General features: G+C 39.4%; 4 protein-coding genes across 4 annotated transcripts; all 4 read right to left on the reverse strand.

The window, feature by feature from the left end:
• Nucleotides 1-11,160: 11,160 nt before the first annotated feature.
• LOC136570243 (matrix metalloproteinase-27-like) lies at nt 11,161-18,063 on the reverse strand. Its single transcript, XM_066570756.1, has 10 exons — nt 17,911-18,063; nt 17,342-17,580; nt 16,569-16,717; nt 16,344-16,472; nt 14,394-14,555; nt 14,100-14,223; nt 13,108-13,238; nt 12,739-12,898; nt 11,458-11,561; nt 11,161-11,261 (listed from the first exon to the last, which is right to left on the reverse strand). The coding sequence occupies exons 1-10, from the start codon at nt 18,061-18,063 to the stop codon at nt 11,161-11,163; spliced, it is 1,452 nt and encodes a 483-aa protein (XP_066426853.1).
• A 4,738-nt stretch (nt 18,064-22,801) lies between these two features.
• On the reverse strand, nt 22,802-29,545 carry LOC136570251 (interstitial collagenase-like). Its single transcript, XM_066570765.1, has 10 exons — nt 29,426-29,545; nt 28,268-28,512; nt 27,819-27,967; nt 27,603-27,728; nt 26,682-26,843; nt 26,204-26,321; nt 25,473-25,606; nt 24,286-24,445; nt 23,302-23,402; nt 22,802-23,112 (listed from the first exon to the last, which is right to left on the reverse strand). Exons 1-10 carry the CDS (start codon nt 29,534-29,536, stop codon nt 23,012-23,014), a joined length of 1,407 nt encoding a protein of 468 aa, XP_066426862.1. The 5' UTR covers nt 29,537-29,545; the 3' UTR covers nt 22,802-23,011.
• A 9,731-nt stretch (nt 29,546-39,276) lies between these two features.
• Nucleotides 39,277-46,061, reverse strand: LOC136570261 (stromelysin-1-like). Its single transcript, XM_066570776.1, has 10 exons — nt 45,954-46,061; nt 44,960-45,201; nt 44,722-44,870; nt 44,277-44,402; nt 43,599-43,760; nt 43,309-43,465; nt 42,385-42,518; nt 41,738-41,897; nt 40,430-40,530; nt 39,277-39,377 (listed from the first exon to the last, which is right to left on the reverse strand). The coding sequence occupies exons 1-10, from the start codon at nt 46,059-46,061 to the stop codon at nt 39,277-39,279; spliced, it is 1,440 nt and encodes a 479-aa protein (XP_066426873.1).
• A 5,686-nt stretch (nt 46,062-51,747) lies between these two features.
• Nucleotides 51,748-57,980, reverse strand: LOC136570272 (stromelysin-1-like). Its single transcript, XM_066570787.1, has 10 exons — nt 57,876-57,980; nt 57,483-57,727; nt 56,876-57,024; nt 56,650-56,781; nt 55,623-55,784; nt 55,005-55,224; nt 53,734-53,867; nt 53,014-53,173; nt 52,039-52,142; nt 51,748-51,848 (listed from the first exon to the last, which is right to left on the reverse strand). The coding sequence occupies exons 1-10, from the start codon at nt 57,978-57,980 to the stop codon at nt 51,748-51,750; spliced, it is 1,512 nt and encodes a 503-aa protein (XP_066426884.1).
• Between the last annotated feature and the right edge of the window lie 13,190 nt (nt 57,981-71,170).

The following is a 71,170-nucleotide window of genomic DNA, read 5'->3' on the forward strand; positions in this document are numbered from 1 at the left end:
ACACAGACTCTTGCTGTACTTATAAAAAAAATAGGACTGCAACTACTTCCTTCTTATCTAAAATTATCTTTCAAAACAGGGCAGATACATGCAGATTGCTTGATTTTTTGAGGAAAGTGTCAGCACTCTACTGACTCCTGAAACATATCCAAATGCAAATTTGTGCAGGACAAAATTATGTCAGGAATAAACGTATTAATTTAACAATATAGAGCATTAATTCTCTGCTGCTGGTCAATTTACTTAACTGAAGACAAGGAACCAGTATTTCCCAAAGACATTTCAGGATTTTCTCCTCAACACTACAAGCTGACAAATGTTCCAGTCCTGATCTTGCAAAGCTCTTCAGAATGTGCTTAATATTGAAGGAGCAATTCCTCATATTAGGGTCCTACAGCCTCCTCTCACACAACAGAGAAACTGTTATCCAGAGGCTCCTTATAGAAATCCAGAACAAAAAGCAACATTATAAATTTATGTTAATATTTATGTTGCTTCTTATTGGCCAGCAGCAAAAGCTGTGACTTGTGGGTTTTATTAAAATAATTTTTGCAGGCAATGATGGATTAAATTTTGTTCTTCCACCTCCTGTCTCACAATGATATGTCAGAAAAAACTTCCTCAGAATTTATTGAGTCAGTCCAGTTTTGAAAGAGTAACATTAGATACATTCCTTTATAATTGTTTAAATGAGTTTGTGATTAAGGCTTCTCAGTTTGTTCATTTAGTATTCACTTTCTAAACTGACCTCAAATTTATCCGCTAATGGGATAAATTTTGGATTTCACACAAATTTCAAGGATTTTGTATTTCACTCTTCCACATTTTAAACTGTTCTCATGTCCCACATTGTTATGCCATTTCTCCCCAGGTAGCTCTGGAATAGACTGATTTCGCAAAGTAAATTTCAAGGGTTGGTTCTCAGGTAATCCTTGAATTTGCAAAGTTTATAAATTATTTTCCACGTATGATATTTCCCACAGTCCATTCCTTTGTGCTGGCAAAATTATTGTCCCCTTCTAACTCTTCACTGGGGCAGAAGCACATGCCAGGGTCCCACAGGGGCTGTCAAAGGGACTGAGTCACAATGATGTAGCAAAATGACAGCGGAGGAAAGAGGAAGAACGCCCTGACACAGCATTCCAGAAACTCTATTTCTAATGAATAACTGAGGCATTTCTTTCTTGAAAGGAAAGATAACCCAGCATGCGACCATGAACAGTGACTGAAACACTGCATGGAAATCAATCGTTTAGGCACTTCAGGGAAGGAAATCAGATCTAGGAAGAAATGTTATGTCTCCACTAGTGCAAATACAATGCCTTGTGCTCACTTAGAGTATTCAGCTGAAGGGTTAAGGACATGCAGTGCTATGAAATAGTGCTACAGCACCATTCTAAAGCAATTTAAACTCTCCCCAAGTAATTGAATTCAACACTATGTGCATTATGTCCCATGGCTTTCCCTCTCTCGTTGGGAAGGCATAAATTTGACATGGGATTTGGTTTTAGTATAATTCACTGTGACCAAAATCCCTTTGCATCATTCCTCTTTACACAAGGTACTAGAAGAAAATGAAGTTCTCTGAAGCACATTTTTTCCTATAAACCTGGATAGAGAAAGCAGATTAAACTGCTGTAATCACAGAATACAGAGCTTAGCCTGTATGCTGATAAAGGTGGGAAGCTTTTTTCTTCTGTTCTTTGAAGAACATTGCCTTTTCCCTGTTCCTAACCTTTCGAGCTCTTGTCCTGGGAAATATTGATCACGATGGCATTCATGGTCTGAGGCTGGTGCTTCTGCTGTGTACGAAGATATGGTCCAGGGCTGTCTTCCTAGCTCGGATCTTTGCAAAAATTCCCTTAAACTGCTATGGAGAGCAGTCATCAACTGTGCATGTCATCAACTCCATGACACAACACAGAGGATGTACCAAGTCTCCTTTCCTTTACAGTGTCCACTTTGAAAACTTCTTTGGGTGTAAACATGTTCACCACCAAGCCCCACAGGTGTTGTAATTAGCTGTGAGAGTGGGGCTGAAGGGCAAGGCCATGGAGCCAGCTGAGATGTTAATACAGGTAAGTATGTACTGACTGAAGGAATTAGACCTGATAATTTATTTTTCTTTATCTCCCTTTAATTTTCATTGAGTAAGCTCTTAGTCTCATTTTTCCATTTCTGTTTAGTGTTATAGTTGTGATAATGCTGAAGAACTCCTGTAATGAATCAGGGTTCATTTTGAAAAATGCTTTAAAAACAGTGTAACAGCCCAGAGGAAGAAGGTGACTTCAGGACTTTTCCTGTGTTCTTGTGTGTCACAGCAGTGCAATTCATCCTAGAAAACCCATAATTTTATACTACCAACAGCTAAAAATCAATAGCTACCTATTTTTACGTGGTGACTCCTCTTACCCTGTGCAACACTTTTTTCCAGTTCATCCATTGACCCGACTCACTTGTGGGGACCAGTGGGGCCCTTTCACCATCTGACATCTAGTGGCACTGCTGTGCAATAGGGACAAGGTCAAAAAGAAAGTCGGGGATGTCACACCTTGGGAAAATTCTAGCCCTTCATGATCTCATATCGTGGGATCATTTCATTTTCTGATAACCAACCTACCTTTTTAAATTTGCAGTCTTCTTAATGTAATGCTATGCATTTAGTGGTGCAGTGACAAGTGTGTGTTTCTCACTAAAACAGATGAAACATTTTGCATTAGAACTTTTATGATACAGTCTTCCTTTAATTATAAGTACTGGGAATTAATGGAAAAAAATCCTAGAGACTTATTACAAAGTCCTTGATGAGCTTATAACAGAGGTATAAGGTTTGAAATACAAAATGAAGGCAACATTGGCAAAAATTACAAAGTCAAAGGTCCTTTTAAATAATCCAAATGATAACTACTCATTTCCAAAGCCAGAAAATCCACAACTCACCACCTGTGTGTTCATGCATTCTTTATCCATTTAGGCTCTCCTGAAAAGAGCAGGGACTTTGCTATGTCAGGAACACCACACTACGGTCTCTGAGTCCTTCATGCTCATAGTGCTGTAGCCCACATTTCTGGTCACCTGAAAAGCTAGGAATGCCTTCATGTCCTTAAGATTTCCTGTCATGCTGCTGCAGCCATCTTCACAAACTGATGCCCTCTCTTTTGGATATAATACATGTGAAAGAAATCCTAAAAAAACCAGAAAAATTCAAGCAAGTTTTCTCATTGAGCTGTTAATATTTTGATTGACAAAAAATGATTATTTTCCAATACAAATTTTGCAATTTTTAATGTATGAAATTATGATTAAAAATAATCTGGATGAACATATGATTGTTAGAAAAGTCGGGCAATGCAAACTGAGTCATTAGTTTATTAGTATGAAGATAGTATGGTGTATTTATACTGAAATCTTAGATCTTATGCTGATTGAGGTTTGATTCAGAATGAAAGGAAATTATAATTTTGGTATTTTCTGTGATATCAAACATTCAGTTTTTGATGATTTTAGGTTCTTTGCAACAGCTTTCTCTAAGGCAAATAGAAATATGGCAAAGAAATCTAAGCAACAACTTTATTGCAGTATGTAAAGTCTATATTATTTTGTAGATGGTTAGTGCTCAGCTTTTCTATTTTGAATAAACAGATTGTGCTGTAACATAGGTATGACTTGTACAGGCCATTGTCTGACATTAGCACCAGAAAAATACTATTATTTCCACTATTTTTCTCAAGAGAGAGAAGTAAAATTACTATTGTGCATGGAGATAAACTTACTAAGTGTATGTGGTAATGAAACAAGACACGTGTCTCCTTGTCAGATACCACAAACTGCTGGTACTTCCAGCTGCTAGCCAAGGACTATGGCACCATTGCTGGAGGAAGAAAATTGTATTTAGAGTAAGAGAAAGGATAGGAACCCCTCTGTCTTGCAAACCAGTGGCTCATACCTGTGCCATGTTACAGAGGTTCACGCTTTGTTTTCTTCAGTGTGCAAATAAAAGACCCAGCAGCTCCATATTTCTCTTACAGTGTCAGCCCAGCCTTGCTGACCAACAGTAGGTGCAGAGTCCAGGGTTTTAGGTAGTCCATGCCTCACTGAGAATGTTTCCTGGCCCCATGCTGAAGGGGGGAAATGGTCTCAGAAGTTTCTTTCAGGAAATAACCATATGCCTTTTTTTGCTAGGTGTTGCAGAAAAACTTTACCTGAGATCTATATCCATCTTTTCCCTAAGTTTCTGCTGTCAGGTACACACAGGGAAAGCACTCAGTAGCTGACTTGGACTGACTTCTGGTGCTAAAACATTTGCCTTTGGCCACATAGTTTGGATGTGTCCAAAGGACCATTCAGTGCTCTGAGCTCAGATGTCTCCATGAGGCACTTGGAGAGGTCTTGTCAGGATTTTGGGTTTTGTGCCCGCAAAGAGCTCCACAAACTAAGAACAAGCTAGGCATGTGAATATAATGAAGAAATTGGCTTCAAATTCATCCTCGTGTTAAAGTCCATAGTTCATTTGTCCTTTCCCCAAATAGATGCTCTAAGAGATGAGATCTTCATTCCTCCCTGTTGGCAGTATGTTCTCTAAGCTCAGAATAATTTTTTTCACAAGCATTTCATTTCACCCTCACTTTAAAGCTTTAAGAATGACATAATGATGGTCAAATTTGTCCCAAATTGCAGAGACTTTACCTCATGGTTAAGCATCTTTAAAGGCTCAGATCCAATCAGAAGGACACCAGACACAAGGATATATGTGGAAATCCATACTTACATACCTAGAACTTGGCCTTCACAGTGTAACCAAATTCTTACAAAAATTCTCTATCTGCAAAAATATCTCACAGCACATTCAGAAATGAAAGGAAGACCTCTGTATCTCCCTTTGTACAATTTGCATCTTGTGTGGACCTCTGCCTTTTGATATCACTGATTCCCAAAATTATGGCCTCCAATAATCTGTACCTGAAAATAATCTTTGCAAAACCAGAGGCAGAAGCAGAAAGTTTGCAAGGTGGGGATGAAGCTCTGTGAAGTAGAGTCAAGGGGACTGCAAGGGGAAGGAGCATGATGGGATCCATTCTCATTTACACACAGATCACTTTGAACGTACTGGTGTGAATGCACATTTCTTCAGCCAAGTGCCTGAGGAGTGGCCATGCTTTGTGTGAACTTTGCTGGGGCAGTGCATTTCTATGCTCATAATGAGCACAGATGTCCCATTAAGCCTATGACTGCACAAAAGATTTCAAAAGTAGTGTTACTTAAATACATGTTGGAATTTTGGCATGAGCTTGAAGGCTTTGCTGAATCAGCACCTTCTTCTCTAATTAAATCCTGTCCTCCGGCTCACAATGTGCAAGGCTGCACTGTGTTCCTGGAAATGAGGGAAGAGTTTATCACACTTAGAAATCAAAAAGACATCTTTACTAATAGTCATTCTCCTTCCATTCTCTGGACATCTCCATAAACAAACAGCTGTTGACTTGCAGGATTTTGCTCCAGAACACACCTGTACCTGTTTGGTCTCCTCATGAGATCAGTGTAAACTTTCCTTACTTCCTTACACCATGTGTATTTATTTAACACTAAAAGCCTGGTCTGTTCACAGTAATCCTATTTATGGTAGTGTGAAGTGATAAATGCACTGTTCAGCTGCTTGGAAAATTATAACCAAAGTAGAAATTTCATCATGATTTAAAGAATTCATATATTTATTGTGTAAATCGTGTCTCTATAATCTTTGGTGAAAATTGAAAGTGATAGTTATAAAAGTAATAGTATAGCCTGAAACATACCTAAAGGTAAATATATGCATATATATTTGCATACATTATATGCATACACACACATTTGAAAAATGCTTTTTATTGCTTTTTGTAAACTATATATTTTTCATCTCTACTACCAAGTTGTTCTGTTTAATAATGACATTTCCATATGTCTGTAAGTATTTATTTAATGAAAATACCTGCATTTTTAAGTATCAATTTTTCATCCTAACAACTGTAACCCTTTCAGTTTAGGGCAAAACAGCTTTTACCAGTTCCTATAATAGTCCTCTAATAATTTAGGGGACTCAGTCCTTCAGAACATAGTTTCTAGTACCCTCTTGGTGCTTTTCTTTATGTTTTCCTTTTGGTGACTTTGAATCACCACCAACATGGCAAACAAACACCTCAGCTTATTCAATTTAAATAAGCCAATTAATAGATTTAACTAAGCATTTTTCGTTTTTAAATCTGAGTCCTACTCCTCACATACTTTTCTCTCTATAAAATACCTTTATGCAAACTTTTATTTAGAAAATCCTGAGCCGCAGAATTGAAATGAAACATCTGAGGAGCTGAGCTGCCGGGAACCAACCTGGAGCAGATGCTGGGGCGGCTGTGAGCGCGGGGTTCCAGATGTGACTGCGGAGTGCCAGCTGTGAGCGCGAGGTGCCAGCTGTGAGCGCTAGGTGGCAGCGGTGACCCAGGGTGACAGTAGCGACCTTGGGGCAGCAGCGCTGAGCCCCCACGCCCTGAGCCGGGGACCCCGAAGCAGGGGCAGTGGGCAGCACTGGCAGGTCCCTGCGGGCTGTGCCCACAGCTACCCCCTTGCTGGGCTGGGCAAGGTGAAGTTCTTAACTCCAGTCTGTTGCAAGAAGCAGCGTTTTCTTTGGGAGCCTGTGCTAACATCCTGCAGCAAATGGTCCAAAAGTAATCACCACACTCATCAGTCCAAGGTCAAACAGACACAATATCCAGAGGCTGAGTTACCCATTCCAGACCCAGACAGGCTCCTAGTCTTTAGGAGCTTATGTTGGATTTTTATCTGATAGTTTGGAACCTTATGCTGCTCATTAATGTGGAGGTTGCATGGCCCTTGGTTCCACCAGCAGCATTTGTTCCTATCATACAGAGAAGGCATTTCCACAACATCCCTGCTCTTTCAGCTCCTGAGGGCTGCAGAGCCCCACAGAGCCTGTGCAGACCCACATGCACCCATATGGGGACAAGGTACTCTAAGGAGCACACAAAAACACACACATGGATCTATGTCCACTAACTTATCTGAAGTTAGCAAGATACAGTGCTTACAGACCATAAAAACTCATGAAACCTGGGATGCCTGAGGAAAAATCCAACAGACATCCCTTATCCCAACTTGATTTAATCAATGAATGCAGACAGACCATGAAAATGTCTGATTTACAGCCAGAACCACAGAACTCGCATGTCAAACCTTTAGATCCTGTCTGCAAAGTACACGTGCAAGGTACACTCAGTAAGATCACTGAGATGGCTGTCACTAAAAGGGTTCACCCTGCAAGGCTCTCTGAATGGGTGTGTAGACCTCAGCAAAGTGTTCTCCTTGTTTTGGCCAGGCCTCTCATCTGCATTGTGCCACTCACCCTCAGTTCTTGTTGATGTTCTGTTTCAGTTCTCTGCTTTGGGAGTGGCTCTGGCATGTCTGATGGACCAGTGTTCAAAAAGGTTCAAACTTCATAGGCTGCTCAAAGAGCATGTTGGCTATCAGCACTTAAACACAGCCTTGCACCTTCATTTCCTGTTAGTGGGATTTGGGCAATTTGCAGCAAGGGGCATGAAGTTATGAGAGAGTGCAGGGAACAATGGTTATGTACAGCCAGGCAATAGCAAGTTCTTTCTTTATGTGTTAGCTCTCATGCTTGTCTTTTTTCTTCCTTTAAGGTACCAAACCCTTAAAAAAATCTGTGTCAGTTTTCTCAGGGTTTCTGGTGTATCTGTCTGTCACCTGAGAGCTCAGGGGACAATTGCTCACTTGAAAGGGTAAGATGTGGCTTTTCAGCTCTGCTCTAGCAAGTATTTAATCATACATAGCTCCTGCCTCACTCTGTTAGCTGAAATGCTCCCATGCCAGTGTCAAGAGATCGGGTTCCTATAGGCAAAGAAGTGAGCAGGACTTTTCAGGACAATCTACCAGGAATGCTGTAGTTTGTGTGCCTCAGGAACACATTACATTAGGATGTATAATTTCCTCATTTTAGTTCAGTCTCATCATCTTAGGATCTTGTTAATTTGAAAAACAGCTGTTGAAAATCATTAATTGGATGAGAAGCAAGTGACCATTTTTCTTGGTGACAGGAAACAACTGGAAAGACAAATGCGGATCAGCTGTCTCCTTGGTTTTATATGTAATTTCTGCCTTTCCTTGTCTGCCCTCTCAAACTCCTCTTGCCAACAGTAGGGGGAATACAATATTATAAAACTGAATGGAAATCTGCAGTGGAAAGCAAGAAGAATGTTTAGTGAAAACACTAAGAAATTATTTCTGCTTTACCACATGGGATCCTGTTTTCTGTGTGTCCATCTGGTTCCACAGCAACTGGAGGTACTGGCCAATTTTTCCAAGCCAAACTGAAATTCCACAGTTCCTTCTGGTTTTGTGGAAAATAGCAGCTGGCTAGAGGAGAAAAACCCCTTTTGATGGGAAGACAGATTATTCATCCCTGGGCCAGGCTGTGGGGCCAGTGGCTGGTCACCCCACGGGTAACTGCACAGCATTACCCAGGTAGATACCTAAATGTGATATGGGGACATGCATTATGAGGAGCTATAGAAGGAAAAAGAGAGGGGGAGAGGTATTGGGAACTCTCTGAGGCTGTGGGTGGATACAGTGAGCTGCAAGACATAATCCTATGTTGTCCAGAGATGGAAGGATAGGATCACCAGTAAGCACTCTTCTGTTCTGACACTCCTATTCTGGTTCCTACTCCTCCAATGAAAAGACAATCAGGGAGGGAAAACTGAGTGACCAAGCTGTTACCACTAATCAGAAGTCAAGTCCTTCTGTGTTGGGAATGACTTTTTAGGCCTTCTTTGTTAATAAAGGAAAAGCAATACAGATTGCTTTATTTATTTTCACAGGTGACCTGTGAACATGAACTCCACTGGTCTAACAGAATGCCAGAGCTGCCAGTCAGAAAACTTCATTAACTACATTCCACTGTTAAAGATTAACTTGCCTTAAGACCAGGGTTTTTTATAAGTTATGAAACGATGTTTCACCTAAGAAAAGAAGGAGCACAGGGTAATATGATTGTTTATATATCTGAAGACAGTGGAACTTGCCTATGTATTGCGAAGAAAGAATAATCTTCTCTATGACTCAATGATTAAACATTTCTTGAAGTTAAAATTACAATCATACACATTACACACTGAGCAGACAATGTGTTAAAGAGTAATCTTGCCTCTGACTATAAACACCTGGGTGTAACTTGGCAGCTTCTGTGACTGTGCTGTTAAACTGAGCTTTCTACTACACAGCCATCAATTTAATTGAATACTGGAGAAGAGTTTAAGGAGCCTGAAAAGACATAAATAGCTAAGGAATCATCTCTGTTCCACCTGCCTCCAGCATATTCTGCTCTTTTTGTGTGGGATATCACAAGTGCAAACAGGTGCCTTCGGACAACTTTTATCACTGGCTTGTGGTGATAAAAAAAGCTGCTGTTGTAACTTGTCAAAAAAGAGAACATCACAGAGGAGAAATGTAGGATGTCCTGTTCTGAATAAAAACTGAGAGATAGGCATCAAAGATGCTATTAATTCCACCCAGCCATATCTGTCTGAAAGGCAGCTACTCTAAGCTAGTTGGGTAGCCTTCTCCTGTAAAGAGAAGTTTTTTTCTGGAGGCTGAAGACACTGGTTTGCCCCAGCATAGTCTTTGAGTGAGATGAGATGAGATGAGATGAGATGAGATGAGATGAGATGAGATGAGATGAGATGAGATGAGTAATGTTGTGGAAAAGTTCTTCCTCTTCATATATCTCGACAGGAAGCTAAAGCAGTCAGATGAATCTCCCTCAAATGTCTACCATAACACCTCACTTCAGGCTTACATTTTCTAGGGATCAAAATGGTGATGGTGTTCCCCATGATTAGACTTGTAGATTAGTGAAGCATCACATTCAGTCCTTTACTTTGATTTCCTGGTGGGATCAAAGCCAGTGGGTTTCTCACAGCAATAGCAGCAGCACGGTGGTACTGCTGCTGTTTACAGCAAGTCAGGCGGGCAAGGTTCATGCTGGGGTCATTGCATTGTTATAAAAATACACAGCAAAAAGAAACATTTTACTAAATCATAGGAGAGGTGTGTAAAACAGACAAATATGTGAGAACTGGGGAACAGCAGGACAAACCAGTACTGAGACCAGGTTCTCAGATATCCCCAGCCATGCACTCAGTATGGCTAACAATTTGGCAGTGTGTTCTGGGCCTGTTTCCAGAACTAAATAAAGAAATACCTGTAGAGGATATGACTGTGACTCTATAGATTTTGTCTGATTTTGTGAGGAGTTTGCGTGGCAACAAATTTTGTTGCATCTGGCAATAAATGTCAGATGTATGTAAAGCACATGATTTTTATCAGCAGAGCAAAAGTTGTGCTCCATGACATGGTGGTTGTACCTATTATTGAACAGGACAGGGCTGATGTCTGAAGGATGTAATTCATAGCTTCAGACAAAGTGGACACTCATGAAATGTTAATTTTTATGCTATAAAGACTGATCAGGGTGATTATCAGGTGAGATAATTTATTTAGACATTGGGACTTCAGGGTAATTTGGTGTCAAAATACTGTTGTGTTATGAAAGGGACAAGGCTGCAACAGCTGAAGAATAGAAGGACAAGATGCAGGAAAATGCATCTTCTGCACAGTGCAGAAAAGCAAGTGGCTAATGAAAGCTTGTATCTTGATGGAGAGAAAATAAGCTTGCTCTTTGGAGAGGAAAGAAGCAAAGTACAAACATTTTATGCTGGAGGGATAATAGAATATCAACTTGCAGCCTTTCACACCTCAGAAATGTAGAATGCCTTCAACAGATGAAGCAGAAAACAGGTGCCATCAACCTAAAATTCTTTATTGCCATACTATTAAAAAAATCCCCCAAACCATCTGGAGAATAAAGTAATAAATTATTTTGTATAATTTTCACTTATGGGAAAAATATAATTTTATTCTAGCCTTTGAAAATATAATTTAAGCTGACATGTTAATTTCTTAAAATACATGAGAAGTATTTTTGAAAACTAGTCCTGTTGCCTATTCTGTAGAGCAGTGTACATACAAACAATTTCTGAGATCTCTGGAATGGTAGTTATTGTCTTTTGCTGAATGTAAGAAAGTTTAATGATGCTAACAGTGAAACCAGCTATTACTCTTCATTTCCCTGATAACTTTTTTAGCAATAGGGTCAAACTCCCACTGTTTCGGTCCATGAAAGAAGTAGAATAATCCTGGAAATGAAAAAGTAAAGCATTATGTTATGGATACAAGAAATAGCTTCATTCTGACAAATCCCATTCATACACACAGGAGAGCATCTCTTCATTTCTCTTTTGCAGGATGCAGCAATAATGACATTCATCTTAGTTTCAGAACTTATGATCTTTAGAATTAAACTGATTTTACATAAAAGCTTATTTCATTTACCTTTCTGTTGAAAAAGAGCATCAACCCTCTGACTAATTCCTGGAAATTCATCAACTGTCAGTCTAGGATAACCCTTCTCCATGGACTGGCTGTTTTCATCAAACCTAAATCATATGAAGGGAGACATGCAATTTTCCAGAGTTTAGACTTCAATTCTGCACAGAGTTTAGCAGCTTTTAAAATATGCCCACCCATCTGCAATTTAGTTGGTTTCTCTGGGGTTGCAAGAGAAAGTTGTGTTATTTACTTCCACACATGGCTGCAGGATGCTGGCCATTGTGTTTTCCAGGAGGTTGTTTCTTGTTTGCTGATAAAGGTAAACACTTCCAAAGAAGCATCCTAAGTGAGAAAAATGGGAGGAAGACTCACATTTTTGACTCCAGGCATGGGATTTCCCTCCTCTGATGATAACAGTGTGAGAGTGCATGGAAACTGGACAGATTCATTCCTGCTATAGCACATATTTATAGCATGAATTTTGACTTTTCCTCTCAGATTTTGATAAGATATTGTACATAGTCCTCTACTAGCTGACAAATTTAGATGGTGGCAAGGAATCTGGCGTATTTCTAATACATCAAGTTCTTCCCATGTGAGGCAGGACAATTTTTATGAGATAGGACTAAATTCAGGGGACTTGAAAGGAGAATCTGAATTGTTCTTCCAGATTTGAGGAACCCTCTCAGGGGAAAAAAAAACGAACCAAAAGAAACCAAGCAAACAAAGCCTTTGTTTCACTTCTCCTTGGATACAAGAAATATTTTTCACAGGCATCTGAGGCTGAGAGAATGAGTTACTAGGTAAGAAATGCGTGTTGTGGTTTACTTGCATGCTGTTGTCTTGTGACCGAGGCAGTAAAATAACAATGCAAGATATTGTAAATACTCTACCCAAATTAATCAAAACCAAAAAACAGGAAACCACAGGAATCTCAAAATCCAGATGACACTGTATGTATCACCGAGGAACCCCACAGTTAGTCACAATAAGGTCTGTGTGAACCATGCTTGCCCTGGTTCAATCCTCTGGTTGTCTGAGGACTTTTGCAGCCACTGTGCTTGCACACAGAAGGAATCTTTCAGCTTCCCAAAGCTGACTTCTTTCTTCCCCTGCCTGCTCTTTGGCTATCAAGACTCACTCATGCCAGTTTGGGAATAGGATTTGGAGGGAACCTACAGTTACCTGAAAGGTCTACTTTCTCTTTTATCACATGTTCACTTTAATTTTTATTCAGATTATATTGGAGTTATTAATAGGAAAACATTTGTCAATTCTTCTTACCTCCAGTACTTGTCACCTATGAAAAAGTCTGTCTTCCCTGTATTTTTATTACAAACAGCTGCATCAACTTTCTTGACACCTTTAGGGAATCCCAGTGTGTTGATATTCTTTGGATAACCAAGCAACACCTGATATCCGCTGATAACCCAGAATTTGTTGCCTGTTAAGACAAATTCAAATATTTAGTTCTGCCAGTCATTTTCAGACAGTAAATCACAAAATGCACTCCTTTATTGTAGGTTGTAGGAAAATAGATGAAATATTCTGAGTTTTTATTTTACCTATTTGAAAAATGTATTTTATGCACACATCCCTTCTGCCCACATAATTAAATTAAGAAAAAAAATTAGAGAAAATCTCATACTTCACCTTTGAAAAGTAGGATCTGATCTTTTGTGTTCTCATATGCAGCTTCAATACCAGGAGGCAGATTTGGCCAGAAGGCAGAAATTAATTCACGTTCAGCTTCTGAGTTATCAGGATATACCCGCCATAAGTGCCTAATTTAAATATGAAACGGGTTTGCAGTACATAACAAACCACAGAAACTTCTGTATGTGCAAAAGAATGTGAGCAACATTGTGACTTACAAGCTCTTTCTTGTCAGTGGAGCTACCTGGCTTGATGTGTCAGAAAGGAAATAAGTCCCTGCACTGGGAAGTGTCTGTTTTTTTTATTCCATCTTCATGCTGGCATTTCATTGATACTGATTGATAAATGATCAGTTATAAGCAGCTGAATATTTCAAGCTGTCCCTGTACTGTATAGTGAGAAGTTTATAGGAGCCCAGCTAGGACTTACTGTAACCTCTTCAGCAGATGAATTCCCCAGATGATTTTGGGGTTGCAGAGGGGATTGGAGGAGAGATTGGCTCAACTGTATGGTCAAATGTACTTATTTCCTAGTTTGTTAGTTACTTAGATTAGTAAAATTAATTGAACACAATTAAATGTTCAAGGCAAGGTTGGATGGGGATCTGAGCAACCTGGACTAATGGGAAGTGTCCCGGCTTGGAACTAGATGATCTTTGAGGTACCTTCCAAACCAAACCTTTATGTGATTGTCTGGAAATATTTGCATCATTAAGTCAAGTTACAACTCAGTGTAACCATCTATGCATTTGGGAATAAGGTCTCATTGGGATTGAGGTGTTTTCTGGAAAAAAATGAAGCATTTTTTTCCAAGGGATCCTGTAAAATATTAATACAACTAATATCTGCTAAAACTTTCATTTCCATGAATTGAAATACTTTTTTTCTCATTGTAAATGCTGTAAACATATGAACCACAAAAGTATTCTGTCTTTGTATAAATCAAGAAAAAATAAACCCCATGCAGACAAATGTCACATCAGTATTTACCTGCCCTTTAGAAAAATTATTTCTTGTCGGAGTGTAGTTACAGCATCAAAAGATATCTGGGAGCCACAGATTTCAGGCAAGGTAGGGGTGGTTGGCCTTTTATCTGGGACATTTGGTGGGGATCCTGAAGGAGAAATTTTGGAAAGATTACACCAAATTGTAGAAATATTAAGGTTTCCACACCTTGCTTTTTTTAATATTATGCAAATATGATTAAGTTTATGGTGAAACTTTGTGAAAGAGATTATTTCTCCTCTGCTTACCTTTTTTTTTAAAGCCATGGATTTTACTCACCATAAATTGATTGAATGCCACTTATATCATCTGGAGAGAGGGGAAATTCACTGGGGCTGATGTAGACATAATTGGGGAACATGAGAGCTCTCTGATCATTAGAATGGGAGAGACCCAGGGCATGGCCAAACTCATGAGCAGCAACAAGGAACAAGTTGAATCCTTATGAAATGGATAGAGAGAGGAGGTCAGTCAAATTTTACTCTGTAGATGGCTGATATGATCACAGCATCAGGCTATTGCTCAGTCACATTTTTCATACAATATATTGACCTTCACTAGGGAATGCATCTAGGTGAACATATTTTTGTGTAAGACAAGATTGTGGTCTTCCCCCACTAGAAGGGAGAGACTTTTGACCCTCTTGCTTTCTGTTAGCTACTGAAAGTGTGTGTGTGTCATGAGGAGATATCTGGGGGTGAGTGTGGGTGCAGCTCTTTGGAATGTCCTGGCAGGGTTTCCTGGCTGAGGTAGAACAGATTAGATAGTGAGTCAGATCAAACTAACAGCTCTCCAGGGCAAGGCAGGAGGACACACTCTGTGCTCACCGCAGGTATCAAAGTGTCACTCTGTGTGTCACTCTCCCTCCTACAAACCTGAGAAGGAAAGGTGAGATCATGAATAGACAAGGAAAAATAAAATATTAGCAGAACACTTTACCTTTTTACCATTGGGACTTTATACGGTTTCTTAAGAGATTTATGAAACAAAATAAATTTTAAAAATATTATGCTTCTGCATGCTTATTCCCAGTCAAATATGTTAACAAGATAAAGAAATAAAAATGAAATTTCCTTCAACATGCGTCCCTCCAAGTAAGACGCCTTTCTGAATTAGGGAAGAATGATCATCTGTCCTGCAGAAATAGATCCAGAAATGTCAACAGATTTAATGAAGAGCACAAGTCTGTGGCAGAGGAGAGGACTGGTCATCGATTGCCCAAGAAAGGCTGGCTGAAGCCAAGACATTCATTTCTCAAGAACCCAAACAAAATAAAACCTCATTTTTTCCACACATATTTCCAGTCACTCCTCCTCTCTCACGAGTCTTCCGAGTGCTCCAAGTTCTGCAATGTCTGGCTGCTGGAGCTGTGCTGCTGAGGAACAGCAGAAAACCTGTGGTTGACCCATTCAGTCCCAGTGTGGGGAAAACATCACATTTAATCATGTGACGTGTCCAGCACTCATCCCTCTCTTTTTTTTCCCACTACAATAAACCCACAGTCTCCCCCTTGTGCAGCAGCTTTACAGCACTTCTCTGTTCATTAGTGCCTTGCTCTTCCTGACCTCAGTTCTCTTGTTGCAGCTTTCCATGCCAAAAAGTGGATGAGAAAAGGGTCTAAAGTAGCAGAGGGTAATATGCCTATGTGCTGACAGACCTGCCAGAGGCATTAGGTGCTGTATGGCCAGCCAGGAGGCTGAGCACAGCAGACATCCCCAGACAGATTGAGGCTGGGCACTCAGTGTTGTCCTCTCTGCTGCCTATTGTTGAACCTACCCTGGAATTTTTAGTGAAGACTCTTCATTATCCCTGGTGGCTGTATTGATTTTTAGGTAGTGGGGATGTCCTCTGAGGGCTGCTGCAAAGCACAGGCCACAGTAGTGCCAGGTCTGGTGTGCACCAGAGGGGAAAAGAGAAAGCTTTTATCAAGGCTCGTGAAACTCTGGGCCACCACCAGCCCCCAGGTAACAGTGCTGTGTCTGTGGCATTCCTACCTGAAAAGGATTGTCCTGTTGGTATTTTTATCAGGGCTAATTACGGACTAGAGTAGATCAAGGTGTTTATGTCTGTGTCACTGTAAGTATCCCTGTTAGAGGACAGCCTGCAATATCCTCAAACTGCTCTTATAGTTAATGCAGTGTTTCATCTCAGTCTCTTCCTTCACTTAAATAAAATCAGAATGAAGTTTATTCATCTGCATAACACTTTATAAACCATTTTTGAACCTACCAGCTGAGCCTGTGGTCCAGTTTTCATCCTCGTCAAAGTGCACATCACCGCCTAAACCATTGCCAGGTGGAAAAGCGTGAGCCAGAACTCCAAGGGGGCCATCAAAATAGCGGGGGCAATGTCCATGAACTAAATAACATGAAGTTGATACAACACTAAGCTTAGGTAATGACTATTGAAAAATATATTACTTAATTTTAGCATTGAGTGCAATATTTGTTTTACCTTTGGTCCCAAAAGCAATCATTATATCTGCTATTCCCTTATGAATGCGAGTGAAAATCAGCGGGGTGACAGCACTCCACACTTTAAACGCCTTCTCAACTGCTTTATCCACATCCTCCTTGCTCATATCTGGTGTGTAGTTCACAATTCTAGAGTTAAGAGAATTCAAGCATAATATTTAGTATTTGCAGAAAAAGGAAAATCCTTAACATGGTTAAGAAGATGAACATAAAATAAAGAAACAATGTAACCTGTAAACAAATAATTCCCAAGATTCATCTTGGGCTGAGCGAGTTTGATATGTAAATACTGAATGTGTTTGAGTATGCGATAACTGTCCAATATGTCTTTTTCATAATAGTTGTGTACACAGTATTGATTTTTTCTTAAAATGGGCCTTAGCCAGGAGGTTGCCCCTTGAGCATGAGGAAAGTTGTCTCCTCAGATTTCTGTGACTACTACACTGTTGTCTCAGCAAATTTTAAAGATAACGAGGCTTGTACAGGGTGCAATTGATGTTTCTGTTTGGCTTACAGGATATTGGTTAGGAGTGATACATGACAGGCAAAATACTATGGTTGAACCAGTAAATGTAAAATACCCAGCTTGATTTTCAGAAATTCCTCTCAGAAGCATGCATGGCTAACAGCTGTGGAGAGAGAAACATTTTTGTATTCCCAACAGGAAACAATTGCTATAGAAGTTATATTTAAGTATAACAAATTTGGATACCCACAAATCTAAAATTTAAATTCAAAAAGTAATTATACTACCTGTATGTCAGTTTGGTTTTTTTCCATCCAGGCAGGGTGAAGCCATAGAGACCCACATCGGGAACTCCACACCTGGGCTTCTTCATCATTTGCAATGTCTCATTATCCGGTTTTCCCGTCACTTTCAAACCAAAAAATTGTTGCATTTTCTGAAGTTTTTCAGATTCAGATTCAACGTTTATTTTCCATCCAAGTTGATTTGGATCTGGCTCAACAGCAAAGAATTTATTCAAGTAGTTCTAGTGAAAAAAAAGCAAGATGTTTCACATTTTGATCTGTTTCTTGAACAAATAAATACCTTAGGACTGATATTGTTTGTGTAGGTTGCTGGCAGATGTTTTCATGAGGATCATAGCTAAACAGAAACAGACAACATTGTCCTGACTCTTATTAACTTGACATTTCCAGTTCGTACAGATTTATCATACTTTAATATAAAGTTCGAGCAGCAGAGCTCTATGCAATAGCATCGTCTCAGAAATGCAGCAAGCTACTGTGCAACTGGAACACATAGAATAGGTCTAAAAATAGAGGGCTCATGAGATCCCAGATATGGATAATGCAGTTACCTGTACAAACTTTGCATCTTCTTCATTGTCTTTCTCTAGGTGGAAGGGAAGAGCGCTAGAAACAGCTGTGCATGTCACAAGCCAAATTGAAAGAGCCTTCATTTTTACTCTCATCCCTGTCCTGGTAGGAGAGCTGTCTGCTTTCTGCTCCATGTGCCTCCTTTCTCGTGTCCCAGTTTGTATGGTTATGGGGTGCTTTGGAGAGTCAGCTGTAGACTGACTCAGAGCTCATCATGCTCTGATTCCCCCCACACAAGTTATAACACTGTGCAGACTAACACAATAAAACTTAATTGAACCCATCCGACTTCACAGTCATCTGAAGTCAGTTGGGATTTGAATCTGTCTAAGCAGCTTGCCTACCCTTTCAAAACTGGCACTCAATTTCAGTTATTTTACACTGACTTTGACAAACCTGAGCAATTTCATGCCAGATTAAGTGGTGGACAAGGGCAAAACCTTGTAAGTTGTCCCAACACACCTGTGTGAATTGGGACCACCAAATGTCAGGGTACTCTACATTCTCCACCTAGAAAATGGGAATTGTGCGTGAAGTATGAAACCCATAAAAAAGAAAACAAAACAGACTTTGGGAGAAATTACTGTAATCAGAATATTTTCTTTTCAAATTGATTTATGATGGAAAATGCCAATTCCTTACCCACTTCTTTCTGGCAATTTTTTAAAGCAGTGTGTTTCTTTTAAATTATTCTGGTGGAATCCAAAATATACATAAATGAGCCATATAAATTGAGCCTAAAGAATGTGAATACTCTTATATCTCTGTATCTGTCTATCGATCTATCTATCTATCTGCCATTTCATCACTAAAGGGTTTTTTTCAGTTTAACCACATTAGCCACAGGGCATATGATTATTTCCTGTCTTAAGTAATTCAGAATAAGGGAAGTTTCAAGAGTCACACAAGCTGTGACAAATTATGAGATTTCACCCTGTTCCAGCCAAGCACCTTCCTCTTCCACTGGCAGCAAAGGGAGATGAAGGTGTTTAGCACCTCAGAGAAGTTCTCACAGCACATACTCAACTTTTACAAAACTGTTGAAAGAAATGCCTTCACGTTGGACCGTGGCTTTTTCAGGAAACCCATGCTTCTGGTTTTTGGCTTTTTTTGCTCTCCCTTCCAGCCAATTTTTCTCCAGCTGGAGGCATTAATGGTGAATTTTTTCATCCTGATATCCTTGTTGTTAAACTTGTTGTTAAAGGCAGATACTTAAAAAAAACCAAAACAACAAGCTCTTCTCTTGATTATTATAGTTGCATTGTATGGCTCCCATTCAGTTCTGTCTTTATTTGACCTAATCAGTCTAATACTGATTAGACTTTTGTTGATATAATGCACGTTTCGACAGCTACCTAACAGACACCCATGTTGTGAACAATTAGGAATGTTGAGTCCCTGCTGTTATAGTGTTAAGGTCATGACCATGCTGCAGCACTATTTCTGGTTCCTGGGATGCTCTGTGTAACATCGTCAGTACTACTGATGTGATAGTCAGCTTTCTCAGTTAAAACAGGGGTCACATTGCTGCTGCCTTCTAGGAGGAGAAAAGAATTCATGAGGTAGTTCAACATCCACCAACTCTAATAAATGTCAAAGATAAGCATTAGGAAACCGTAACCAGAAGCTGCTTTATACAGCTTCTTCTTTTCCCAGACCCCAAGGCCAGCTGCAGACGTGCTTGTGAAACATCACTTGTGAACATTTTCCGGTCTCTCTTCCTTGGGCAGTGGGAGCTGGCTGCTGTTTCTGTTTCTCCATGTTGCAAAACCCTGGTAGTGTTTTCTATGATGTATATCGCCATCATTTGTCACTCAAATGTCTTCTGAGCAAACACAAATGTTAGCTGAAACTAAAAATGTAGTCTAAATTAGAGATTTCAACTTCTCTAGATTGAATGAAGCCACTGTAGATGACCCTATTTTAAATTAGTTGATTGAACCACTCTCCAGAGATAAGTATTTCTCTGTTTTCTGTTGAAGAAAGCTTAATTAATAAATGCATAAAGTTAGATGAGCTGATCTTAACCTAGCTGCTCTTATTGTCTCTATCCTTCACTGCTACAAGGCAGACAGCTGTGGGGATATGATAGCCAGCCACAGTGGGAAGCAAGAAAAACACTTTACCCAGTTCATATAAAATCTGCCCATAGTTCTTGATTTTTCTATAAAATTAAATTCATGTCAGCTGAAACATGTTTTCCAAAAATGTATTCTAGTGCCGTGGGAAAATATGTTTGGTGCAATAGCCCTGAACAGCATTTGTCTTTTGTGACATATGCATGAATGTAATCTGACTGTAGCACCTCTAGCTTTGAAATGTTTGAGACAAACAAATATATCAATTTAAAAATGCAAGACAGATCTCTAAAAAGAAAGTCACACTGGTGGCTGGGATCCAGAGCCTAGAGGGGACCTGTGGCTTCTAGACTGGTAGTTGGAAGCCAGCTGGAAACCTTCAGGCACCTTAATGGCCACTGCTCCTCAGGCTAAACCTTCTACAGAGCCAATAAAATTGAATTGTTACTCAGCCTGGGTGAAATACATGGGCAGAGGCAAATGGTCCACATACTGTCTTTGACTCCTGAGGGACTTTTAACAGACTGCAGCGGGTGAGGGCAGGACCCAACCATGCCAATACAGGTCCCTCAGGACAGTGTAGTCTCTGTGGGCCTTTGGGAAGTGATGGACCCCAAGGAGTCCTGTTCCATACCTGCATGGGTTACTAGGAGACCTTACAGAACTGCAAATGTACTAAACACATTTAGGAAATTGAATTCCTGTCTGGGAAAATCTGTCTTACTGATGATATGGGCAACAATTACACACCACACCTGTAGCAAGGCCCTGGGGAGGGATACAGTACTTTAACGTAGTACAGTAATTAGCAAATAGAAGTAAACTTATTAAAAGGCAAAAAGAAAATGACAGGCAATTTTATGGACAAAACACCCTAATTTCTAATTCCTGAAAGCCTGCTTTGTGCCTGAAGGAAGACAAGAGCAGCTGGCACCAGATGTTTGTGCCCTCCTCCTCATGGTGTGGCTGGGACGGAGCAATTGCTGTGCTCCCACAGCAGAGGAAATGTGCTCTCACATAAGCACGGGGCAGATTTCTCACAAAGGAATCACTTCACGTAGAGCTCTCATCTTCCTGCTCATGGAAATTCAAAAGTGAATTTCAAAACTGCATCTGGCAACTAAAATTTGGACAGGATGTGAAAAGGCATGGACTAAAAATATTGCATTAGAAACTTCATCCTATTTTTAACTTCTTCATATTCTATGGTCTGTAAATTACCCTTTATCTCTCTTTCCTCTAAAGCATGACCACCTCCTTACCCCTCATCTCCCATTTAACTTTTTCACTGCCCCATGACTGCTCACCACTATTTGCTTCTAGAGAGGGACTAGCATTCTGCTCTAAATCTGAGAAGCTCTTTTGACATTACCTTGAGATCCTGTGCTTTTTCTTCATATGTGCAGGGAAAATATGCCCCCAGTTTTTATTTTTTGAATATAAATTATTCTAGTAAGAAATATTATCTTTGCTTGTAAATCATGTGTTATATTTGTAGACCATTTCTGTTAAAAAAAGCAGAACACAACACAAAGAATTTAAATTCATATACTTTTAAAACAAGTTTTTATTTAATTGTCATTCAGTAGCACTAGCTTACACAAGAAAATATGATTCAATACCATTGCTGGTGAGGATTGATATTAAAGAACCAGTACCTATAACACCTTGTGAGAACTGGATTAATATAAATTAACTTCTTAATTAAAGCTTTTGATTTGCTGCAATTTTTTTATTATTTTGTAATATTTTCTTAGGTTTTGTAAAGTATATGATCAAATTAATTTTCAATTACACAGTTTCTTATCTTTGAATAATATTGGGACTGATCTATACTGAATTTAATAAAAATAAGAACTACTAACTCTGTTCTATGTTTATGAAGGATAAAATTTAATTCCCTTCTAATACAGAGAGATAAGTATTATGACATTACACATTATTTCCTCAAAATATAGTAACTTTTATTACCCTAACCTTAAACCTTCCTCTGAAGCCTGTTGAATTATGCAGATATAACATCTAATAAATTTGGTTCTGTTCATATGGCTTCTAATGATATCAGCTGAGCTATAAAAGACTGAAGAGAATGTGAATAACCTTTCAAACACCACTTTAATTGAGGGCTTTTTCAGAAAATGTAGTTAAGCTGGAAATCAAGCAGTCCTTTTTATGAATCTTTCTATCAGAGGTATTTTTGGCCAAGAATTTTAATCTTTTAGGCAAACTTTTTTTTCTCTAAACCACTGGAATGAGGTGGGATTTAGTAACTACTGGAGTAGTAAGAGAGTAGAAAGAGCCTTGATTAAAGAAGTTTATCTGTTCATTATATGACGAACAGATGATATATGTTCATTATATGATGGCTACCTTTGAGAGCAAGTGACATGTTTCTTATCTCAGAGGTCCTTTCTAATCTAAATTTCTGCATTTCTGGACTTGAAACCAGTTCCTCAACCAAAAAATATGAGAATATTCCTTCTCCCCTGCCCCCCTGCCCTCTTCCCATAGTCGTAAAGATGAACACCCTGGAGAGTAGTCTAAGAGGGGAAGTAGGGGAAAGAGGACCAGAAAGTGGAAGTAGATCTGTACACTGATGATAATGAGCCCCAACTAATTAACCACCAGATTTTCACCAGGGTTTGTGAGGAGTGGGGGGTTCAGAGACAAGTGTGTCCTCCTTTCTCTGTCCTAGTGAAAAAACCTGACATTTCCTGCCAGAATATATTTTTTAGTGTTTGAAAGTTAGACTTGGATCTTGAGCATCAGGGCAAAAATGACATCAGGAACAAAATTATATGAGAAACATAATTTATTAGGAAACTTGACCACAACAGGAGAAGTTTTGATAAATTATATAAAATTATTTGGCTTAAAATAAATAATTATTAAGAGTATACTGCCATAGAATTTGAACAGAAATCCGTTCTGACCTGAGAATCATGAAATGCTGAAAAATGCAGCAGATAAAAAAATACAGTGTGCACATGGAAAAACATTGCAATTAACAATTAAACCAGCTGGTGCTCTTCATTTTTCGAACAATCTGTTTGGCACGAGGATCAAACTGGAACTGGGTTGTTCCATGGAAGAAATACACATAGCCTAGAAGTAAAATTTAATCCAATTAAATTTCATTTGAAAAAAAAATCCCCACTATAGACAGTCCATGTATGCCAGATATTTTTCATTTTCTTTTCATTAAGGTTATAGCAGCTTTTTGAAAAAAAATTATTCTACTTGTAGAAGCCCAAATATTCACATAAGCACAGTTTAAAGGTAAGTTTCACTCACCATCTTTCTGGAAAGCAGCATCCACCCTGCCAATGTCTCCAAAGTCAGAGACTATTTTCCTGGGATACCCATGATCCATGGATTTTTTATTTTCATCGTATCTTAGAAGAAGAAATGTCATTACAATTTATGAGGAAGCAGACATTATTTTGAAAGTCAAAAGCAAATTCTTACACACTACTGTTACTAAGAAGTCTCATAGAGATTAACTTCAGTAGCTTTTGATTCTTCTTCTTAAGTTTCTCTTGGAGATTCAACTAAGATTTGAAAATCCTACCTATGGTAAAGTTTGTCACAATGTTCCCAGGGACCCTGGGAAACACAGCTCAGAAATTTATTTCTGTATTTCTGGACTAGCAGAGCCCTGGCCATGACTTGCACATAAAATGAATTTCTATTTCAAGGATATCCAGTTCAAGATAAAAACAGAACATAACATTTCAGAGAAGACAGTTGCACAGTCCTGAACCATAGCTGAATTAGTGTCACTGATGGACTTGAAAAACATTGCTCTCTGAAATTTGTCATGAGCTTCAATTAGAAACACAAGCAAATTTAACATTGGAGAATACTTATAATTGCTTCATAGAGGAATTTAATTACAGCACTTTGCACTGATGATTCATTTTGTTTGAAAAGTGAATTAAAAGTGGATGCTATCACAGCATAGCACAAAAAAGCAGAACTGTCATGGAACAAAAGTGAGCAATCTACTGGAAATTTACTCTTTTTTTATTGGGTAGCTTTTCATTCAGGTGAAAGTACTTAGAATCCTGCTACAGGAGTCTAATGTTTGGGGAAAAAAAAATCCTGATGAAAAGGTGACATTTTCTAGGAAATTCCTAATTTTTTTTAAAAATCCAAAGAATCTAAATTTCTAGAATATGCCTGGTTTAAACATTGATCCACTCAAACTATATAGTAATACATCAGTCCCCAGAGAAATGAAAACATGTCTTCTGGTAAATGAACATTAAATCTTACCTCCAGTATCTGTCAGCTACAAAGAAGTATGTTTTCCCTGTGGCTTCATCGTTGTAAGCTGCATTAACCCTTTTGACAGTCTTTGGGAACCCAAAGCGATAGATCGGTTTGGGATAGCCAGGTAGAACATCATATCCCCTGATGACCCAATATTTATCCTCTGAAAAATAGGAGCAAGTTTCATTTGTTTTTGCTATTTATAAAAGCATTTACTTGTGTTTTAGATGTCTGGAAAACAATGTGTCTAGATGTCAGTATTTTTCCTTTCAGTTTACTACTTTAGAAAATGTTTCTAATTCTTACACTGGGACTATGTAATGAAGACAGTGGAAATGGCTTTTTTTATGAGTAAAACATTAGAATCATAAGGTGTGTTGGATAGAGCTTTCCCCAGAATTTAAAAAAATGAATATAAGGTATTTTTCAGGAAAACAACTTGGAGAAGGCTGGAGGCTGAAGAGTTAAACCATTGACCTTGGATTGGGATATTGATTTTGGTAAATTCCTGTAATAAGCTATTTGATTATAGAACCATATAATGTTTTGAAAACTAGGCAATGTGCATCAAATGAAACTATTAAGAAAAGCACATGTCTAATCAAAATGCTTTGGTAATTTTAGATGCAATGAACATATGGTAATAGGTAATGAATATGGTAATAGGTCATGCACTAGAGCAATTGCATATTGAATTCATCTGAGATATTTGAAGGGTATTTGAGACCTTGAAAAAGAAAGACTGATTGTTAGTTCAGTGAACAATTTTTCTCTCACAGTAGAATTTTTGACCAACATTTTTTTCTCTTTTTTTTTTCCAAAATGCAACAAATGCCAATAAACGTATCAGTAACTGTAATATAAAAATGCCTGTATTTGTTAAATGAATTCAGTAAAAATCCTTCTGCACAAAAGGAAGTGCTGTTACCTGAAGACAACTAGACCTGAAAAAGGGTAGCTCTTTTCATAACTTGTTTTTTCAGGGCATTAACTATAACAGAGGGGAATTTTTTCTAGAGTATGACTTCTGGAGATCTGTTACAGCAATATGACCCTCTGGTAATTGTTTTCAGAATTGTAAAATTATCTGTTCAATTTCCTTAAAAACACTTTAACTTCTCTAACTGTACAGTTTATAAGAAGCAGGAAGTAAAGGGTCAGAAAAAGTAGAGACCTTCTGATTAAAATACCTTTAAAAATTGTAATGTCATCTGTCTCAACGTTTTCATAAGCAGCTTGAATTCCTGATGGTAACCTTGGCCAGAACAGTGAGATAAAATTGAGCTCTGTCTCTGTCCTTTCGGGATGCTTGCGCAGCATGTATCTGTTTTAAAGAAAATTTAAGTCATAAAATAATTTCGCTCCTATCAAAAATTTGAAATAAATATTAATAGCTTCTGGAGTACAACAGAGAGGAGATGTTAATACCTCTGTCCACTGAGTGTAAAAGAAATCTGGAGCAAGGACATTAGTAATTTCAGCGCCTCAATTATGTGCTAAAAATTCAGCAAATTGAATATAAGACCTGCTTCTCTGTAGGGCAATAAGGCTCAGACATCCTTCTCCCTGGTAGTGCTTTCACTTCTGTCCCTGCTCCTGTACTGAGGATGAGTGTGGGACCCATGGACACACTGCTGACAGATACATGAGTGCTCTTGCCTTGCTGTTTGTTTGAATCAATTTCAGAGATAAGTGTGTCACAGTGGTGGGCACAGTGATAGAATAGTTGGTAAACAACCTACAAGCTCCTGTCACCTTCCCTGCTCTTCTCAAATAGGGCTCTTCAGATTAATGATCTGAGAAGGATCTTCTAGTGATTCTTCTCTTTGTATTACATTCCAAATGGACAGTTTTCCCTCATGGATTTTTTTTTAACTACTGGATATTTTAAAGAAATAACATGTATGCTTATTGTTGTTACCTGCCCTTGAAGAAGAATATTTCTCCACGTAGAGTAGTAATAGCATCAAATGTCAAATTTGGGTCACAAGCTTCTGGAGTCACGGGTCCTGTTGGCTGCACAGCAGCATTAGACTGTCCTGTAGGATGAACATTTATCATTAATTGTAGAGAAATATAAGGAGAGTGTTCAAAAGCTCTCTGAGGACCCAGAAAACATGTTTTATACGGAAGGAAAAAGGATATAATTTCAAAGTAAGAGTCTGTCATTAAATGCAGAATTATAATATTGATAAAACCAGTTGTGTTCCTCTTTTCAAAATGAGATTTTTGAAGAACTGGACTTTAGCTGAAGTTAGCTTCCAGGAATTTTCTCCCTTTTGTTATCTATTTTTCAGAAACTGATAAACTTCCCATTTTGGTGGAATGTTAAATACCTTCATTTTACTATTTTACCAGCCTCCCAAGTAGAAATATTAAATAAATATATTATTTCTTACCATAGATGGCCTGAATTCCATCAATGTCATCCTGAGGAAGACGGAATTCACTGGGGTCAGTGTAGGAGTAAGTTGGATACATCAGTGCTCCAGGATCATTTGAATGAGACAGACCCAGTGAATGGCCAAGCTCATGGGCAAGAACAATGAACAAATTGTAGCCTGTAGGATGAAAACCATATGAAACAGCATAAAATCTGTTTCAATACTTGTCATGACTGACTAAACGGGAAACTAGTATACACTAGAGGTACAAGAGAGACTGTAAGTAATCCTATCATCATAAAAACACAAAAACATTCTTACAGAAGACCTGTATGGGTATGTAAAGAATGTCTGGCCTTAATTGTGTTCTCATTGTTATTTCTCTAGAGTCCTTTTGTCTTAAGCATGAGTTGTTTTCCCTGCTATCACATAAATTGCTCACATCAAGGATCATGCCCATGATGAGGGATTGTTGGCAGTGATCCAACAGAAAAAAGAACTTAAAAACAAACAAGGAGATTACAGTTTCGGTGATAATTGGAACACCCTAGTTAGCACTAAACTTTGAAGTGTTAGGTTAAGAAAAAGAATTTGCCTTCAGAAGTCTACCAACAGATTTCCCTGTATCCAAATTTTAGCTTTCCTCTGAACAAAAAAGTATTTTAAAGTGCTAACCTTAAAATCACTATGAAACATTATGATGTAAATATTTATATGACATTGTAAATGCCACTATGATCTAAAAATCAATTTTCTGCAAGTTCATGCGTAAAAGTGGCAGTGAAAAACAATGACAAAGGGAAAGCAATTATAAATTAAAAGCTCTGTCTCTTTTGCTCACTTTTCTGCCTGTAACCAGGCTCATTAAATAGTAAATATCATGTGAGGTAAGACCATATGAGGTTTAAACTATATAGATTCAGCTACAAAACTTACCTCTTCCATCTTTTGTCCAAGCTTCTTCCTCATCCATATGCACATCTCCACCAAGACCTTCACCAGGCTGGAATGCATGAGCCAGCTGTCCATTGGGACCATCAAAAGGAGAATTGTCACGGTGGTCTAAAATGAAGAGGGAAAAAATTAGTTAAAGTCCTGAATTGCTTCCATAACTTCAGATGGGTATTTAATATGCTGCATTATCATTGTTACCTCTATAAGCAAAGGAGATCATTATATCTGCTACTTTGTCCTCAACCTTTTGGAATGTCAATGGCGTCACGTTGCTCCAGACATTGAGAGCTTTTCTGATTGCTTCATCTACATCAGCTCGTCTCATCTTTGGGGTGTAATTCAAAATCCTTCAAAGAAAACCCAACACATCATACATTGCTTAGGAAATATTTGAATTGTCAGCATTTTAGCTGAAATATAATTACTTGAGAAAAAAATCAAAAATCTTAGATGTAGTATCTTTTGTGAATGAAAATTAATAAAGGCTTTGTTTTAGATAGTGCCTTCTAAAGTATCTGTTTTCTTCCAGAAGTCACTAAATCATTCCACATGTTCATATATAGCATAATATGATTCCTTCAGACCCCCCCACCCCAAAGTTCATGAGCTAGATTTATACCTTTTTGAACCAGATTAAGAAAGATTACCTGTATGTCAGATTATTTCTTTTCCATTTGGGATTCCCTGGTGTGAACGCATATCTCTGCACATCAGGTACACCACATCTGGGTTTTTTCATCACCTCCAATGTGTCAAGATCAGGTCTTCCAGTCACTTCTAGTCCAAAGAATGACTGCATTTCCTTGAGCTTTGCAGCAAGGGGGTTTTCACCACCACTTCTTAAATGGGGATGGGGATCCTTTTGAAGGTCATAGAAATTCTGTAGGTAACTCTGAATCAGAGTTAAGAAAAAAAAAAAAGAGAGCATTGTGACTTACCAGTACTGCTTTTGGTTACACTTAAATTTACTAAGTAATCTTAAACTATTCCCATATTGACATGCCCTGTGTTTACCAGGACCAACAACAACCTTCCTTTAGTACAGTTTTCCTATGGTTTTCTGAATTTGTTGTTTCATTGATGAAATATATCAAGAAATGTCTTGAAAAGTCTAATATTTACTATTAATAACTAATTCTACATTATTTACTGTGATCAATTACTCTAACAACAAATATTGCAAGGAAGCTTATAACTGGTCTCATGGAAGGAAATTGAGGCTGGCAGTGAGACTCCACACAAATGGGACTCCGACCGAAGCAGTTTGGTGAATCATGCCTTTTATTTTTAGCTACAGATAAATTCTATGATACTAGAAACTCAGACCTTCCTACTGAATTTCAAGAATTTTGTCTACAACAAATTATGTTGTGTCTGTGTTAGTTCCCTTTTTTCAAAATATTCTGCAAGAGATCTCCAGTCAAAACATGGAAAAACATGCCTGCTTCAAGCAAGTTTCCTTCCTTATATTATTAAGAGCAGTCATATCACAAGTTTCAAAGCACATTCTGAAATGTAAATTGCTGCTGAATTTGACTGTTCCTGCTAGAACTCACACCTCAGTAGTTTTGTTATTACTTTACTGGCAACACCAAAAATGAAGTATATAATATTCAGATGATTTCTGAGTAAATGTGCTCCTTGCAATTTTCACACACTTTCAAGGCTGATAGGAAAAACTTTCTCCTAAAACCTCTCCAAAATGGCACATCTTTAGTTTCCACCCATATTCTGTGAATTGCAATTACAGTTATCTCTCAGAATACCTTATGTTTCCCTTAGATATGCACTGAAAAAACACTTACCTCTACAAGCTGTAGGGTTTTTCCTTCATCTTCTGCTTCTGGAGCCACAGGAAATGTGGAGGAGACGGCCACATACAGTGACAGGAGAATTGCAAAGGTCTTCATCCTCATCTAAGGCTGTCTGCCTCAGTTTCACTCTTGAGCTACTGAGCACACTTCTCAGCTGTGTTTATATAGCTGATAATAAATCAGTGACAGCCTGACTCATGCTGTATAATATCCTCTGATTACTAAAATGATGCATAGCAGTTTCATCATCAGGTAGTGATGCAAGGTGTTTAACTAATGTTACTATCCTTATTTTGCCCAAGTCTTCTGGTTTGTGTAATTTTATAGCATATTTAACAAATTAGGAAATGTTTTTCAGGTAAAATTTTGAGCTACATTTCATATTTTTTTTTAATCATGAATTTAGACTATTTATGGCACAAGGTTTTGACAAACTGGAGAAATAATGAGAAATAAGATTTAAGAGCAACTTAATAAATTGTACGATAATTATTCAAATCATGCTTCATATGCTACACATGATTTAATCTTAAACAAACTATATAATATTATGTAACAATATGTAATATCAAGATAAAAATGACAGTACAAAGAACCAATCTTTTTTATTGAATAACCAGCAGCATAACTCCAGGAAGACCGTCATCTAACAGTTATCTAACAGTTCTATCTAAAACAATCTCATGATATTAGCAGAAGTGAGTGCTAAAATGATTCAATATTTTTTTACTGATATTTACAATTTTGGTCATGCTACTAGAATGTGTAATCTGGGTTCCCATTTGTATGGTAAGGAACATTTCTACTCTTGCCAGCATGGATAAGGTCTCTGCTGGAATAGTGTGTTTCAATTCAGGCAGAGCGAGATGATAGAAAAGACACCATGAAAGACAGCAAGAATTTTCATCAGTGTGGAAAAAGAAGATTAAAGTAACCATTTTTTACCCTGTGATCACTGTTTCATGGAAGGATGAGTGAGAGGAGCCATGATAAAAGCTCATAAATATAAGGAGGTATTTAAAAAAAATTTAGCAGCCTCCAGTCTCCAAGACCCTATTGTGGTCTTAAACAAGAGTGATTAAGTTTATATATGGGGTTTGGGATTCAGCTGCCTGAAGATTAGTGTTATTTGAAATTCTCTAGGGAATCACAAATGATCAGCATTTGCCCTGGAAGGATGCAGGTCTCCATAGCTCCCTCCTGTGCCATGGCAGCCAGCCCTGAGTGGGTGTCTCAAGTACAGGCAAACGAGTATTGAGGTGAAATCTGCTTTAAGTGTTATGTTGTGTCGATATCTGTAAGTTATTTAGGTCTCCAAGTTCCCCTTTTTTGGACAATGAATTCTAGAGAGTGATTCAACTGACCACATGACATGGACTTCAGGATGAGAAGAATTGCTCTTCGTTCTACATTGACTGTATTGGACAGATCCCTAACAGTGGTAAGAAGAGTTTAAATATCCTGGACAGTATAGACTCCTAAACTGAGGAAAACATTTCTAACTGCAAGCATCAGAGTAATTGGCCTGAAGGGGATGTGTGTTTGCTAACTCTGCAGGCTGTCAGGTACAGGCTGAACATCTTTCAGGATGGTTTTGATGTTTCTGTCCTTATTGGAGGTAAAGACCCTCCTCGTAAACCTTAAAAGAGAAACAGTAAGTGTTAGTGTGAGAGGGAGAAATAGAAATAAATGTCATTATTTTAATTATGCTGGGAAATTCTTCACTTACTTTCCCAAATACAATGAAAAAGAATCTATTTCACATGAGAAGTTACACTCACTGTAGTGTATCACCCTCTAATTGCATCTAGGTTCAGCAGAGCTTATACTGCTCCTGGAAAAGTAAATTGCCTTATACCTTCTAATGTGAGTCTCATAGCTTGCCTGGAGTGACTGATTGGAGCTAATACAGGACACTTCAAAAGCAGAAGCTGGGATTTTAAATGACTAGGAAAAGAATTCCTCAAAGGGTACAGCTGTTGTAGACTAAAGAAATTCAACTTCATGGTTCATAGTCCAAGGAGACTTACTTACTGTTTATTCTTACTCCATCTTGAGACATGTAGGAAAATAATTTTGTGTGTTGGATACTTCTCCAAAGACGTAGCTACAACTCAAAGGATTTTGGGATTTGTGAAATGCTGCTTAACTTCTCTAACTCTCTTTCTAGACTAGTCTTATATCCCTGTAAATTTTTCTTGTTCCTGTGTTTCTTTAGGATGGTCAATATTGTTCCTGATTCAATAGCTTCACTTCTTATTTTTTTCATAAGAAGTAGCTAGCTTCTTGTTTCTTTTATCTTCTCCTTGTTATTTTCTGAAGGCATCGTAGACATGTTTAAACAGATACATGCAAACAAGGGAAGCGCATTAATCAGATGCATCTGGTGGCTGAGACAGGAACATAAAGAAATCCTGTGGCTTTCACTGAGTTTCTTCTGCTTTGCAGATTTCTGTGCAAGGTCTGTGGCCATATTTTAATGTGATCAAGAGGATACCGAGTTGAGCAGAGGGTCAGAGAGGACTACTGGATTTTTTTTTTGACACTTTAAATAAATTACTTTCCAAAGCAGTCAGTGGAAGGACTAGAAAATCCTGAACTCCAGCACTAGCTGTGGGAGCTCTGTGCATTTGAGGAGTAAAAAACTGTAAGCAGCATCAGGAAGAGGAAACAGAAGCAGTGGTGTCCCCCTGTCTTGGGAATTTCCATGGTGATGGGTTACAAAGTCATCTCCCATTTCACCATCTGCTCTGACTTCCTACTGTGTGTCCTTCAGCACGGCTCCCTTGAACCCACACTCAAGGGAAGGACAGGTTTCAGTCATCTGCTTTCCTGTGGAGTGGCATCTTCTCCTTCTCAGGCACTTGTCTTTGGACAAATCCCAACAGAAGGAAACCAAAGAGACCAAAAATGAATGCCAAAATGAAACTGAGACCTCCTCAGAGGACAAAATCTCATGAGAGTTATTACTGAGTGCCAAGTGGGGTCTGCACAGTTCCTCATTTTTCTCACATGACCATTGTGTTGTACCTGCATTTGACTGGCACTGTCCTGGCCTCTCGCTAAACCCCATTTCAGATTATTTTTCTGTGTGAGGGGCTCTATAATGTCTGGGGGATCTCAGTGAGAGCCTCTGGGGTGGGGCTGGGCCTGAAGACCCCTGTGTCAGTGGTGCTGTGACTGCAAGGACACCAGGGTGCCCACAAGTCCATTGGGTACATATATACATGTGTATGTACCTGTTGGGGTACAGGCACAACCTCACTGCTGGACCTGGGGCCAGGGAGATGCAGCAGCCTCAAGTGTATCAGGGTATCAGATCTGGACAACTCCAAACACACTGTCCCTGCCTGGAATTTGTTTAAAATCACAGAAATTTAGAATCGTAGAATGGCTTGAATTGGAAGAAACCTTAATAGCCATCTTGTTCCAACCTCTTTACCATAGGTAGGGACACCTTCCACTAGACCAGGTTACTCAAAGCCCCATCCAGCCTGGTCCCGAGCACTTCCAGGGTTGGGACATCCACAACTTCTGTGGCGACTGTTCCAGTGCCTCACCACACTCCAGGTAAAGAACCTCTTCCCAAGATTTAATCTAAATCTCTTGTATTCTAATTTGAAACCATTTGCCCTTGTCCTACCTATCCCTATCTACCCCTGTAAACAGTCCCTAAACCTATTTGTTATAATTCCCTCTTAAGTACTGGAAGCCCACAGTGATGTGTTCCTGAAGCCTTCTCTTCCCAGCTCTCTCAGCCTGTCTTCACAGCAGAGCTCTTCCAGATGTGCTTACATGGAAAGTCTCCATGCAATCAAAGCAGAGAGGGAAGGTTTAAATTTACCTATCCCTGATAATTCTCACCCTGAATCACCCTGCTAGGTCTGGTACCCATCTGCTAAGCCACTGCTAAGGAAGAGGAGATGGCACAGATGTTAAGCCAGTGCGTTCAAGGGTTTTTCCAGTGTACACCCAAGCAGTATGCATTTGTGTCTGCCTGTATTAGCAATAATCCTGCTTTATTTTTACACTTCTTCCTCAGCAAAACTGCACCCTCGTTCCTTGTGTTGAGACAAGAGACCTCAAAATGTCCCTTTTCTAGGTACTCTACTGACTGCTCCTCACTCTCTAGTCTTCCCAGAAATGTAAGCATTGCCAGAGCTCTACCCAGAATTGTTTCCCTTTTCAGCATTAACTGAAAAAGACATTTAGGTAGAGGCATTAAGAGGAGACATATTTCCCCAGAAGTTCCTAGCCTTGAACAAGCTTCTCTCTCAGTGATTTCGATTTACTTTGTACCTCACTTACCTGGGGCTTGGATTTGACTTGTGAAGCTATTTCCCCTTTCCCCTAGCTATCTCTGGTAACATGTTCTAATGACTTCCACCCACACCCCTGACTGAATAATGCAAAAATAAATTCACAGTGTGAATCATTGTGGGGTTTCCCTAAATCATCTCTCACTACGAAATTACTGTAGAAAAGGGAACATTATTTGGTAGTTATGTAATTTTAATGTTACAAAAATGAAAACAGATACCTCATAATTCAAAGAATTGTTTACTGTTACAATTTGTCACAATGATGTTAGCAACTGCTTTCTCAATAGCAGGTGGCACTACAAAATAATCATCATTCCCACAGGAAGTATTTTCTTTCCATTCTGTGTTCTTATGTATATCCTAATCTTCTAATGTCTTTCCAATCTATTTTGAAACAACAAAAATCTTTCTGAAAACCTAGAATTATATCCTGAAACAAGCTATTTTCCTTGGAGGATGTCACTTTTCATGTGAAGTCTAATGTGTTAAAATATAAGTTGTGTCACTGTGTAGCAAAATTCTACTGATTGCTGGATATTTGCTTGAAGTTAGAGGCTTCATGAGGAGTTTTCCCTGAATGAACCAAGTACATTTTAATAGTGAGATGAAACAGCCAAAGGCAAGCCTCCAAATCAGCTTCCTTGAAGTTTGCACAAGCTCATGGCTTCACATCACCCAGTGTTAAACATTTCCTTTATAAAACTGCTGTTGGCACTGCCCCAAGGGAATGATCAGTCACTTGGTTTACAAACTAGGGTGCAGTGCTGGGCAGTGTTAGGAGCACAATTCTATAATTCAAACCACTCAGAAGTCCAAAGGCCACTGTGATAGGGCTCAGGATGACAGGTGCTGAATCAGTTCTAATTATCTTGTTGTAGAAAAGCAATTCAGTGTGACCAGTCCTACAGCAGGGCAGCACCTGTGCTACACCTCAGTGACTGGCACAGTCTCAGACATGGCATCATCAATGATTTCAGTAAAAGGAGAAGGGAAGGAGTGCCACTTTCCATGCCAAGCACCTGTGTCCTGAACACAGGAAAATCAAATTACATTCTTCATCTTTGCAATTGGGCTGTTAACTGGGGTGGGGATCTGGCCTGTTGTGTTCCAGTCTTAATTTCCCTGATGGCAGATAGGCCTTGGGATGTCCTACGGAACCAGCATTGCCAACTTGAAACCCTTTGCCTCTAAACTTAGTGGTTTTCACACAAGCTGTGCAGATGTAAACCTTGTTCTGAAAGAGGCAGCAAGAAGAAATCAGTGTGTCCACACCGATCTACAAACTAAATCTGCATATTTCCTGGGGATCTGCACCATTTGGGACATACTGGAACTCCTATAGGTTCACAGTCCCCCAGCTGGATACATGGCACAAATGCCAAAACACTCCACGAGGCAGCTACTGCTTGTGAACCTGCAAAGGTAGTTTTCTTCCTGGCAGCCAGATGGAAGTTAAGAGGCTGCCAGAGAATAATCTGGAAACAAAGCCTGCTCCTTGTCAGTTTTAAAGTATTTTCTCTGTAATATCAATGGCACCTACGACATGCACTTATCAGTTACCTTTGTCTGGTTTACTGAGGTGGTAAACTCTCTGGTCTTAGTCTGAGTGTTTAAATCACTACACAATGGCTTTCAGTTCAGGTCAGCACCGCAGACCTACCTTGTTTGATCACATATTTGTAATCCTGCCAAGAACAATATCAAAGGCCATACGTCCCTTCTAGGCAGGATGAGTGTGTGAAACTGAAGAAAACCAATAAATAGCAAGAAAAAGAACTTGTGAACCAAACAGCTTTTTTCCCCTTGGTTAGATAGTGTTGGTAGTTCCATGTTGGACCTTCTGGATTGTGTCTGATGGTCGTCCTGTAGAGTCCTTGAAAAGCAAAAGGCAAATATATACTTTCAGATCTAGGCAAAATGTCCTCCAAGACAAGATGGTGAAAACTGCAACAAATGAGACCAGTATATATAAAACACAGAAGAAAACAGAGAAATTATTGTGATCTGAATTCTAGAGTCACATGTTCCTTGTCAGAGATACTTTTGTCTTCACTCAAGTTTCTATACAAACAGGGTAGAAATTGGTAGAACATGGAAAATCTGATGTGTTTAGAAGATGAGAAAACTATAACTGGAATGCTTGGATTAACTGTACTACAGACAAAGAATGTATTTAACTCTGAGCCTAGGTCTCAAAATGTATTTTTAAAGAGCACAGGATATTGAATACAGGTCAATCACCTTTAGTTCAAAAGCCTGTTTTCACTCAAATGGTCACTCTGTCTTGTTAGTTATACCAGAGATTTTTAAAGTAAGAATTGTGAAGAAAAATGATATCAACATCTGACACTAAACCAGCTAAACTATATTAAGACAGACAGTACTAAAGTCAGCTAAGCTCTACTTCTGCCACAGATCTAAGACTTCATATTCACAATTGGTAGGACTATCTGTGTGCACAGAAATAGGTAAAGAAAGAGCTCCAACTAATCAGAAATCATCAAAAAAAAAAAAAAAAAAAACCAAACCCAAAGAAGAACTAGTTGGATAAATATGTAACAGTCAGAAAACTACAAAACAATCATGAAAGGTCATGAAGCTGCCCCCCCACATCCTTTGGGGCCCCCCGTTCCCTTTAGTTCTAGGACCAGCCAGCTTTGTTCTGAGAGCTATAATCTCATCTGAAAGACCGTATTTCCTAAAGAAAGTTGGATAGACCAGGGCTGGAAGAGATTATCCCATTTAAAAGAACATGGTCTCATTCAGTTATTCACAATGGAAGTGATGTGCAAGGCACAGACACCATAGAAGAACATTAACAGTAGGAACAACAGAAGAAAACTATTCAAATCAGAACAGCTGGAAACTTCCTGAAGGAACCAAAACAAACAAAAAAACAAACAAAACCCAAAACCAAAACAACCTCCCCCCAAAAAATCCAAACAAACAAACACTATTAAGTGTGAGCCAAGCTGTTCATGCATCTTTTTAACTTTCATTGTTTTAGCTGAGACCAAGGACTGATTAAGACTTGCAGCTGCAAGACCAATCAAAAAGCCATACCAGAAATATGAAGGAAATACAGAATTAGGAGCATTACAAGGAGACTATTAAGAAAGAAACAAACAACACAGAAATATTTCTTAATAAATTCAATAGAAACTTTCAAGTTACAAGACTTGAACCTACTTCTCTGACCTCAGCAATGTCAGACACTGACCAGAGCTACTAATTTCCTTTTTTCAAGGTGTCGTGATTAAAATTAATCATTATACCTTTAGTTCTGCTTGGACAGCAAAGCCTTGTTTGCCACCTCTACAGCAGGTGTGGCAGCAGTATTTGTCTTGCAAGTCTGACAATGCCATTATACGTTTTTCACCCTGATAAAATTCAGATAAAGATTCCTCAGTCACTGGCGTGCCCCATTTGAGTAGCCCTGCTGCCAGGGATTTTAAAAATGCATCAGAAAAAAGGTTACATAAAGTGTGTTGAAATATCTCATCGCAATTTTGCAGTACAATTTTATGCATAAATAGAATACAATCACCTTATCCCAACAGGACTGGAGACAATGGGCCCAAACTGAACCACTCCAGTGAGACAGTGGAGTCTCCCCTTTGTGTGCAAAAGCAGTATCCCCAAAAGCCACCTAGAGACTCAGTAGCCTACTCTAGGTGGGTTTGAGCAGAGGGGGTTGAACATGATAAACTCCAGAGGCCCAACTAACCTCAGTCATTCAGTGATTCTGTGATTCATGGAGAAGCAGAATCAAATAGAATAACTATTTTTTCTTAGATTTTCACCTTTTTGGAGGGATGTTGTTTAATGAGGTTGAGACATTGGGTGCTGGGAGAGATATTTTTACATGCCTGAAAGAAAGGATACCTTCTCTAATACCTTGGATCTTGCTGGCTGTCCATGTGAATAATTCTGGGCCCCAAGCGATGTCTGGCTACAGCATCAGGTAGATGATGTCAGCAGTATTGAAGTGGCAGCTGGTTCATGTCTGCCCCCGGGCCCAGAGAGCCATGAGAGTGGCCACGGAGACCATCACAGACAGAAACCATGGAGCATTTGGCCAAACATGAACAGGAGTTGCGGCCCCACTCCGTTGCTTGCCTTCCCCGATGAGAGCTTCTGTCCCACAGTGAAGTACCAACGTGGAAATACCAACAGCATGTGGAGCCCCCAGGAGCTGCTCTTAGACACACAGCCCTCCCAGGAGAGCAGCTGGCCTTGCACCTCCTGTATCCCCAGGAGCATTCATGTCCCTGTAGCTTGCACCACACTCCAGCTGCTGGTGTTCAGCTCTCTTAAGCTCCGCGGCAGCCAGTCCAGCTTGAAGCTCACCCAAACTCACACAGGAAGAGCTCATCCACACATAAGGTGTGATTTACTGAGAAGACAGGACCAAACATGCAGGGCATGGCCAAAGAAGCAGCTGACTGCAGTCTGTTTGCACACAACCAATCCCTCTTATGCACTTATCCCTCTATTTTCCCCTTCCCCCCCAATCTATCTTCATCCTGTCATTTTCCTGTCTTTGTTCTTTCCAGTAATCAGGTTACAATAATTTTTGAGCATTCCCATAGTCCCCTTTAACATGAAAAAATAAATTATATGAAATGCACAAATACTCTTACGTGGGACATTGATCCCTATCCCCTCAACCCCTAAGATGAGGTGATGGGGACTTTCTCATTGACGCATGACGGGTGTCCCCCAGCCAATGGGGACTCCAAGGAAAACTGGAGAGGAGCAGAGGAAGGGCAGTGGTGTCTGGGTTTTCCCTACATGCCAATGTGCCCCTCTGCTCCTGTGTCAGTGGAAATGAGCCTTTGCTCACAGAATAGATAAGGTTGGGAGGGACAACAATAGGGTCATCTTCTCCATCCTCCCTGAGAGCACACTGCACAGGAAATGACATGCATCAATAAATAGTTTAGGGTAGAATTCATCACACTTTAATTAAGCCTTCTATAATCAGGTGTCCAACATAACATAAACTGTGTCTCCAGTCACTGTAAAAAAGAACTTCCACCTCTCAACACCCCTCAGGCTGGGAGGAATTGTTCTCTGGAACCCCTGTATGTCTCACTGTAACTACCAGCACTAGCCAAGTCTTCTTGCTTAGCTTTGAAATATTTAAAACAGGCTGAAAGCAATCCTAGCTTTAGGAAGAGAGATGCTCTTCCTCATGGACTCCTGGCTCCATGGCAGGGCTCTGTGTAGGGTGATGTATGGCAAGAAGATGGCAGAAATAATAAAATCAATCACAATTTTGTATCAAAAGAAACTGCATTGTTATTTGGTAAGCTAGCCAGCCTGATGTTAACTACATACATATGTATACATCAATATTTTAAATATCGTTCAGTTATTTAAAGAAACACAAGTAAGGGACTGATATCTGCTGACTGGTGCTGAAGTACCTTTACATTCTACATAATTAGAAAAGAAAAAGCTTTTCTAGCACAAGAACAGCACATTCCTTCCAACACCATTACAGATTTCATTTTATTAGCATGGAAACCAAAAGTTTGTCTTTAGGAGGCGTGTAACTCTCTTCTTGTTAAGGTCAAACTCAAATTGCTTTCTTCCACTGAAGAAATAAAGGGAGTCTAGAAAAAAATGAAACAATAAAAACCCAGACTCAGATGAATTATGATCTTGCAGATATAAAGATTAGTACACTTAAACAACATCCTCAAAGAGCTCAAAGCAACCTTTGGATACAATTATGCTGCCAACAGTGTCTACTCCCAGGTGTGACCTCTGCAACACATGACCCAGCAGCATGGGAGCACACTCCACAGCAAACCAGCCGTGCATGTGCTGCGTTGTATACTTGATGAGCCCCACAAGGTCACTCTGCAAAAGATGCATCCTGTGCCTTTCTTTGGTTTAAAATATCTGCTCTTACACTCCAGTTGTGCTGAACCCCCAGCAGGGTGCATTTCTATCCACCTGTGGGTAGGCATTGCACAGAGCAGAGTGTGACACAGAGCACAGCAAGGTGTGAGCAGGTACTTGCTTGATGGGTGCTGTCAGATGCCATGCAGGGAAAGAGAGGTCCAGCCTGGGCTAGTCACATCCACACTGCCCTCTTGGGAGTGAGGTGTCTCAGCACCACGTTTGAGACTCATTGAAGATGAGTAAGATTTGCTGGGAAACAATTAACTTGCATGGTTTGGATGAGCAGCAGATGAGGAGCAAGGTGGCAACTGGGAAGCTGTGACATGTGGCAATGTGAATATATCCTCAAGTCTAGTCCAGCATTTCCATGTCTAAGTAATGTTCACCCTCCTGCAGGAGAAGCTGGCTCTGACTGTTTTATGTCAGAGGGACAGGCTTTGAGAGGCATACCTTATGTTGTTGGGATGTCACTGTGTGGAGTGTCGATCTTCATGGTGTGATGTGCACATCAGCATGAGTACAGATATGTCTCTCCCTTAGAGCTGGCCTGTCCAGATGTGCAGCTGCCACCAAAGGTGTACCATCCCCATTTTTCAAGGGGGTAAAGTGAAGCATGGGAGTGTTTTGTGACTGCTTCAGGGTCTTGTTGGTCATCCTGTGGGTTCTGAGCATGTAGAAGTACCTGTCTCTGCCCAAGCACTCTCAGCCCTATCACATTGAGCATTTCTTATAGATTTTAGCAAGAACAGTTACTCACTTTCATGTTGAAAAACAGCATCAATCTTCCCATTAATTCCTGGAAAGGCATCTCTTATCAGTAATGGCTTCCTATCCATAGACTGACTTCTTTCATCATAACTGAAAAAAATTATAAAAAAACAGGAGTCAGCGAAATCTGCAAATAACTCATGATTAATTCCTCTCAGCTCATTATCTTCTACCTATCAACAGATAACCAAGTTCATTGAAGATTTTCAGTGTCATTTGGTAGTGTAGAAAGAGACACAATTTGCCATAAATTAATTATTTATTATTTGCAATGGATGAATTGGTTCTCTTTACTCCACCTAAGAATACCTAATATTGGAACCATCACCATGAATCTGTTTTTTATTTTTCTAAGAGACCATGCCTAAAGGAGTGATAATAGATTATAAAAAGATTTCTTTCACATTATATTTCTGAAGGAAGGTTTACCAGGAAAAAATCTGTGCTTTTTCTGAAGTTATGAGGTATTTTAAGTCAATTTCCTTATGTTACTTACAGCAAGCTATTACATATTTGATGAAGTTTATTTATCAATGCTGGAATAAGAAGGCTTGTGAAAGCTTTTCCCTTCTATAATTTCCTTAACAGGAGATTTAATGATGAAACGCTTAAAGTTATGAGAATTTGACCTAAAATGTGGACATCTGATCTTCTGCTTGAAGTACAGACATGTGGCTGAATAATTCTCTAGAGTGATCTTTGTACATGCAATTGTTTGAACATTGTGGTGAAAGGAAAGAGAAGTTTTGTTCTTCCTCTAAAATAATTTGAGTTATTTACCGCTTCCATTACAGGAGCACCTCCTTTGGCTGTTAGAAATCTATGTCCTGTAAGACAAACTTGAGCAGCAGGATGGGATTAAAAAGAAAAAAATAATAACCATGCACAGTACATAAGTCTTTGTAGTACATGGCATTTATCAGCAACTCTGTGAAACTATCTGTTGGTAACTGGAAAGTGGGTGACATTCTTCTTCTTACTCCACAGAAACATATTTGATATGTGGATAGTGAACTTCTGCCTGATTTCCTGAGATGACTTGTGGAGCTGTACAATGACCAAGACAGCTAAATGAAAACAAACAAAGAAATAAGCAAACAAACTGTTAACTGTTAAGTTAACTAGAAGAAAAACTAAAATCACTGCTCCACCTCCTTTCAAATATTTTTCCACTGCCAGTTGTGACACTGAAAGAGATCACCAAAAGTGTCTGATTAATGCATCCTAAATCATGACAGGATATTGATCATGTGATTATGTTTGCTCCTATTTAGAAAAGTACCGCAGGAAATATTACCTCCAAAATTTGTCTGCTATGAAGTAATATGTTTTCCCCTCAATTCCGTTATGAAAAGCAGCATCAATTTTGGAAACATCTTTCGAAAAGCCCAGGGTGTAGAGTTTTTGAGGGTATCCAGGAAGTATGGTATCTCCTCTCACAACCCAGAATTCTTTCCCTATTAACAAAAGTTGATAACAACATGTTGTGAGAATCTTCTTCTGAGAATGACACAATCTTTTTCATGAAAGCTGATGGTTACTTGAAAATAATCATTGAACTTGAAAATAACTGAAAATGGTTCTAGAGTAAAAAAAACCCGCAATAGGTCTCCACATTACTTTTTTTGAAAACTGAAATGTCAGTCTTTCTTCATACTAATGCTAGTATCATTCTTAAATTAAATAGAAAATTTCCCAGATGAAAAGTAATGAAATTTATTTTGGCAGGGAAAATTTTCAATGTGGATAATAAAAAATAAGATAGACGTTCATTAACTAGGACAATAATTTTATTATTTCTGTGATTGAAACACACCAATTTATTGGACTAAATTAAAGATTGGAAAATCCTACAGAAAGAATTTAAGTGGTTTTGAAGCCAAATGCAAACTCTCTAGGCTACTTGGGAAGAAAACATGGGAAAATAAAAAGACAACATATTACCTTTAAAAATTACCATTTCATCTTTCTCAGAAATTTCATATGCAGCATCAACACCAGGTGGCAGCCGTGGCCAGAATGAAGATATCAACTCAAAATCAGCTGTTCTGACTGCTGGATGTTTGCGCCAAATATGCCTTGTGTGAGTATAGAACAGGTTTTAAATAAAATTGCACGCTCACACTCACTACTGCATGAAACCACATCCTGGCAAACAGGGCAGTATTTATCTGATCAAACCCAGCTATGTACCCGACTTAGTCACACTACAGTCCCTGTAAACTTAATGTAAAGACAGTTATTTCCATAGTAGGATCGCTCTCTTCTTGATGCAGACATCTGAAATAGGTCAGATGAACTGTTTTGTCAAAACATTTATTTCCCCTTATGCAGAAGTGGAGCTTAGCGAGACCTGTTTCACAAGGCTGATGCCCGGTAAGACTTTGGTAACAAAATTGCCAATTTTCCTTTCCTTTTATCAGTAGACTAAATCCCCACTACAGGGGCTCTTCAAGAAGGTATTTTGTCAGGGCTGGTAAGCCCTCAGCTCCTCAAAGCAAGGACAGTAAAGAGGCTGTGAAGTGTCTCAGAGCTGATGATGTGTTTTGCCAAAGCTGAACTCTCCAGATGCTGAACAATTGGGAGTTGCTTACAGCCTGAAGTGAAAACAGCACATGTTTGCAGAGGAAGTTTTCCCCCACTCTTTTCACAGCATCTCCTGTTCCAAAGATCATCCTCCTCCTTATACTTACCTCTCTTCATTTCTCTGCCACCCTCTTTGTTTTTGTTTTCCATCTCTTTTCCTGATTCCTTGTCTTGTCTTCCTGTCTAAAATGGCTGATATGCTAATTAAAGTTATTTTTCTGTGCTGTGGGGCATAATTTAAAAAGTGACACTCAGGTATTTTATTTTCAGAAGCTGACTTACTTGTCTTTAAAGAACATTATTTCTCCACGGAAAGTGGTGACAGCATCAAATGTCAAATTGGAGCTGCAGATGTTTGGCAGTGCAGGATCTTTTGATTCAGTTGGGTCTTTTATCTCAGTAGATTCTGTTTGATCATTGTTTGTGTTGGGAGATGATCCTAAAAGAAGCAGTTTATGGAAGAAATTTTAGTGTGAACTCAGTGAGGTATATCCACTACACAAAACTGTCACTGAAGAGCATCTGAAGTCTTTGAAATTACAAGCAGTAGTTGATGAAAAATTCTGAATTACCATAGAGGTACTGTATGCCAGTAATATCATCCTGATGAAGAAGGAGTACTGAAGGGTCAAATTTCCTGTAAACTGGATACATCAGAGAATTGGGGTCTTTGGAATGGGAAAGTCCCAGTGAATGGCCAAACTCATGGGCAGCAACATAAAACAGGTTTGTGCCTGAAAACATCAAACAAAACACATGAGATGAGAGCTGTGTCTTTGTCCTGAATAACATGAAGGGCATAAGGTAGGTCAGAAGCTTTCAGAACTGCTCTTCCAATCCAAATGAAATTCTTGTGGGAAATTTGGTTGGAGATGAAATTATGGTCAGAGGTAAAAATAATGGAATCATTATAGGGGAGTACAAGGAAATAGCCTGTAGATCCTGCAGAATTCAGTGTAGAAGAAGGACCCTGGGCCAGTGCAAGTGAGGTAACTGTGCAGGAAGAGGTTTGAGGAGTGGGAAGAAGTGGGGCCACCTTAAAAATAAAGCTCCCCTCTGTGCATGGCAGAAGCTGAACTGGGGCCTTAACTTAAACCAGAGACTCAGAGGCTTTTTATAGCTATGCAAACCATATGCTCCTTCAATTCAGTGGCAATTTAAACACTTAAGGAAGAGAGAAGACAGACACTGCACCGTTGATTCCATGTGCAACTTGCTTCAGGAAGGGCTTGGAGAACTTAATTACTTACCCTCTGTGCTTTTGGTCCACGTTTCATCCTCATCGAAGTGAGCATCTCCACCGAAGTCCTTGCCAGGTGCATAGGCATGGGCCAGGGAACCCCCTGGGCCATCAAAGGGGATGAAGTCATTGTGATCTGAGGAGCAAACCCCAAACACAGCTGACTGGGGGTTCATGCATGCATTGAGCAGCACACAGCAGGTATAGATCCAGTGAACTACTGGCAAGTCCTACATTTTCTTTCTCTTTCTCTTCATCTGCCTCTATGCCCTCCCCCAAAGCCTGTCAAGAGTTGTAACCATAGCACCTTGAGCAAGAACTATATTTTTCTGTCTGTTTTTTCAACTGGACATTGATTTCCTCATGTGCTGTGTATGGGAGAAATCATTCCAGGTCAACTGCTCCATGTAGGCAGTAACTTGGCAGTAACTCATAATGGCTACATAGAGATTTACCTCTGGCTGCAAAGGAGATCATTATGTCTGCATCACCTCTGTCCTTCTGGATGAATCTCAGCGGGGTCACACTGCTCCAGACACGTAACGCTTTCCTGATCGCTGCGTTGACATCTGCTGGACGCAGGTCCGGTGTGTAGTTTACTATCCTTTAAAACACAGGAGAGAACAAGTTGTGTTGCTGCCACTCACCCTGTACTTAACACTGCCTTGACATGAAGAATTCCATTGGCATTACCTGTATGTCAGGACATGTTTTGTCCATTTTGGCTCTCCTGCAAAGGTGGAGAACCCAGCTACATCAGGGAATCCACAGCGGCGTTTCTGTACCAAGTCCAAAGTGCCAGAATCCAGTTTCCCTGTCACCTCCAGCCCAAAGAATTCCTGCATTTCTTTTAGTTTTTGGGTCATTGCATTATTACTTTTCCAAACAAAAGATTCTCCATCTTTCTTAAAGCCATAATAATTTTCCAGGTACTTCTAATGAAAAAAAACCAAACAAACCCAAAGCTTAGAACAATCAATAATGTTTGCTTTCGAAGTTTATAAGATATTTAACTAACACCAGTCAGTCATGTAGCTGTTGCTACTTTTCTTTCTGTTCTATGGCAGCATGGATAATAGTTTGCTAAAGCCTGTATGAATATTTTTCTCTTAATGCTAGCTTTTTCCATTGTACTATCACTATAAATATTTTGTAGCTATTGAAATGCATTTAAAATTAGCATTTTTTAATAGATAATTTTCTGATAATGAGCCCTCCACTTACCCTGTCCCCCAAGATTACCTAGAGTCCTTTAGAGGAAGTAATTTGAAATACATTACTGGAAATAAAATTTCAGTAGTTGTATCCTGTTTCCCCACATTTTAGACAGTAATAGTTTAGAAAAATATACTATACTTACTTCACGAGGAGTTATGTTTCATAATATCACAAGTCAAATAAATAACCACATTTCCACCCAAACTACAAACCAACCCTAGACTGATGCAGAAGTTTAATTATTTGTAAAATTAACACAGAGTGAATGCATCAGCAAATTTAATCGGTCTCTAAAGAAAAGTAAAATAAGATAGTGCTAAAGTAGCCTTTCTCATCACACACCTATTTTGAGAAATATTCTATCAGTTATTAATTCTATTTGGTGTTTGGCTGCACTATACTAGTTACACGGACTGCCATGGATGCTCAAGAGTAGCTAAACATCTCGCCAGAGCTCTACCTTCCTCACCTGGATAAGCTGCATGCCTTCTTCCTTTGTCTGCCTTGTATTTGCAGGAAAGGCACAAGAAAGTGCTGCACATAATAATAAGAGAAATGGGAGATTTCTCACTCTCATTTCCACTAGCCTTTATAGAAGTCTTTTTTGTAGTCTGCCGCACACCTGCTTCACCTTTATATAGGTTTTTTTTGCTTTATAAAGCTTTCCAATCCCTGACTCATTGATTCTCACAATGTCTAGTTAGCAACAGAACATGCAAAACAAAAGTTTTACAATAAAACAGATCAGTGCTGTCTTTCATCCGGTTCCACCCTTGTGCAGGTTTTGCAACATGGAAATATGATTAATGAGAAGATAATAGACCTGTAGTTATTATTAATGAGCTTATTAACCTTTTAATCATTAAAATGTAGTCTTAGTCTTACTCTCCAAAACTTAAAGCATATCTCTTTAATGCTTTCCACTAAAAGATAATCTTGATTTCAGAAAGGTTGTTGAAGTGCCTAAAGGGATAAATATTCACAGAATGTTACAGGACTGTAGACTACAAACAGAAATTAGTTTTCTGCATTTTTTTTCGGGGGGGGGTTATGACTTTTTTTTTTTTTTGGAGGGTCTTATAGTGTCACTATATTTCACTTTGGTGGAGTTTTGTCAGTGATATAAGTCCTTGCTTGATGAAGCAATGTTTTGTTTATGCAGTTTTTTAAAAACAGTTTGCACTTGGATGAAATGATCTTTTTTTCTGCAGGAAAATGTGAAATTAAGACATAAAAATGAAAGCACTTTTCCCAGCATATATAAAAATTATAAAAATTGAGCCAAATTTTTTTCATGCTACTTTTATTTAGCAGTTTTTCCAGTGTTCTCAGAGAATTGTCCAAAGACTTTATTTCACATTCTCCTTCTTTGATACTTACTATAAGATGTTAAAAATCTCTGAGGTTTTCTGGATCAAACTCTTTGATGGTTGTCCTTGTCAGAGAGAGGCTCCTCTGTTCTCCCTTTCTGCCATGGTGTAGGAACTGCTGAGACTCAACAGCAGGCCCACTCTAGACTGGGTCCACTTTTCCTCCATGCCCAATCACACCCTCCATGCACTCCCACAAATGAGGAAAAAGCAGTGGGGATGGGAGTCCTGAAGAGAGATGTCTACTGCCATTGAAGACAGCTCACATATCTGAGACGTCTGTGTGGGGCTGACACAGGATTTCAGGTAAGCCCACAGCACTGAGGAGCAGGTGAGACTTGGAATGTGCAGAGAGATAAACCCCCTTTCACAGAGCTTCCAGGATAATAGAGATGTGAAAGGAGAGTTTATAAATATGTTGTACACTCAAGGTATTTGCTGAAATTATTTCCTGCTGAAGAGTGCTGTGTTGGTACCAGAAGGATCCCCAGAGCACTGCATGCCTTTTGCTGGGTCTGGGCAGCTGAACCAGCAAGGCAAGGCTGGTGGGGCTCCACAAGGGTTATCTGGTCACTGAGGACTGGATTCCTACCCTAGGAGCAGACATCTACCTGAGGCATTTCCATTAGGGAGAGAGCCCCTCCCTAGTCCTGGAAGGAGATGGACAGGCTCAGGGAATGACTCAGAAATGGACCAGCTGAGCCAAGGGGAAAAAAATCCCCTGAGGGAGCTTTTGGTAATGACTCCACTCACAGAGTTATGTGAGGTGTACCAGAGTGGGTGAGATGAATCCAAAACTTGGTCCAGAGTTCTCCTGTGCAGCTTACACGCTGACAGTACCACTCTGCAGAAATAGCTTCTGGAACTTACAGCTCTCTACAGCCTTCCAACACTTTTGCTCTTCTCTCAGTGTCTCCATGTGTGCTAGAAGGAAGAAGTAACTTTCCAGATTGTAGGACTTAAATTTTCATTACTCATCTTTCTCTCCAATGAGAGAGCTACTAAAAGGCAGCAAAACCCTCTAGGAAGGTATGAATGAAATTTATACAGTTTTCTGATTATCAGCTTTCCCAAGTACATACTTCTGCTACTCTGTCAACCTCTTTCTCACCGTGACACCCACTTTTCTTGATACTACTCCCCATTTCTCTCAAGAGATCAATCACCTAGAATATGCTATATAAAGAAAATTCCATAATCACAAAGACCTTCTTTGATATCTGTCACCTCTTTGAAGTGACTTTACCTAGAAGTAGCACAGTATATAATGTCAGTTTCTGGTTTTGGTTTAAAGAAGTCAGTCTGAAAATTACTGTCCCTTTTACAACCTGTAAAGTTGTCTGGGTAAGCTCCTAGGATTGCCCTTCCTCTTCAGGACTTAATCTTCTGCCTTGGATGCATTCCCATAGCCCCACCCTAAGACATATAACACAAGACATATAACAGGTAACACAACATGTTTATTGTTATTATTATTAACCTTAACACAGAAGTTATTGCTAATTCACACTTTATACATTTTAAAACTAATGAATAATGTAGTATCAAGAAAAGAGCATCTCACAGAGCCTCAATAGGATGAAACTAAGTTGAGTTGTTGTACAAAGCCAAGGGCTTAATTACTGAGAGCTGGAAATGGCTCCTCTCTGCTGCTTTATGTGCCCTCAGTGTCCTGGCCAGGCTGAACTCTGGTAGCAGTGTTGGACCCCTGGTCAAACCCTGGGAGAGCAGGTCTGTGCAGGGGAAACTTCTGAGCTGTAAAACTGCAACTTCAGCCTGCCTGCCACCAGCATTGCTTAACTCAGTGCCTTTGGCACCTCCTTCCTGGCTGTGCTGCAAACCCTCAGACCTGGCAGCACAAACCTAGCCTCAAAAATATCTTATTGCTGACAGGGTGTGACCTACTTCTGGCTTTTATATAACAGTTGTGGGTCTCCAGCATGGCAATGCTGATTCCCTGGCAGCATTCAGTGTTCCAGTTCCAGTCAATTCACATATGGGTCACCCTTGCTCTGTCAGTGAAGTCATTAAGGGATTTTTGAGATTTCATGTGCAAGAGGTTTGGTCTAGGTCAACTGTTGTTGCAATCAAGAACTTTAGATGTAACAGGTTATATTTTGTGACTCAAATTTGCATGCCTGTCCTTGGATTTCAAGGAAAGTTCCTATTCATACAGGACAAGTACTTGAAATTACGTTTGTGGATAAATTTCCCCTGCCGGCACCCAAGAGGTTTTTAATTCCAGCAATAATTTATGACTTATACCAAAATCAAGGTTACAAGAAATGTTCTCTTGTTCACTGAGTATAGACAGCTCCAGCTTTCCTGCTTCCGATGTTTCCAACATCATCTGAGCTACATCTTCCATTTACCAGGAATTTCATTGCTTTTCCCAAACTGATAGTGCTGTTTCATTTCAAAGTTTAAGACATTAACAAAGCAAAAATACAGACAGAAATTCCATGATTAACACATCTCACTAGTCCCCTTGTCTACATGAAATCCACGGCATGTTGTCATCTGTTTCTGCTCCAGGCTACATTTTTCTTCACAGCTAAGTAAATATCACTCATTTTTCAGATATTGTGAGTTTAAGGTACTTAATACTCAAAGGTGGAGGGAGTATTTTAATTTTGCTGTTTCCTGGATGTCATAACTAAAAAAGTATTACTAACCTTATGCAGGAGAAGTACTTTAATGTAAGTCAGTGTAAACATCAACAGTGTTCTTCTTTGCTGTTGCTGAAATGTTTCTTTTGCTGAGACTTTCAAGTCTCAGACAGCAACCAGAGCCTAAAGGCTTGATTTCTGAAGGTAGCCTTCACATACAAGAAAGCATCTATTTAGGATATCAGAGTGTGTAGGCATTTTTAAAAACAAAGGGAATTAACGCCATTAGTTATGCACAAACAGTACTCACAAGCACCCTGCCTAAGCCTGGAGGCATCAAAAGTCCTTGGATTGAAGTTTGTTCAGGATAGGCTATGTACAGAGCAAGAGCTGTTGAGAAAGACACTGGGAGATGCTGGGGTAGCACCAGTTATCCTGTGTCTCTGCCCTGCCTGGACTGCTGCCAGGTAAGCTCAGCCACTTTTCAGTCACGGACTGAAAATGGTGATGGTGATCCGTGGTGATCCGCTGTCCTTGTGGCAATGCTGAGCTCTTGTGTCCCTACTTGACACAACAGTAGGGACTGTTGTTAAAAGTTGTTAAAAGCAACTTTTAAGACATGGTCTGATTTGTAATGTAGGTTGGTTTTAAACCTGGTTTTAGAGGTACTTAGAGCATATCTAGTATGGCACAAAACATGCATGAGGAGAACATGCCAGGGATGAGATATTTTAAGATCATAAAATTATAGAACTTTTGGGGTAGAAAGGACTTTAAGGATAATCTCGTTCCAGCCCTCCTGTGACAGGCTGGGACACCTTCCACTGGACCAGGTTGCTCAAAGGCCCCTCCAACCTAGCATCATCTCTGCTGCCTTTCTCTGATCTTGTCTATGAGCACAGTGGGCCTGTGGGTGCACTGGGAGACACATGGCTTCCTCTGGCCCACATGGATGGGGGGACGGGTGGTAGTATGACAGGTGGTAGTATGGTAGATCAGATGTCTGAGGCAACTGCCCTGTGCAGAAGAACAGGAGCAAATTTTACCTCTGCCTAATGGGGTTTGAGCTGTGGCAACTGGAATACTGTCCTTGTCCAGCCATTCCCAGCCTCTGTTTTTGCCTTTGCCAATTCTGTTAGAGAAAGATTAACAGCCAGTTGACTTCCTTGCACAATCACATCATCACATCAGTGTTGTAAGAGGTGGGATCAAATCCCTCCAAAGAGAGGATGGACTACAGCTAAGCTCTTTTAAAGCCCAAGGGGTGTTTAAAATCACTGAGCTATTGCCCTTGTAGAAGGACCCAAACAAGGAGGAAGCAGGTGTGTCTCACATCTCATCCTCTGGAGGATTCATCTGTGGTAGTTACATAAAAATCCTTAGATTTTTTTCTTATTATTTTGGCTTGTGTGCTCTAGCAGGAAAATAATTCTTATTTCTGGTTTGTTGTCAAGTATTATGAGGTGGACTGCCAGCCCTGACTCCATTTCCATGGCACATGATTACAGCTCAGGAGGGCTAATCCATTGACTCCCTGTGACCCTATGATCATATCTCCATCACTTCCCACCCTGCCTGCATGCTACTTCCATCCCCAAGGTGGACACTTACCCTTCTCTCTGGTTGCTCATGTCCTGCTGTACCAATGACTGTCCATTAAAACCACCCTCAGTGGCACTGGTGCACTGGCGCTCTCAGCCACTGCCATGTTCCCATCCACCTGTCCCAACCCCAGCCTCTGTCCCTGTGCAGGGGTCATGGCATGCCACAGACTCCAGTCTCTCCCTTCAAACACTCTTGTGTAGGATCTCCTCTTACCTTTTATGCCTTCCCCACATTGTTCCTGAGCACCGTGTTTCCCTCCTTTGTCACCTGGGCAATTTCTAATTGCCTGCCAGAACTGCCCCTCCACTTCTCTTTAACTTTCCCCCCACAGGCACTGAGCCCTGCTGAAAATGCTGATGGATCCTGGTGCCATTCAGCTTGTGTGTGGCTGTAGCAGGTGCCTTGTCTCCAGTGGACTGAATCAGAGCACAAGAACTGCTGAACTCAAGCAAAATACTTTATTTCTCAAAAACAACTTGATAAATAAATAGTTGGAGAATGAAAATAAATTAAAACTGTACATTAGGTTTTACATTTTAAAGGTTTTAAATTAGAATTGCCAAAGGCCATCATTTCAGACTCAGATGCATAGGAACAGGTGAATAACACTGTTTAAAATCAAGAAACATGAAAAATTCTTTCTGGTACAAATATACTCCTGTACCAACACTTAACATTCCTAGCAATTAAACCAGCTGTTGCTTTTCATTATACGGATGAGTTTCTTCCTCTTGATGTCAACCTCATACTGGTTCGATCCATGGAAAAAGTAGAAATATTCTAGAATTAGAAGGAAAAAATATGGAAAAATTAATATTTCATTTTTGTATACCTATTGTTACATGCTTACTATTTCCTTGAGTGACTTAAAAAAATCATACCAAAAATTTAATATATGTATTGAAACATTTTTTTTTGCCTTTGGCAGGTGATATTTGAAGTTTTTTTAATTAAATTTTAATTTATTTACCATTTTTCTGAAGGGCAGCATCAATTGGATGGCCGATCCCTTGAAAGTCAGCAGCTATTTTTCTTGGATAGCCTCTTTCCATTGATTGGTTATTTTCATTGAAACTAAAAAAAGAAATTGCGTGGAAATAAGAAAATAAGCATGTGACATTCAAAGTTGAAACCAGATGGATTTTTTACAAAATATGCCTACTCTCAGCTGAAAATCCAGCACCTGCAATCTGTGACCTCATAGAGCTGTATGGCTGTGTGAATATTTGCATCTTTAGTACCCTAGGTAAGTCTGTTTTCAGAATATCAGATTAAAACATTTACTTTCATTCCCTGAGACTGACAATAAGGCTGAATGGGGCTTATACTGAGTAATAATCTTAAATAATTAATCAGACATAATTATTTTAATTTTACAGCACACAATCTATGAAGTCACCCCATAAAAGAAATGCAAATTTCAGGTGTAATAACACTCTTTCAAGATAGAATTACTGACTAATTATAAGGCTAAGATTACTGCTAAGATTACAGACTAATTATTACTAAGATTAGCTGAACTGTTTCTTAGGAAGCAAAAATTTTCATCTCCTTCTGTAACTTTCTTGATTTGTCATTTATAAATTTCACAGAGCACTTCTGCTTCTTAGTAATTATTAAATGAATACCTGACATGATGACAAAGTCCACTCAATTGATATTTTTATACTAATTATAATACATTGTATTTTTATACTAGTTCACACTGCTTCTTAATGAATAAACAAAACTCATTTGTCCCTTAATTACAGCCTGATAAGAGTAAGTGAACACTCAGGTGTAACAGACTTTGTTTTATGAAAAGACCTGAGCAATTGTGTTTCAGCTTTTAGTGGCTGAGAAGGCTGACAAAAAGAGGACATGAACATCCTGTAGAAATACTCACATCACTTGATTAAAAAAGCTGTTTTGATTATCTCTTGTATTGAAGAGAGAAGAACCTTACCTCCAGTACCTGTTGCCAACAAAGAAATAAGTTCTCTTGGTACTTTGGTCGTGAACGGCTGCATCGATTTTCCCGACGCTGCTGGGGAAGCCCAGGTTCTGGATGGGCTTGGGGAACCCTGGCTCTATTCTGTAGCCACTGACAGCCCAGTACTGGCCATCTACAGGAAAACAGAAAAAGTGGTAAGGATTCTTGAGGAGTCTGATCTCCTTTTTGCCAAGCCCCAGAGCTTTCTGTGTAGGAAATGCCAAAAACAGCACAGATGTCCAGCTGAGAACACTGCCCACTTAGGGCGCACAGAAGTTTGAATATCTCACAGCTGCTGGATTTCCTATTTTTTATAGTCATTAAAATTATTATATACTCAATAATTAAAAGTCAATATATTTTAGGTGTGTTTGTCATCTTTAAAAATGTATTTAGATAATGTAATGTAGCAATCAATTTTGTATCAGCTGTGATCTTTGCTCTCACTGACCAAAGGAAGTCTATGTAGAATTGTTGTGAAGCAGCATTAGTTACTGGCAGTAACATAATTTGCAAAATTTAAATGGATTTAAATATTAAGAATACCCTCTATCAGTGTTCTCTATCAGCACTAGTATTAGAGTTAATATGAATATTAACATAATATACCTCCCATTATGATTAAATAACAGTAGTAGTCTTGCTATAACTTCATGTATGCATTTAAAAATGATGAAAATGTAAGAGAAGTACCTTTAAAAAATAGCACTCGATCCTTCTTGTCAACCTCATATGCAGCATCAAAGCCAGCTATCAGTGATGGCCAGAAGGAGAAGATGGTGTCATGCTCAATTTCTGAGAAATATGGACTTTTGCGCCAGACAAAGCTGTTAGAAACAAAACCAGCAGTGTTTCATTGTCTGTACTTTGTTAGGAGATCAAGGGCCTATAAATGTACTTGAAATCCAATGGTAATGTACTGGTTGCTGGAACCAGTGTTCCCTATGAGGCAGAGGTACCATCCCTTTTGGGATGCAGTCCTTCACTCTGCCCTGCTCCCTCACAGACCTGTGCCCTTTGCTACAGGGTGCTCTGAGGTCACAGAATAGTTGAGGTTGGAAGGGACCTCTGAAGCTCATCTTGTCCAACCCCCAGCCCAACCAGGGTCACCTACAGCTGGTGGCCCTGTGGACTTCTGCATGTGCACCACAATGGTTTGTCCAGGACACCTTAGGATATCTGTGGCAGTGCTGACAATTGCAGCTTTCTCTTCATCATGACCTATGTAGGTAGGCACAGCTCATTTCAATTTGGTTGCAAATGTTAAATAAAAATTCTTGAGAAACATGTTAAAACCCAGTTTAAGGAAGAATTGCTCTTTCCCCCTCCTCCTTGAAAACTATTAAGCTACAATTCATCATACGTTTTAGAAGGAAAATCAGACCCACATCATCAAAGGAAGCTTGTTCAATCAAAACACAACTACGAAGCCAAGAAGGGGGTGAAGCCCTGACCCTGCTGTTTGCTCTCACCAGGGTGTGCCCAGCCAGATACCCTCTACAGTGAGTGCCAGAGCATGCCCAAAACAAGGCCACCCTGTAACAGCAGGGAGTCTCTGTAGACAACACTGGTCTAGTGCAGAGTCCTAGGTCAGTGTGACACCAAAAATCACCAGTGATGTTTTCCACAGCTCCCTGGCCCACACACAGGATGGTGTGATGAGGACAGTGCTGCATGTAAAGCAGCTGCAGGCTGAGGACTGACTGGAATTATTCACCCTTGCACAATTTTAATAGACATGGACAGTGACGTATGATGGATTAAAGCATTGTACTCACTTGTTAGTAAACCATGTTACTCACCCAGCACAGGTGGGCTAGTAAAATTTTTCAAAGTTGCGTTAACACTTACAGAAAAAAATATTTTCCTTTATAACCAAGGGAGGATAAATTCCTTGAACTGAACTTTTTGCTTTGCCTTTGTGAGTCTCACAAAAATATGTTGCTGGAAATAAAAGCATTTACCCATCTTTGAAGAACAGCGTTTCACCACGGAGAGTCGTGACAGCATCAAAAGTCAGATGAGGGTCACAGTCATCTGGTCTTTGGGGTGGCTTTGAGGGTGTCATTTCTGTTGGTTCTTCCCTGGGAGACATTGGAGTTGGTGCTTCTGCAGGTACCAATTCAGTTGGTTCTTGAGGGGGAAAAGCTTCTGTCGGAAGTGCAGGAGATTCCTTGGGGGGTCCTTTGGAAAATAAGTAAGTGTGGAATTGGAAGGTGGATCAGAGCAGTTCATGTCACAGCATTTCAGGCTGTACTGTGTGAAGCCAAGTGTATATGCAGCTGTGCACACACATAACCACCCTTCTGTGGAAGATAAGAGAGTTTCATGCTACAGATGTGGGCTGTTCCTCTGGTATCACTGGGGAAAGGCTCTTGGACCTTTTGACTAACTGGAATGAATATGGTCTACAGATTCCATTTTGCAGTGTAGACTGTTAGCCACAAAAACCCCAAGAGATTTGCCCAAAAAGAATACCAGTATTTTTCTTGTAGTCAGAAGTTCGGTACCTTTATCTCCTGGGTAAAATTAATTATAAATTGTTATCCATCATTCACCAGAAAATGATGCTTCTTGCTTACCATAGAGGGCTTGAATGCCATCAATGTCATCCTGATGAAGTTGGTAGTTCCTTGTATCTGTGGCCATATATACAGGATACATCAAAGCACCAAAAACGTTGGAATGACTGAGACCTAGTGAATGGCCCAGCTCATGAGCAGCAACAAGAAATAAGTTGTATCCTACAAAAGATCCACACGAAGAACAAACACAAAATAAATTTTTTGCTTGACAGCAGGATACAGGCACTATTCTCTCATGTGAGGTATATAATTCACAGTCTTATTAAAAATGGCAAAATCTAACTATGCCCAAGTAAGAGCTCCCTGGCCTCCTAGAGAAGAAATGAGTTTTGAATCATAGGCATTGATTTCTCACTGGAAAACCACTCTGGGAACAGTTTTTCCCCATATTGCAGAAATTTTCCAACAAAGAATCAAGGTTTCTTTACTATTAATAACAATTGAAAAGCAAGTGAGAAGGTTTTAGCCACCTGATCAGATTTTGGGAATAGTAAATGACATGGAATTTGCCTGGTAACTACCTCACAAAACCAGTAACATGTAACATAATCCCTGGACATTGCTGGAAACCAGAATAATTCCCTGCTATATTTATTTTTATTCACCAATAAATTCAAGATGTTTTTTCCTTTCTAGAAGTTAAAGATGATCATGACTTTAAATCAGAAAAAAAAACCAAACCGAAACAAGCAAACAAATGTGAGAGGTTATGTTGTTACTTTTAAGGTCATTATCTGAGGGTGAAAATTCCCTGTATTTTGAAGTCACGATTACCCAACCTTGCTATTCCATGCTAACTTAATTTCCTTCACTGGAGCTGTAACTGCAGTCTGCATTAACTTCAAGGGACTGTTGTGACTGCATCCCAGATCAAAATATGCCGAACTGTTTTACTAAATTCCACTGACATTTTACATCTCAGTAAATACTGGAACTACTGCCATGGGATATGTGACTTTACAGCATCTTCAAGACAACATTTTCTAATAAAATAACAGTCAACACAATAGTTAAGTTTGCCTACCACCATAGGTTGTAAATTTGGTCCAGTTTTCATCTTCATCAAAATGGGCATCTCCTCCTATCCCACTGCCAGGGGCGTAGGCATGAGCCAGAGTTCCTCCTGGACCATCAAAGGAATAGAAGTCACCATGAACTAAAAATAAGGGGGAAAAAAAGGGATGCTTTTCATTATCTTGCTAAGAAAAAGTGACAAGTACTATGATTCCCTGACAACAGAGTTTCCTTACATCCAGCTGCAAAGGAAATCATTATATCTGCTTGACCTCCATAGACTCTGGTGAACCTCAGAGGGGTGACGCTGCTCCAGAGCTGGAAGGCTCTTGCAATTGCTTCGTCTACATCAGCTTCCAGCATGTCTGGAGTGTAGTTCAGAATCCTGTAAATTAAAGACAAAAGGAATTAAAAGCAACCAGATCACATGTGACTGGGACACATGGTATCAAGGTCAAATATTTTAATCTGTTGTTAAAATTATTTATGTGTCTCAAGTGGTTTATTTCCAAAATATTTGCTTACATAACAGATAAAGATTTCACAGTTTTCTTTTATACCTTTCAGAAACCCTAACATTTATACTCAGCTGTATTTCTTTTATCCACTGAGTATATAATTCAGTAGGCTATTCGCTAACTACTGTAAAACCCTATTTAGGTATTCTCATCACTATTTGGTAGCCTGAATAGTTCTCACATTCCTATCCCTTTCATCCTGAATGGAGCTTTTTTATGGAGAAATACAGAAATAAATAGTAAAGAACCTGTTTACATTACTTCTGCCTAGCCTTCACAAAGCTTCCCAGTGGTGTGGAGAAAAATGTGCTCTAATGTATGTTACCGATAGGTCACATCTTCTTTCGCCCACGTGGGGCTGCGTGGGAAGGCGCTGTATGAACGGAAGTCTGGGATTCCACATCTAGGCTGCTTCATCATGTCCAGCGTCTTCTGATTCAGCTCCCCAGTCACCTCTAGCCCAAAGAATGACTGCATCTCTCGTATTTTGTCAGCCATGTGGTTGAGGTCCTTTGCTTTAAACAGAGAGTGTTTCTCTTCTTTAAAATCATAGAAGTTTTCAAGATATTTCTGATGGGGAAGAAAAAGCAACAGTTTAGAATATAAAACTTTCTTTTCAAGTGCGGAGATCTGGTAATAAAATACTCTACATTGCTAACCCATCGCTATGTTCATTTTCTCAATAAATCATTTCATTAGTTCTGTCCATAGTCCTTACCTTGGCAAATTGCATATCTTCTTTTTCCTTTTCTGGAGCCACTGGAAAAGCAGAGGAGCATATAAAATATAATAACTCAAGGAAAAGAAGGATCTTGGTCTTCATTTTTGTCTCCCTGTCCTACCAACCCTTGCTAGAAGACCTCTCAATCTCTTTTTCCTCTGTCTAAGACGCACCAGTGTTTCACTATTTATATCAGTGCTGTGCTTGCTAAAGTCAATAATGGCATGACTCAGCCTATAACATCCTCTGATTTTCCACAGAAACGCAGAAAACAAATTTGGGTTAAGAAGCAAGCAAACACATGACAGTTTACCTTGCCCAAAACCCCCTGATTTCGCAATCATATTATCGGACAGTATGTTGTTTTTTTCTTCATTCCTAAATTGGGCTGGACAAAAACTACCCCATTTTTCAGAGATGCTGAAGTGCCCTGGCTCTTTATGGGGGTCAATAATCTGTAATTCCTCACAGTGCTTGAGAAGGGACCTCCAGAAACTGCCTTCAGTTTTCTTGAAGTCCTTGCATTCAGGACCTCAGCATGCCAGGGAAAAAAACCCTTCCTTTAGCCCATCTTGTACCTGATAATTTCTGTGACATAGCCAATTATACAAAAAACTAATTTTTCTTTTCTTGAACTTGACAACTCAGCATTGTTACAGAACCATTATTTGTGCTGCTACTTGGCCCATGTAATCATGGATCTATGGCCTCATCCCCTTTCTCCTTCACACACAAAGTCTCAGTAGACTACCCCATATCATATATCCTGGTTTGCATGTCCTATTAGTGAGGGTGGTTTCACAACTAAAGAAGAAATGGTAGAAATTGCCCTACAGAACCACAGGCAGCTTTGGGATAAAGGGTCTTCAGCAGAACCTTTTAATAAACTTCTCCAACATCAGATGGAAGGTGATGAGGATTTGTGCCATACATTCCAAGCTTCCCATTTTGCCAAAAGTCCTACTTTCAGTTCCTATTACCTTTTCTGAACCTGGTGCACTGCAGGAGGGATTTCAGAACCACAGTTCACTTGGTGTCTGTCACTCAGTGACTATTGACTGTCATTTCTGAGACATCCATCTTTGGAAACAGAATTCTCCTGTGTTGACTTAATACCCACATGCAAGTTCAAAAGGAGAAACATGAGCTAAAAATAGTCCACTTCTCTTTGAACATGAGAAAAATAAGAAAAAAGGAACCAGTTCTCCAGTGAGAAAAAACATATTGGAGACTTCATAAAAACAATCCTAGCACCACAGCAGCTGAGCTTTGCAGTCTGCTAAGTGGCCTGGGGAAAGGCATGGCCTCCTTCCAAAGGAAACTGGAGTTGAAGAGCCTGGCTGGTGTCAGGTCACATTTTGTGTGACCTGGGTCAGAGCCTAGGTCCCTGAACCACTGAGTGAAGTGGTACAGATGTTTATGTCTAAGGCTGCAGCAGGATGAGGGTGGCTGTGCCAATAGTCCACTGCTGCTGCAACGGGGTGCTCCTGCTCCTCCCAGCCTGGCCTGCGCTCTTGCTGTTTTCCTGTGCCCATCTGATACCAAGTATGTCTTCAATAAACCAATTCAGAGGGCTGAAGCTACAGGAAACAGCCCAGAAAAATAACCCAAATCCCACTAAAAATAGTTTGATGCTGAGGTTAGCAAATGCACTGGCACCCTAAGGGGTGAGACGAGTCTTCATGAAGGAGGGGTGGGATATCATGGATGGGAATAGTGGTGCAGGAAGGCAGCCAGGAAGGCTGAGAAGCTAGGAGAGAGAGGGTTTCTCTTTGCTGGTCATGGAAGAGCATCCCAAGCTGCATTTGTAGGGTATGATGTTTGCATTTCCACATAGAACTCCAGACACATAGCAGGGACATTATAAATACTGTGTTTGTATCTCTGTGCCTGGCAGCAGCAGCTTGCATATGGCACTTATCCTCTGCTTTCAGCTGAATGTTTTGTAAACACCCTGTTTGCTGTGTCCAGGGGAGAATCAGTCAGAACACAAGATGCAGCACACCCAGTCGGCAAACATTTCAGTGAGCCTTTTTGGATGTTTAGGAAGATTTTCTTTCTCTGTGACTTTTGCATGGCTGCCAATAGACATGTTCCATCTCCAGCAGTTTGTTTCCCCTTCCAGATCCTGTTGCCTGCATGCTCAAGCTGACATTTATGGAGTAGCTGGTGAGTGTTGGGAGGAAGAGCTGTATCTTGCCTTGGGTTTGGCAGCACAAGTGATGCAAATTCACTGCTGAGAAGTCTGCATGCCTCTGAGATGTGTGAGCAAGTGTGATATTTACACATGGATCCAAGAGATGACTTGCCTTCTTATACTGAACCCCAAGATAGCAGTCTTAGTGTTCGGACTAATGTGAGTATTCAGTCCTGGGTTTAAGTATTGCAGGATAAAATCAGGAGCTGTGTTGTGGCTTTAATCAGAAGTTTAAAGTGTTTGAAAATTACATTGCCAGGGGACACAGTGAAGTTTTACTTCAAAGTAGTTTTACTGGCAAAGACGCAGCTCGAATTTCAATGGAGTGAGCTGAGCTGATACCTCACATGGCACTCTTGCCTTACTTACAGGTCAACTATTTGATGAGTTCTGCTTCAGGGGTGCCCAGAATCACTTAATCCTTGACAAGGCACGAAGCAGGTCAGATGCCTGTTTCATGCCTTGGTTCCATAGGTAAAGAGATGCTGCTATTCCCATCCCAGTTCTGGGAAGCTGATCCCCCCTGTTCCATGAAGTCACTGTTGTCCTTCTGCTGGGCTGGAGACCATGTAGATGTCAGGGGTGACTTGCCAGCTTATGCAGCAGTGAAGCAGCCAGAATAGGTCCAGGAATACTGCTCATTTCTTCCCTCAGCTCATCAGCACTCAGACTCATTTGTCCCATATCGCCAGCAGTTAACCACACACTCAGGGACAAGAGTGGGTGCTTTCCCAGGAAGACCCCTGCAGCAGAACAGAGCATTTCACCGAAAGCCTGCCAACATCAAGGCTAATATTCTTCCACCGCAGAACTGTTTGTCCTCTGGCAGTGCAATTTGTATTATCCTGTGGGGTCTAGTCCAAGTGCCAGGGTTCTTAGAGGATTTGTCTAACTTCTACCTGGGAATTTTGCCATTTCTTTTTTTTTTTTTTTGCTATTGAGATTTCATCCAGAAATGTCATTCCAGTTCTGCTTGGCATGTTTGACTTATGGAAAGAAGTAGAAGGATACTTAACACAGTTGTGTAAACAATCGTCATTAACTCTAGAAACAGCAGCAAAGTAAGTGAAGAGAAGCTTGAACTAATAACATACACAGACACACACACACACACTATAATTTCACCTCCTAAACTTTCTAGAAGGATCTGTAGATGTCTTCTTTTCCACCTCCCCTTCACTCATGCTGATTTTAAACTCTCCTTACTTGTGCTAAACAAGCAGGATGTGTTATAAAGGTCTTGGACATGCCTGGACATGGAAGAAGCTGCTGGTTTCTTTCACTTGAACAGAATTGGGAAATAAATTCATACAAAGAGGTTCTGGGACTTGAGGAACAATAACTGAACAGAAAAAGACTTAAGCCCTTTACATTATGAGCCAGTCTTTAATAAATAACAGCTGGATCATAGCATGTAAGTGGTTGGGGGAAGTAGGCAAGCAGAAAATTTGTGATGTGGAAAAAGGAAGGTCTGCTATTAAAAGACTCAGAAATACCAGAGAATATTTACTGAAAATGAAACTTTCAATCTCTTTATGCAAGACAGTATTTTGAGAGTATTGAAACTGAGCCTGAAAAAGGTATTGACTTGAATTCCATGATTTTTCCCGTATATCCATATATTTCCATTTATCAGTGGAATCTCTTCATCCTGCTTTTCTAATATACAGCTTCTAATAGTAATAATATCTGTCACTTTTCTACTTCATCTAAGCATTTTGTCCAAGTTCCATTGCAAACTGAAAGATGGCATGTAGAGATAGACTCAATATTAATTACACAGGAATTTAGAGATTTTTGATGTCTGTATCCCTGAGTATTATCAGCAATAACATAGGTGAAATCACTTCCGTATTTGTATTTTGTATATAAACAAGTTTCTTAAGCTGCATGTCATTTCCTCTCAGCAGTGTCTGACTTGGTAGCTTAGAGGGCAAGGTCACTGAGTGATTGCATTGGTGTTATATTATCCATCGGTGAATAAGATGTGTGACAGAATCCAATGCCCAAGAACTCTGAGGTTTGCAGGAGCTAAACTGGAATATGCAAGTTGGAAATAATAGCGTCCTTATTTCATATGTGGCAATGTACTGGGGTCATACTCTGAATTTGGACATGGCCTGAGCAATAGGCATGACAGGAAGCACTGTGGTTGTGATACACAATTAATTCACTGTTTCCTCTTTACCATTCTGGCCTCTATGACAGTCAGGCTGTCACACCAAACCATTGAGGTAACTGAAATGTGGCAGGATCCTGCCTTTCCTTCTGAAGGGAATGGCCAGTAAAATGTTGCACCTCTTTCTCCTCCCAAGCACAGTCTTTTATGGTCAAGGACCTGTGCGATTCTTATTCTCTTGCAAAGGATATGAATAAGCTGCCAGGTCTCTGGTTGTTAATTAAGGTGATGGGTTTTTAGACTCAAGAAGATTTACTGTAGTTTTTTGGTTGTGTAGAGAAGAAGAAAGTCCACAGAAGATGATTTCTGATGTGTGGTTGGTCATCCCATCTCTTTAAAACTGCTTAAACAGTTGACTTTGCTAAGTCCATTAGCCATATTTTTAATATATTATATTCTAAAGTTATATGAACTTCACTGCAATGCTTTGAACCAAATATTAGGAAGAGATAGGGGACTTTGCCATGTAAAGAATCTCCTAACTTTTCTGGAATTTCTTTTGATGTGGATTGGAAAAAGCTGAAAGATTTTACAATTTGACTTGGCAGCCCTTAGATATTTAGCCAGCTCACTATTGATACATGAAACAAAAGACACCGCCATGAGAAGCCTGGATTCTCTGTCCAAAATGAGACCTGAAGAAGGGGAGTGAGTGAGGAAGCACTCTAGGAAACAGTCTGCCATCCTACTCTCATATGTCATGGTCTGTCGTGGTTTGAGAATAATTTGAAAATTATGTAATCAACTACTGGCAGTCATTTTATGTAGAAGTCCACATTGATCCTTAAATAGATGCCAGTACCAAATATAAACTTTACCTCCATTACTTATCTTCTTTATCTGGACACCAACATCATTTGTACAATCAATCCTTTCTTTATTTTGATGAATAAAATGGTGATACCCACCTTAGAGCCATGTCTGCTCAGAGAAAACCTGACAAACATTTCACTTAGCAGAAGGAGATCTTTGACCAATGCGATGAATAGGGAAATCTTTGGATGCTAGCACAGAAGACCAGGGTGTAATTTATCAGCTTTGTAATAAAATTGACAATGAAATGTTTTAGTGATGTTCTAGGACAAGAAGCCACAGAGCAGAGGGCAATTGCTAAATATAAGAAGCCAAAAGAATTGTATACAAATTGTACGACTAAAAGATGAAAAATATTTATTTAGTTTAAACTCTTGTAAAAAAAAGTCTAGTTATCATCTCAAACCACTTCTTTAAAGATGCTGACTAGTGAAGTTGCTGTTATTGTGCATTTGTGGAAATGCTAAGCTAAAAGTAAGTAATTTACTTTCTACATCTCTTTTACTTCTGCATACCGAAGAATATTCTTATTTTGAATACCAGTTCAAGTAATCAAATACCACAGTTAATACATTAAATTGCCTTGGAAAATAATTTCAAATGTTTCTTGACTAAAAAAGAGATGCATTTAATAAATATTGCAAGTATTAAATTCACAATCCATTTAATTTATATGGAAAAAATTACGTTGAACCTATGATTCCTGTAGTTAACCAAGAACCGCTTGTGATTTCAAGAATGCAGAGTCAGGACAAAGCACAGATATGAAATTACTAACTAATATGTTAGTAAGACACTTTCCAGCAGTGTCTTTCTCCAGCTCACCACTATGTGCCGGCATAGGGATTGCTGAATATCTAGCTGAGGTATTCAAATGATACCTCACCCAAGAAAAGCTGAGCTGTAAAACCTTTACAACTTTAATTGCTAATTAAATTCAAGTGATCTGAGTGAAGTGTGTCAGGGAGGGATGTGCTCTGCTGTAGAGCAGAGGAAGAGGCTTCTGGGTAGCAGTTTCTCCAGCTGTTACTGCTGAGGATGGCGCATGGGCCAAGCTTGCATGTGCAGTCATGAACATGGACAGGGATTAAGTTTCAGATAATAAATTGAATTATTTTTTCATGCTCACAATGTTCTCAAGGAATTGGACTCACATGACTTAATTGGAAATGATTATCCAGTGGCCTCCAGCTAATTAAAAAAAAAACACAAGACAGGCTCATCAGGATGTTGCTTCACTACAGTTTTGTAAGACTTGATCACAGCCTTTTTTCTCCAAAATGCCCTGGGATATTACTTCACATGCTAAAGACATGCTAAACTGTTCCCAGATTTAAGAGAAGTTCTTCAGGTGTATGTGAATAGAAGGAAGTGCTGTGGGTTGTCATGGAGTTTGAGGAATGAAGTAATAGGCAGCTGTGTAATTCAGAATGATTTTTCCCTAAATCATGCATTTACAGGACACGCAGGGCTTGTCAGTGCATCTCCTCTGCCCTTTCTGTAAACACTTCATCATAAGCCCAGTATGACTTCCAGCTCATAGGTGAACTTCTTGCAGAGGAAGGCACTTCATCCAGGGTACCGTGTACTCTCAGTAGCTAGCTGGGGTAAACTAAGGGAAGATTACACAATGTCTTTGACAGATGTGTTGGACACCAAATCACAGGACTGTGCTCAATACCAAACCCTCAGCATCAACATACACACAATTAGGGCACATCATTAGCTCCCTCCCAGTCACTACCCACTGTCCACAGGTCAAAACTTGTCTTTCTCTTTTTTTTCCTGTGATAACGATATTATTTATTTTCCCTGGGAAATTTTGGTTAGCCTTACCTGTATCTTAGTAAGTTTCCTCAGCCCCACATATGGCAACCATCTTTCCCTATAGACATTGCATAATACACCTGTAGCTAAACTACAAAAAAATAATCTCATATTGCATTTGATTCTAAAGTCATCTGCTTCTCTTTCAAACCTGCAAAAAATTATTTTTACTGGCATGAACATTTTACTATTTAGTAAGAGTTTCTTTTTTCTATGGAATTTAGCAAATAGATACCTGCAACATCAAAAAATAGTTAGGAGATTCAGTTTAATTCGTAGTACAAATGTCAAAAGGACATGGGGAATAGGCTATGGGTTTTTGAATATACTTTACAAATTTATTTTTTTCATAATTTTTGTTCTTGAAGCACAATAATTGTGTTCTTTCAAACACAATAATTCTCAAAGCACCTACACTATAGGGAATTTGTCTTTGCAGTATTCAAATTTTATTTTGTCAGAACTGGGATGCTGTGTAAAGTGGATCATTAGTTCATTTCTCTAATATCTGTGTCATATAGTCTCTCCTTATTCTACTTGAGAACACAAATAATATTTGTGGAGCAATTAAAAAGGCGACAAAATAGACAGGGATATTATCATTCTTTTCACAGTACATGGAAAAAGAATAAAGGGAGTAATTGTTTTTGTTGTCCAGGTATTATTGATGTTAGTTGAAGACATCCAGTGAAAGGAAAACAGGAACATTTTAAACCTTGGTTTCTTTTTAATCTGAAAACCCTCATTCTTTTGACCTGTCAACATTCTTCAAGTGACAGGGGTATCTTCCTTTATATTCTAGGAAAATATAAAGGTGAAGAAAACATATTTGTTTAAAAAACAGTTCATCCCAATACATCTGAAACCAACTTCTAATACAACATCTAGCAATTATTTCCATGGTTTATTGCTTCTGAAAAGAAATATTGTGTATAGTTTGTTCCCAAGTATTGCAAAGAAAGGACTTCTTGTCTCCTTTTATGATTATTTGAGAATATACTCACTTGTCATTGTAGGATAAAATTAAGAAAAGTATGATTGACATGAAACATTGTTCATTTTATGTAAAGTGAGAAAGAATCTGGTGTGAGTTTCCTTTGGTGTTAATAGAGATTTCAGTGATGGAAGAGTGAAAAAATTCTCCTGTTGCAATAAGGGCTCAAACATGGCTCATTTAGAATAAAAATCATAGTTGGAAAAGAAAGTGAAATAAATTGCTGCCCATTTGGGAAATTCCATAATATGGAATATGAGTTAATCCTGAATATGTGTTAAAAGTAATCATACAAGACTCTTAAATTGTTAATAGAGAATTTTTCGTTATTTCTCAAACATAATATGCTTGGCAACTCCTTATTTTTCTTTGTTCCAACAACAAAATTTCCCTTTCCCTTAAAAATATATAATAGTCAAAACCACCCAAAATTTCCCACATTATGTTTTAGCTCTTCCAAACTTCTACACCACTTATTACTTCACATATTCAGAAACCATTTCCTGCTAAAAGCTGACAAATAAAGGGAAAGGGTTATTTAAAAAAAAATTAAACCACATTAAATTCATAAGGTGTTGAGTATCAAGAGCGCTGAAAATATCACATATAATTTTCCTCCTGAACTTGGAAAATTTTGATTTCTGGTTTTATACATTTTTAAATACTATTAAATTAAGGCTACTATTATTAATGTTATTAATAGTATTACTACTACTATTAATAGTAGCATTACTACTGTTTAATACCATTAAATTAAGGTCCAGTCAAATATATATTGCTTGTAACATATATGTTGAATTTAACAGGAAAAAAAATTTCCTTGAAACACATCATATAAAAGAGTGGTAATGTTCACCTAAGTGCTCCGAAACAGAAATATGTAGTTCCTCACCTTACACTGGTGCCATAGCTGATGTACATTTCTATCCATGCTCTTTACTTATGAACCTACCTCATATACAGAGCAACACAACCATAAAGAGAGGCAATTATGGTGAAAGAATAAAGTTCAGAGCTCTGATGTTTCTCTCTCACAGTCTGTTTTTCCTGTGCTTGGGTCAGGACAACATCCTTACTACAAAAGTATTGTACTACAGATGAATAATCACTCTCAGGTGCACACGAAAGATTGAAACACTGTACTACTGCAAAGAAAATGAAAGTAGCAATCTTTGTTGAAAACTACCTCGTAACCCCCAAACTGCAATAATCACACCATCAGAGCAGCTGAAGACCAGCACTCAAAGCAGCACTTGTGATTTCATCTGTCACAGCTAATAAGGGTTTAAACAGAACTGTCTTTGTGCCTAAAGGCAGATGGAGAGAAGGAGAGATGGACAACTTCAGTAGCTGCTTATACACCTTGTTTGTCCTGTCTACCCTAGACAAAAACTAGTAAGATTTCTGGATGCACAGTTGACCTTGGAGGGGAGATAATTTACAGGAAAAGGAAGGGATATTCTTTCACTGAACTAGCAGAGCCTGAAGGAGGAAGAACCTGAAGGGACGTCTTTGTACCTGCAGTCAAACTGCTTTAGAGTACTGCAGTATCTCTCTGCAGTCACATCCTTTGTTAGTACTAATCCCCACACAATAAGCTTGAGGCTCAGTTGCACTTTTATCTGTGCAAAGACAGGGATAGACTTTGTTGGTAGTGCAGCTCCCATTACTCTTAAGAGGTATCTGGGAAACAGAACTCACTGAAACTGCCTGAAATAACTCCTTGAAGACAGAGTGAAACAGCACTTAGAGAGTTTCCTCTGTTTGTCCACTGACCACAAAAAGGCTTTTATAACAGTGACATAAGTCCTTCCACGAGAGATGTTCCACATTTTCATGCAGCTGTACAAGCAAATCTTTATTTTTCCTTTTAGTAAAACAGATAGTGCCAAAACCAGCTGGCTGTCATGTTAACTACCAACTCATTAGCACAGGGAATTAGAAACACAGACAAGAGTGTGTTCTGCTCACAAGCAATTTACAGATTCCTATATATATCTGACCAATTATAAATTAAAGTGTTGGTACAAGAAGGATAATGAAAAAAGGAAAAAAAAATCCTGTTTGCTATTACACAAAGACTAATGTGGAAAGTGCAAAAGGATTTTCATCGTCCTATAGCATCTTGTCCCCAAGGCAGTAAAAGAAAAATATCTAGTTAATTTTTCTGAGGAGTTTTTTAGGAAAAAAATCTTTAGTGCTGTCATTGGTAGCATACTTTAGTTGTGGAATTAAATAGAATGCACCAATATATCTCAATGCCTCCTAGCAGGCATTTCAGGAAAGGAGGATTTAACCTAAATGTATTGTTAAAATATCATTTTGTCTCAGTAATCCATATCAATTTTCTTGAAGCTGATTCTTTTGTAAGAGCATTAAAATGATGCATGACTCAGGTGTTTACAAATTATTTAGCACAGTGAGTCAATTAGAAGTATCTGCTTGAGGCTCTGTTCTGGAGTGAAAACCATTGTGAAGAATTTGCATTTTGCTGAAGCAGTCACGTACCCACTTCCACACCCTGCAGAACAGATCTAGTGGGGACTGAGCAAATGCCCAGGAGACACAGGTCTGTGGGAATGAGGAAACACCAGTGGGACAGGGGAATATTCTGAAAATCACACAGATTTCGGGAAGGCCTGGGCACTGATCCTTCCCAAGAAGTAGCTAAGGCAAATAGTTCAGGGAATTTCCTTGAAAGAAAATATTCACTATGTGTGTCTCCTTGAGTCTGGGGCACAGGTAATTTCATAAGTAGTGTCATTGGTATCAGTTCTGGAGAGGCAGCACCACATGTGTGTCATGTAGGAAATGCTCTGCACCCACTGGAAGCCTCCTGGGGACACCTACCCAGGTCAACAAGGAGTGTCACCCACTGGTCCTGGAAAGTACAGTGTGCCTTGTGCCCTCCTGTGGCTTAGCTTTTGTGCCCTCCCTGCTCCAGAATGACCCCTTTGAGTGGAGCTGTCAGCCAGGCTGCCTGGCTGTGCCCAAAGGCTCTGCCTGCAGTGTGGCACCTGGCACTGGGGGTGGGCTGAGCCCTGAACCCTACAGTCAGTCACCTGCCCCCCTGTCCCTGCCAGCTGAGTAGCCCTGGGGTCTCTTTGGACCATAAACAGGCCAAATTTGCCCCACAAGCCACAGTAGCTGCCAAAGCTGGTAACTAGCTGAATTCAGGAAAAGGAAAATCCTTCCTTTTCCCAGTGCTGTGCCAGAGCCCAGGTTCCTCAGTCCCCATCCCAGGAGCAGAGCCTGCCTGAGGAGCAGCTGCCACCCCTTACAGGCTCTCACTGCACTTGGCAGAGAGGCCCCTGCCCTCATCTTCTCTCTTGCCAGAACAGGGGAGATGGACCTACAAGCTCAGCTGGAGCCTACTGAGGTCGCACTTTAGAATGCTTAACTGGAGGATTAATCTGGGTTTGTCACTTGCACAATGTTGATCAGCCTGGGCTGTTTATTTTCTTTGTAATAACAAAAGCTCTGTGAGAAAAGATAAAACTGAAAGAGGTGGAATCCAGCAATCCCTCAACAGAGATTTGCCTTGCCTCCATTTCCCTGTTATCAATAACAGCTAAAATTTGGCTTATATCTGTCTTTTCCCACAGTTCTCCATTATTTGTCCAAAAGCATTATTGACCACAGAGGCTTCCTGAATCCTTCTGCATCATCTGTTTTTTATGACTTCTAGTGTAGTTGGAAAATATTTGTACAATGAAGATTCACTTATTCAAAACAATTGTTTGCAAGCAAAGATATCACTTCTCTTCCTTTTTGCTATTTTATGTTATTTATTTTATATATTCCGCCCAATCCTTATTAATTTATTTTTTCTCTTGCATAATAGTCCTGAATTTTAACTCTGGATTTTTTTAACTCAACTCATCTTTAATTTTTGACTCTAAACAGAGACAGACATTAAAATGTTGGAGGCTTCAAAATATAGTAGATAGTAACTCAGAACAAGAATCCAAGGCCAAAGTTAACAATAATATGACAGAACAAAAGTGCCAGTGGAACATAATTATTCATGTGTGTACATTGTGGGCTGATGTGAGAAACAAGAAAGGGACAATCAGTTAGCCTTAAGCATTGTGATGTGATGGAATAAAAACAAATGAGCCACTTCAAAAGAAAAGAAATTTATCTGGATCAAAATCTTGTGAAGTTGAGTATCTGACTGAGATCTCTCTGTAGATTCTGATCATACTGGAATCATTTCAGAGAAATAGAAGCCATGAAAGTCATCTACAGGAATGAAATTGATTTCCCTTAGTGCTGGATCTCTCCTTTTGAAAGATTAGCCTACAGAGAATGTGATTCATCTCACCCTAAAGTACACACTTAAAATACATTAAAAGAGCTTTATACAAAAATTCTGTTGCTCTGCTTTAACAAAAGCATAAGACCAAAGGGGATAGAATGGGTTTACATTTATATTTCACACCATCTTCCTAACAAAAACCAGCTGCAAGGTCCGAGCAGACCATTATAGTCAACATGGTGATTAACAGTGATCCCATTGTGAAGTATTTCTATTTTGGTTCAATTTTGCTAAGTGAGTACAAAGTGTGAAATGTCATTTACTGACTAAGTCATAGTGACTAGAATTTCATTGGACAAAATCAATGAATTGATCAGAAGTGAGCTGGAGTAAAATGTCCAGGTACTTGAATTTTCTGAGGGTCTAAAGGTGAAAAGAAACTGGATGCCTCAAAGACAAAAAGTTTGAAAAGTACTTCAACATATCAGAATGCTAGTAATTTGATTAAAAAAAATTAAAAAGCAGGGGTGTTATATGTAAAGTCAGAAACCTGGCTAAATCTAAGACAAATCTTTCATAAACTTAGTGGTTTCATAGATTTTTCTAGGCTAGGAGCAGAGTCACCATTTTCCTCACTGCAGTCAATGAAGAAAAACAGATGCCTTAAGACAGAAGCTGAGATATTAGTGACGTGCATCACTTTCTGTCTACCTTTCTTCATTGACTAAATGGGAAGCAGAGGACAATTTTGCTTTTGGCTTAGTATTTCATTTAGAGGCTGTTACTCTGGTAAAAGTCTATGTGGTAAGAAGCTGGTGTCCATGCAAAGAGAAGGGGACCCCAACAACACCCCAACACAGCATCACAGGAGCACATCTGGCCTCCCAAAGGCTGGCATGTGCTTGCTGGGAATATGTGACCAGCCCAGATATGAGAAAGATCCCTCTTAGCATCATATTCAATAGGTCATGATGGCTTCAGCCCTTTACCTCTGCTATGGCTCAGTCCTCAATCTGCACAA

Source organism: Molothrus aeneus, chromosome 2 (genome assembly GCF_037042795.1).
Source record: "Molothrus aeneus isolate 106 chromosome 2, BPBGC_Maene_1.0, whole genome shotgun sequence".
In the NCBI taxonomy this organism is placed as follows: domain Eukaryota; kingdom Metazoa; phylum Chordata; class Aves; order Passeriformes; family Icteridae; genus Molothrus; species Molothrus aeneus.

Excerpts from the sequence above, each read along its gene's own strand:
- LOC136570243 (XM_066570756.1), bottom strand. The coding sequence starts at position 18,063 with ATGGAGCAGAAAGCAGACAGCTCTCCTACCAGGACAGGGATGAGAGTA. Across the intron at positions 17,581-17,910 it reads AAGATGCAAAGTTTGTACAG|AACTACTTGAATAAATTCTT; the intron begins GTAACTGCATTA and ends TTTTTTCACTAG. Across the intron at positions 14,224-14,393 it reads TGGCATTCAATCAATTTATG|GATCCCCACCAAATGTCCCA; the intron begins GTGAGTAAAATC and ends TTTCTCCTTCAG.
- LOC136570251 (XM_066570765.1), bottom strand. The coding sequence starts at position 29,536 with ATGAGGATGAAGACCTTTGCAATTCTCCTGTCACTGTATGTGGCCGTC. Across the intron at positions 26,844-27,602 it reads TTGGACAAAAGATGGAAGAG|GCTACAATTTGTTCATTGTT; the intron begins GTAAGTTTTGTA and ends TTCATCCTACAG. Across the intron at positions 23,403-24,285 it reads GTAGCTGACAGATACTGGAG|ATACGATGAAAATAAAAAAT; the intron begins GTAAGATTTAAT and ends TCTTCTTCTAAG.
- LOC136570261 (XM_066570776.1), bottom strand. The coding sequence starts at position 46,061 with ATGAGAGTGAGAAATCTCCCATTTCTCTTATTATTATGTGCAGCACTT. Across the intron at positions 44,871-44,959 it reads AAACATGTCCTGACATACAG|GATAGTAAACTACACACCGG; the intron begins GTAATGCCAATG and ends TGTGTTTTAAAG. Across the intron at positions 40,531-41,737 it reads ATAGCAGACAAATTTTGGAG|TTATGATGAAAGAAGTCAGT; the intron begins GTAATATTTCCT and ends AATTTTTTTCAG.
- LOC136570272 (XM_066570787.1), bottom strand. The coding sequence starts at position 57,980 with ATGAAGACCAAGATCCTTCTTTTCCTTGAGTTATTATATTTTATATGC. Across the intron at positions 57,728-57,875 it reads AAGATATGCAATTTGCCAAG|AAATATCTTGAAAACTTCTA; the intron begins GTAAGGACTATG and ends CTTCCCCATCAG. Across the intron at positions 57,025-57,482 it reads AAAGAAGATGTGACCTATCG|GATTCTGAACTACACTCCAG; the intron begins GTAACATACATT and ends TTTAATTTACAG.